At 39.8% G+C, this 67,433-nt stretch overlaps 1 protein-coding gene across 1 annotated transcript; it reads left to right on the top strand.

Annotated features, from left to right (window-relative positions):
* The first annotated feature begins 28,573 nt into the window (after window positions 1–28,573).
* Window positions 28,574–66,652, top strand: TDRP (testis development related protein). Its single transcript, XM_048845359.2, is given in 6 exon segments — window positions 28,574–28,666; window positions 28,669–28,729; window positions 29,113–29,267; window positions 43,152–43,211; window positions 59,980–60,083; window positions 63,412–66,652. Coding segments are annotated over 6 exon segments (819 nt in total). The 3' UTR covers window positions 63,758–66,652.
* The last annotated feature ends 781 nt before the right edge of the window (window positions 66,653–67,433 follow it).

Here is a 67,433-nt window from a genome sequence, read left to right as displayed (position 1 = left end):
TGGAGATAGTTCTGAAGCATGCAGCAGGAGCTCTAATGAAGTACACTTTAACACTGAGGAGAGGGGTATATCAGCCATGTGGTATGCAGTGCATAGCCCATTTTGATTTTCTCTGGGAGGAGGTGGCTCGACTCTGAACTACCAGAGATGGCAGTGAAGAGATGGAAAGAGAATCTAAAGGGCTATGTTCTGTCAAGGTATATACTAAGTCCAAGATGTGGATTTTTCTCTCTCCTGGAAGAAAGGAATGAGAGGGTTAATGAGGGCCTGTGGCGCCAATGGGCAATGCCCTGCTCCACCTTCACTAGGTGTCAGACCTGGAAAGGGGGGTTAAAGGGAGGAGATCTAGCCTAGTTCAGAGCTGTGCAGGAAGGAGAGCAGAGTTCTGCTACTCCTGATGTGAGGGAAACTGGATTGCAGCCCAGAGACTGAGCTGGCTTATTGGCTGGACAAGCCTCCTGCTAGAAGCTTGGCTGAAGTATGGCCTATGTGAAGAGAAGCCCTGAACGGAAGGGTGGAGCCCCACTGTTGGTTTATTGGATGACCCTCTTTATGAGTTGTGGGGTTTGGGTTTTTTTTTTTGTTTTGTTCCCAATTTCTTTAAAACTATAGCACCCTGGAAGGGTAGGACTGAAGTGTGCCTTGGCCAGGGGCAAGCTACCTCAGACTTCACAGAGACAGTAGTCTAACAGCAAAAACTCATGGCTAGGTGATGCATGGCCTTACAGCAGGTGGATGCAGGTGTGGAGTGACCAACTGTTGAGGAAGACCGTGGTGTTCTTTGAGAGTATATAGGCTTTTCCCTAGGTGGATAATTGGAGGATCTATTCGGATGACAGGTAGTTGGGTTTTGCATAGACTGACATTGGTACCTGAAGGGCTTATGGTGAAGGGCTGTGATACATATGCCCAAAGAATAGAATACAGGCTTGGAATCTTTGAGAGAAAGCAGTGCATTGTCCATATGCATGCTGAGCAATTCTCTTCCCTCAACTGGCAATACCTTGGTAATGCCTTGCACTTCTTTTGGAATGCAAGAGGCTTGGAGCCATGAATCTCTGCACATGATCACAGTGGTGGCCATGGATCTAGCTGCTGTGTCCAAAGCATCCACGGAAGCTTGTAGTGATATTTTTGGTACTAAATGGCCTTCTAAGATAATATCCTTTAGCTCTTTTCTGGCATCTTGTGGGTGCTTAGCAATGAAGGTAGATACCCTCACCCATTTTGAAAATAAGACCTGATAATTGGTGATTTGGAACTGTAATCATGATGAATAGGCCTTTCTCCCAATTGATGGCTGTTAGCATGGTGCTTGGTGAAAGTATGCATTTTTAAATAATTTTTGATTCCAAGTTGATAGGCACCTTGTAAATACCTAATATAGACTACAGTAGACCAGATATACCTGACAGACCAGAAAGGGGGACTCAATCTGGTGTTTAGAGCAGAGATCAGAGAGCTATGACAAATGGGTCATGCTTCTTGCTTCAGCTGCTACCTTCTGGTGTGTCCTTGAGCGAGTCACCTCTCTCTCTGTGATTCAGTTCACGCATCTAACCTTCACAGGGGTGTTCTAAGATGCTAGTTGATGTAGTAAATTACTTTCAGGTCCTTGGATGATGTGCAAAATATTGCTATTTATAACCAAAAAGCTTGCATATTTCAAACTCTGAGAGTTTCTTCAGGGGTATACTGAAATAGTATGGTTTCAACTAATCAAAGCAGAGAAATTCTGTGGAGTCACAGACCAACCTATGTTAGTAGTAGTATTTTTCACTGTCCAAAAATACTTGCTTTTGGATGCTGAAAATAAAATGAACAACAATTATTTTTCACTAACTATACACCAGGCAGATCCCTGTACTATGAATAACTGAGGGTTTTTATTAGCCAAACTGAGCAGAAGGATTTCTATAATCATATGACCGTTATTTTCTATCTTTTGGGCTCGTAACAGTAACTGCTGGATGCTGACTTCTGTCATGTAGCACGTATATTAACCCTTTCTAAACTAGACCCAGATGATGTGTCTGGGACCAAGAAATAAAGTTCAGTCTTCCCAGCATTCCTGGGACTCATACCTTTTATATCAGGCCTCTTAACTTGCTGCCTGCAAACACCTTGGACCTCTATCTTTAAACTGTATGAAACTGAGTATTACAGGCTATAGGAAAACATACCAGTTACATAGTATTTACTGGGATATGAACAACACTTGAAATACATGTACTGTATATGATCTGTCCTATCCTCTGGTCTGACAGAACTCCAGATTCAGGGCTGTTCTACTTTGTAGCTGGCTGCAGAAGCCACAAGAGGTAATTCCAGCAGCTGGGAATCACTGGAGTGAAGCAAGAGAACTCCAGGTACAAATTCTCCATTGGCCATGCTCCTTATGTTTAGGGAGGGAGGGGACATAGAACCAGTTACATCTACTTTGTACCACCAGAGGATTCCCTAAAGTTAGTTAAACTGGCTTTATAGTCCCTTTCAGAGACAAGGCCCAGTATCTGTCCCTATAACTGTAATGACAAACCTCAGAAATAATGCAAGAGAAATAAACCAATGCATCATTTCAGTATTCTAAAAAGCATTTCCTTTCCTTGCCATTAGATACAAGTGAATCATCTTTCCCTATTTAAGATTAAAGCAACTCAATGAGTAATACAGTAATGCAATACAAGCTAAAATTCTGCTTTCACTTCTTCAAGCTCCAAAAATAAAGTGCAGTACCTATTGACCGATCATTTGTCACAACAGCTGCAGTTCAGGATAACATTTTAAAAGGCTTTTCATTTGTCTTTGTAAGACTCTTTGGCAAAAGGATTTTCCTTTCCCAGTAAAGTACAGGTTGCAGAATGCTGAGAATTTGTCTACGCTTGGCAATTTACCAAAAGAGCTATTCTAGCTATTATTCTGGAGTAGTTATTTCATTATAAGCCCCCCTATGGATACTCTTTTTCTGATTTTTCTTGGAAAGTAAATTAAGCTAAATTGTAAAGAAACACACTTATTCTGGAATAAGAGTGTCCACATGGGGGCTTATACTGAAATAATATTCTGGAAAAATTATTCTGGAATAGTTATTTCAGTAAGTTTCCAACTCAGACAAGCCCTTAGAGAAGATGATCCAAGAACTTCTTGCACTGGAGCAGGAGATGCCAAGTACTGCATTGTGGTACTGTCAGTTCACAGCTAAGAAGCTGCTCTGCACTGTGTATCATCATACTAAAGGCTGAGTTAAAGATACACACATAAGGGAATATTTTTGTCTATTGCAGTAGCAGAATCCAGAAGAAAGTTAAGAGCTGTAGAAGGCACACTATAAAAGGAAAGAAAGTTGATACTTGTATTTGTTAATATTTCCATAGGACCAGATTATAAGTCAATATAACGTGGCTGGCACTGAGGAGTAAGATGCCCTCTCCTCTTCCCCACCATACACAGGCATGGTAACACTCCCCACATCACAGCTTCAGCAGGTGAGCATGGAATGGGTGGAGTCATGGTTCTGCCTCCCAATGGCTTGAGCCAGCAGTGTTAAGACAGCACAAGGGAGGAAGAAAGATACTGTACTGTAAAGGACTGCAGTAAATAACTTCCCCATGGAGTGAGAGGAAGTAGAGAAGGAGCTATGAGTCAGGGGATATGTCTACACAATATGTCTGGGAGGTGTGATTCCCAGTGTGAGTAGATGTACATACACTCGCTCTGCTTGAGCTAGTGAGGCAAAAATAGCAATGTAGCCACAGTGGCATGGGTGATGGCTCAGGCTCACTACCTGAAATTCATACAAGGTTGTTCTCAAGCAGAGCTAGAGCATGTACGTCTACCTGAGCTGGAAGCCAAACCTGCTAGCTACAATGTAGATGTACCAAGTGTCACAGGTCCTTCACAGGGCTCCTTGTGGGAGGTGCAGCAGCTGTGCAATGACCCCTACACAGGGGTGAGCCTAAGCCAGAGCATCTTTCATCCTGAGCAGCCTTGAAAACTTAATTGCAGATGTCCAGTTCTTAAACATGTATTTCCTCATTTTTGAACTGATGCGTATCTAGATTAATAACTTGTATGTAAGTCAGTGTCCACATCTCCTAATAATGCACTGAAAATATTTTAACAAAATGTTTTCCCTGTAGCCTACAATAAAATTCTATATACAGGGGCCATATCAGGACCAGTTCAAAGCCAAGCCACCTTCACCCACCCCCCAAAAGCTCCCTATTTTTCTGGGTCCCTCATTACAGGGCCTAAAATTCAGGGTGTGAGCTTTTCATCACCACTTGCCCCAAGCTTCTTTACCCTAGTTTCTGGGTGTGGAAAGGGAAGGCAACAGCGAATGTACCCATAAATAGTGTGTTTTTAAAAAAAGTTCTGAGAACAGGGGATGGATCCGTTCATTTAAAAGGAGAAAGGGAGAACCCCATGAGCCCCAGCCAGAGCAAAAGCATATGTGATAATTCTCTAAGGTGGCTTAAGTGAGCTCTGTCAGCACAAAATAGCTTGCAGCTGGAATATGATCAGGAAAAGAAAGCATATCAGCCTGTCTTCTGTGAGGTAAAGCTTGTATGACCTATGAGCCCTCTTTGGGTGCAGGTTTGGTATCATTGACTGACCAGCCCTGTGGCATATGCTTTCAGAAGGGAAGACTGAGAGATTGGAGAACCTAACTGCTTCCCATTTAAACAAGAAACAGTGTAAGTGTCCTTTGACTGAAAAAGGTTATATTTTGTTCCTGACAAACATACTAAAGATACAAGTGATAATGTCAGAAAAATCTGAAGTCAAGAGAACGGATGAAGGTATTTAAGGGGAATATGGGGGAACCTTTGTTGGGGATTTTTTTTAAAAAAAATTCAGCTCCTGTCGCAATCTAGTTCCATTCAAAGGAAATGTTCGCTTCAGTGTACTCATGAGTCTGAACAATAAGTCATTTCCACTAAACTAAGGGTAAACTAAGGGTATGTACGGAAGGGCTGAACTTTATCAGGGGCAGGGAAATCAGACCAATTTTTCTGTCAAAATGATGCTACAACTTTAACAAAGTGGCCCCTATGAGACAGCTCCAGCTCAGCAGTGGCTTTACCTCTTTTGTAGCATTAATTACAATGTTACTTTAAAAAAGAAAGGCAAACCCCACGGCATTTGATGTACAAACCAAGATAAATTTTAAATAAAAAAAAAGCCATTGGTGTTTTCCTTCAAAGGTTATGCTCACATTTGCAGTCCACCCCATCTGTTCATGAGATCTGCTGAGATTAAAAATAGTAAGGAAGATAAATATATCATTGACCTAAGCAATTTGAATGGGAGCACCCAAGAAATGATGATAGCTCAGTTGTGGACAGTAAGGAGGAAGTCTTACCATAATTTCATTATTTTGCCAAGCTATGGCTACTGCTCTTATTCTGCATCATCCTCCAGGCTGCACAGTTCCTGCCAGTACCCACAAATCAGAGGATTTGACACAATCCACATAATCTTCTTGTAACATATCTATTGCTGATCTCTCGCAAAAATCAAGAGAGGAGCATAATCAGGGGGATGGTCATTAACTTTCACTCAACTGTAGTTACAGAAATACAGACATACAGTGACACAAATAAGAACTTCGCTACTGTGGCTGTAAATTATTGAGTCTGTAGAGGAGGCAGGGAGGCCCTGTAACAGACCTATATTGTCTGAAAAAGTAAACAGAGCCCATATCACATCACACTGAAGGAGAAGAAACTGAGGAACTGACAGCTGTTTGCTTTGTAAGTTAACACTTTCAGAAGAAGGAAACCTGTATCTGCTTTGTCAAATATACAACTGATTTTTTTTTGAGACTGTCATAGAAGAGAAACTCCTGCATGTCTTCCCAAAACAACAGTTCTTGATATGGGGGTGATTATCAGATGACAAGCTTGGGGGTTGTTTTCACTACAGTTGGTTGGAATATTTTTATAATATTAATTTTGATTTCAAAAAACCCAAAAAAGGGAAAAATGCAAAATGTTTTTCCATTTTGTGAGTAGCTCTAGCTTTCAGCCTGTTCTCTGTAGTGAGCAATACATAGTTTTATAGTAGGAATTAAAAAACAGTGCTCACTTCTCTGTAAGTCTTTTTGTATATCTGATTTTTATCTTCCCCACAAATGACTTATATTTTACAGTTGTCTGTTTTCTATATTTTTCTAGTATATCCTCTTATAGTGCTGGATGAATTTTTCATATTTTGTACCCTTCTCCTGTGAAATAGTTGCACACCTCCTGAATTTAGTTAGAATTTTCTAACAGTTTATGCTAATACACTGGCAATGAAGATGGATTTTTTTTTGTATTCCCAAGTGTAGGCTCATTTAGTAAGTTTCATCTCTGTTAGAAAGCTTGAAGGAGCCAAGAAATGAATAATCAAAAGAAACATCCTTCTTTCATGTATCAAAAATTAACAATCAGAAGTTATAGGCTGAACTAATGACCGAGTATTCATACAGGAATGTATTCTGTTTAGTAAATGAAATGTTAATATACGGTTAAAATGACTGCCGTCTACATGGTGTTATAAAATTTAAGGTCACATCTTCACTAGAAACTTTTGCCAGTATAATGATGTTGGTTAGTGGTGTGATTTTTAATACTAGCAAAAGCCCTAGTGTTGATACAGTTATATTGGCAAAGAAAGCATTTCCAACAGCGTCGTTTATTTAATTTGGAGAACTAGTATAAACCATACTGGCAAAAATCACATTTTTTCCCATAGAAGTTGCATCTACACTGGGAGGGTTTGTCTATACAGGTATAGTCACACTAGCAAACCACTTGTGGATGGCAGCAGGTGACAGCATCATGGTCTGTTGCCAGCAGAGACTTGTAATGAGGCAGAGGGTATAGTGGATCAAACTGAATGAATAAACAATGTGATGTGTTGTGAAAAGGGCACATGTTATTCTGGGGTGTATTAACAAGAGTGTCATATGTAAGCCACCTGAAATAATTATTCTACTCAGAACTGGCGAGGCCTCAGCTGGAGAGTACTGTGTCCAGTTTTGGGTACCCCGCATTAAGAAAGATGTAGACAAACCAGAGAGGGTCCAGAGGATAACAAAAACTGCTATTAGAAAAATTATTTAGAAAACATGACCTAAGAGGAAAGGTTGAAAGAACTAGGCATGTTTAGTCTAGAGAAGAGAAACGAGAGAGGGGACCTGATAACAGTCTTAGAATCATAGAATCATAGAATATCAGGGTTGGAAGGGACCCCAGAAGGTCATCTGGTCCAACCCCCTGCTCGAAGCAGGACCAATTCCCAGTTAAATCATCCCAGCCAGGGCTTTGTCAAGCCTGACCTTAAAAACCTCTAAGGAAGGAGATTCTACCACCTCCCTAGGTAACGCATTCCAGTGTTTCACCACCCTTAGTGAAAAAGTTTTTCCTAATATCCAATCTAAACCTCCCCCACTGCAACTTGAGACCATTACTCCTCGTTCTGTTATCTGCTACCATTGAGAACAGTCTAGAGCCATCCTCTTTGGAACCCCCTTTCAGGTAGTTGAAAGCAGCTATCAAATCCCCCCTCATTCTTCAAATATGTTAAGGGCTGTTATAAAGAGTACTGCGATCTATTAGTCTCCATATCCACCAAGGGTAGGAGAAGTAAATTAAGCCTATTACTACAAGAGACTTAGAAAGTTTCCATAATGTCAAACCTAACTATAAGGATAATTAACCCGTTCCAGTGCTTATCATGGGAGGTTGTGGATTCCTTGTCATTTGTGATTTTTAAGAACAAGTTAGACAAACATCTGTCAGGGATGGTCTAGCTATAGTTCAATGTGTTGGCATTGGGGGATGGACTAGATGATCACTTAAGGTTCCTTCTGGCGCTGCATGATTCTAAGATGTCCCTCACCCACAGCAGACATGTCAGTTATAATGCATCTTTCTGAGAAATAGCTGGGTTAATAAGTACAACATGCCTAATTTTCAGAGATCCTGAGTATCCCCAGCTCCCACCTAAGACAATAGTAGCTGGAGCTATTGAAAGATAGCTAAATGGAATGAATATAAGTATGGACTTAGAGACTTACGTTTAAGTACCTAGACTGGAAAATATTGGCCTTCTTTCCTAGTTACTCTTCTCCTTTTTTAGTATATGAACCTTACATTAAATCTTATGGCTAAATCCTATCTTCCTCATTCAGTCAAAATTCCTTTTGCCTGTGGTCTACAGAATTTGATTAAAGTGGATCATCACAATTCTTTTCATAGGAACAGACTGACAGTATAAATATGATTATAACTGCAGTTAACAGTATAATAATACTTACTAATACTTTGCACTTCTACAAAGCCTTTCATTCAAGGATCTCAAAAGTCTTCAAACTTTGGGCCCAATTCAATCCAGGGATGAATCTGACCCATTCATTTATATTCAAAACACCTCTGAGAGGTACAAAATATCACAGCTGGATCATGGACAGTCAGAGACCAGAGCTCACCGTCACAAGACAGGAGTCAGCTGGGTCAGCATACTGGCAGGTTGGAAGCAGGCGACAAACTGGAGATCAGAAAACAATGCAGGAACCAGTGTAGGCCAGAAGCAGGAAACAAATTAGAGGTCAGGAAACACAAGTCAGATGCCAAGAATCAACGCACATTGGAATGCTAGGGGATCAAGCCAGGGAAGCAGCAAGCACAAGTCACACAGTCCTGAGCAGAGGGAAACTCAGTTTTTCAGACATCCTCACGTGTCTGTTGCTGGCTTAAGCAGGCCAGCAAGCCAGTCAGTCTGCCATTGGACCTTGGCCCAGAGCTTCACACTGGGGCTGGGCATCCTGGGTCTCAGGTAAGCTATTCCTAGCAGGCTGCCAGGTGGCAGACTGGAGTGTGGCTGCTCCCATTAACCTTACCAACCTGGGTTTGAAACTTGCAAACCATAACATGTAAGTATTATTCCAACTTTACAAATGACTCCAAGACACAACAAGAAATACTAGAACAGAAACAAAATCTGGATGGTTGATAAATATCTTTAAAAATCAAACAGAAATTTGGAGCAAAAAAAGTTCTTTTTGTAGGGGTTCTCTTTTCCTGGGCAACATATTAGATCCCTCCCCACTACATAATTTTTACCTTCCTTCTCACCCTCAAAGGCCCAATCTCAGAACATCCTGTCCAATCCTGAGGGTTAGACATAGTTTCTTCTGCCATTTCTGGTTTGACAGGAAGGGGTTGCTTGAAAATGATATGAGGTACTCTCTATGAGCTGGATTTGCTGCTTTTGCCATGGTTCCAGCCTAAACTGACCTGGATAGTGGAGAATGAGCTGGAACCAGGTCTCTTTTGTGGCAGCCCAGAGGCATTTCTCACAACCTTAATATAATTTAAGTTTGTTTTATATGTTAATCATAGAATCATAGGACTGGAAGGGACCTCGAGAGATCATCTAGTCCAGTCCTCTGCAGTCATGGCAGGACTAAGAATTATCTAGACCAGTGGTTCTCAAACTTTTTTTTCTTGGATCACTTGAAAATGGCTGAGGGTCTCATCAGATCGCTTAATGATCTTTCCAAATGTTGTTTGTACCATTAGATAACTATTGTAAAGCGCTTTGGATAAAAGCGCTATATAAAAAAAACCTTAATAATAATTAACATTTTTTGTTTTACAAATAAAAGCACACAACTTATATTTTAATATCAGCAGTCTTACCATTTGAATGCGATGGATGTTTCCCTCTCTCCCCCAACGCGGCAGCCCCCGAGCTGGGGCTGGGAAGGAGGGGGGGTCTCTCCCTGCCTGCAGCAGCCCCCGTGCTTCTTTTCCAGGATATAGGCACCCTTCTTCAGGGTCCAGGCACACCTGCGCGGCTCCACTAATTAGGTGGGTGGCCCTTCATTCTCTCGTGTGCGGCCACCCGGGTGCGCAACTGAAAGGGAACTATCCGCGGACCACCTGAATGGTGCTCGCGGACCACTGGTTGTCCGCGGACCAGTTTGAGAACCTCTGATCTAGACCATTCCTGACAGGTGTTGTCTAACCTGCTCTTAAAAATCTCCAATGAATGAGATTCTACAACCTCCCTAGGCAATTTATTCCAGTGCTTAACAGCCCTGATAGTTAGGAATTTTTTCCTAATGTCCCACCCAAACCTCCCTTGCTGCATTGCTTCTTGTCCTATCCTCAGAGGTTCAAAAGAACATTTTTTCTCCCTCCTCCTTGTAACAACCTTTTATGTACTTGAAAACTGTTATCATGTCCCCTCTCAGTCTTCTCTTTTCCAGACTAAACAAACGAAATTTTTTCAATCTTCCCTCATAGGTCATAAATATATGATTATGTGTTAACATAGGAATTGTGTTAAACTATGATTAACTGATAAACTGACATCTCTTTAGCAATTGAAGTTCCATCAGAAAAGCACTTGTCTCCAAAACAGTTTTCATTCAGAGCATATGAGACTCAGAACTTAATTTGCAAGCCTCCCTTAAATACTTTAAAATGTTATATTGCAGATACGTGGTAACATTCCAATGACTGTTTCAAATTGGCCATGCTAAGTATTAACTGCTTTAGAATTATATACAATATCTTAAAATAAAGTAGCTGGTGTAATTTGCAAGAGAAATAAACGTTTATTTTATTACAGGGTCATGTTTTATAATATAATTTTCACCAAGCAAAAATTGACCAGTTGAAAAGCAACTGAAAGAGGGGATTTTTTTCTGCTTAGCTTTTTAATTTTAATTACACTGCACATATGCTGTAACTTCAGCTTCTTACTTGGGAAATAAAGGAGAAGATACCTTGAAATGTTCCCTTGCACTGCATTACAAATTTCAACAAAGTAGCATTGCTGGTCAGATGGAAAGTGAAAAATGTCACCAAGAAAGCAGTTTCTTTCAGAAATGCTCACTATTGTCTTACATTTGTATTATTAGGTGGATGTTATTTGCAGGCTGTGAGTGACTCCAGTCTTGGTGGGTATTTTTAGAAGTTGTAACTAATTTTCTTTGTAAAAGTAAGAAACAGTCCTTCCCTTTTGCTGGGAGGTAGTACATAATCTTGTCAAAACATACAACATTATATATACTTTGTACGGTAAGGTTACATAAATAGTTTATAAAGTATTTATACATTATTAATAGATGTTTTAAGCATTTATAGATGCCAATAATATGTTATAGATGATTTGTAACATTGGCAAGCACCCCTCATGACCAAAGGTCATTCTATGGCTAGGGCCCTACCAAATTCACAATCCATTTTGGTCAGTTTCACAGTCAGAGGATTTTAAATATTGTAAATTTCATGATTTCAGCTATTTAAATTTGAAATGTCATGGTGTTGTAATTGTAGCGGTCCTGACCCAAAAAGGAGTTGTGTGGGAGTCACAAGGTTATTTTAAAGGGGGCTTGCGGTACTGCTACCCTTACTTCTGCACAGCTGCTGGTGGCAGCCCTGCCTTCAGAGCTGGGCAGCTGGAGGGCAGCGGCTGCTGTCCGGGATCCCAGCTCTGAAGGCAGAGCCGCCACGATCAGCAGTGCTGAAGTAAGGGTGGCATGGTATGATATTGTCACCCTTCTTCTGCGCTGCTGGCGGGGTGCTGCCTTCAGATCAGGGTGCCTGGCCAACAGCCACCGCTCTCCAGCTGCCAAGCTCTGAAGGCAGCACAGAAGTAAGGGTGGCAATACCGTGACCTACCTAAAATAAACTTTTGATCCCCCTGCAATGCCTTTTTGGGTCAGGACTCCCAATTTGAGAAACGCTGGTCTCCCCCATGAAATCCCTACAGTATAGGGTAAAAGTACACAAAAGACCAGATTTCATGGTCCGTGACACGTTTTTTCATGGCCAAGAATTTGGTAGGGCCCTATCTATGGCACCCTGCCTCTGTATTCCCCCTCTTCTTGGCCCTTGAAGAACTCACAGTCCACAGGTATTTCTAGCAATCCCCGCAAAGGGTTGCATTTATTTAGTCCTCTTCAAACAAACTGGCCCGCCAGGCCCCAACACTAGTTCAGTATACCGGTATAACTATAGCTGTATAATTACACACCTATATAAAATTATAGTTATGGAAGTAAATTTCTCCATGTAAACAATCCCTTATGTTAGAATATAGATATGCAGGCCTGCCTGTAAAGGCCTATACTTTAAGAACTTAGATGTATTTTTATCACTTAGCTAGTTACAGAGGTATAAAACAAAGAATTGAAATCACAGGTCTCCCTTCTCTCACTAGGATAGTCTGAGGCCTGGTTCTTAGGCTAAGAGCTTATGGCTGCCTCTGCTGCTTAGCTACAGCTGGGAAGCTTATGGTCACATCTTTGAGTTCCAAATCAGTCACATTGAAATAAGGTGGTATGGGGCTGTTAGGAATACAATCCTGTCCTGACAATACCCATCACCACCAGATAAAGAAACAGATGTTAAGATGGTTAAAGAAAACTTAGTTTGATAGCATCCTGTCTATCAAGCATCCTGTCTATCAAGAAATCACTTATCAATGGTTGTGGTTGTGAAACCCGCATTTCTGTATGTTTTATCTTTATGGCCCCCACTTTTCTATTGTTAATCTGACTGTTAATCTTTAATTGTTTCTGTCTGCAGTATAATTAATTTTGCTAGGTGTAAATTAATTAGGGTAGTGGGATATAATTGGTTAGAGAATTATGTTACAATATGTTAGGATTGGTTAGTTAAATTTCAGTAAAATGATTGGTTAAGGTATAGCTAAGAATATTACTATATAAACTGGGGTCAAACAGGAAGTGGGGGAAAGGGAAATTGGAATCATGTTTGCAAAGGATGAGGGAATGGGAATAGGGAATGGGGAACAGGCAAGGCTCTGTGGAATCAGAGCTGGGAAGGGGGACACAGGGTAAATGCTCTATGGCGTCAGAGCTGGGAAGGGGGACATGGGGTAAATGCTCTGCGGCATCAGTGCTGGGAACGGAACACTGGGGAACAGATGCTATCAGGGAATAGAGATAAGCCTGACTGGTGTGAAGTGCTTCAGAATATGCTTGCTTGGAAACTAACCCCAACAAACATTGCATTTTCTGCGCTTCGGACTTCTGGTCTTTTGCTGCTTGCTGTCTGCATGACAAGAATCAGGGAAGTGGGAGGGTTGAGGGAAAGCCCTCTAACATCTTAGACTATACACTTATGCATGGGAGTAAGAACCCTCATCCACTCCTCTATGCGCTACACAGATCTTGGGTCCAGATGCACAATCTCCCTCACAGAGCACATACATGGCGAGCACGCTTAATATAAGCTCCTTCCCAAATACATTTGCAAAATTTACATATGAGGATGTCATAATTTGTTGATGGAGGCTGGAACCAAATTACTAATCCCCCTACCTCCAACAAGGAGGAAGCAGGGAGAGAATAGTGCATCAGAGGTCTATCTGTGAGGCACCAGGAATTCTGGGGCTACTCCTGTGGTGGTGTAATTTACATCACAAACCTTGTTCAGGTTGTACCTAAGGGCACATCTAGCCCCAGGATTCCTCGTGCCTCACAGATAGACCGCTGATCCACTATTCTTTCCCTGTAGGTCTTGATAATGGAGTATATATAATGGAGTTTCTTTAAATTTAGTTTAAAGTCAGTTATTGTATTGTTTCCCAGTAATTCATGTACATGTACCCAGATATTATGTAATCAAATAAAAAAATTAAAATAAATATTTCTAATGAGTGTTTCGGAACACTAAACTCAAACCACCAGAGAAAAGGATGTAAGTTTTTATACACTGTAGCAACTTCAACTGCCCTAGAGCGAAATCCATCCCAATCTTCCAAAGGTATGCAAGACCAGAGATGCAGTGGAACTGCTAGGGGGCTACAGAGGGAAACGTGTGTCTACTAGTGTGCCCTGGAGGTGACAGTTCAGGGGAGGAGTAGGTGCCTCCAGTGAGTCTGTGCACTAAACCACCTACTGACCACGTACCCTGCAGTAAAATCTGGACTGAGTGCCTGGTGATTGGTTTGTTGGACGAGCACTTATGCAGGTCGCCTACGCAAGCCCTGTTTCGTTGGGCACTGCATGGGTGACAAAGGTTTCCCCCTAAGTTACTCATTATTTTTTGTGTATCACATTATATACATAACTCCTGAGATAGATTGCTTTTGGTTCCTGATGAGTGTATGGGGAAGGCACAAGGAGCATCCTCCACTTGTGTGCCCTGTGTAAGGACCAGGGACAGTTGCAGTTTATATGTTTGCAGAAACACAAGGACGGCTTCCTCTATGCACATTTAGGAGCAAGCATCACCAAAAAAGCCTTCAGGGAGAGGTGGGACGGAAGCAGGGACATCCCTCCTTCCCCTATCACAGTGGCTCTCAACCTTTCCAGACTACTGTACCCTTTCAGAGTCTGATTTGTCTTGCATACCATACCCTCAAGTTTCACCTCACTTAAAAACTACTTGCTTACAAAATCAGACAAAAATACAAAGGTGTCACAGCACACATAGGGTGACCAGACGTCCCGATTTTTAGTTCTTTGTCCCGCATCCTGACCGATGCCCGGTCGGGATGCCATTTGTCCCGATATTGCGGCTTTGGCCACTCCGGCGTTTTTTTTTTTTTTTTTTGCCTTGGCAACTCCGGCCGCTTTCTTTTTTTTTTTTTTTTCGCTTCCCCCATGTGTCCCGATATTTTGTCAGTTTCATCTGGTCACCCTACAGCACACACTATTACTAAAAATGGCTTACTTTCTCATTTTTAACCATATAATTATAAAATAAATCAATTGGAATGTAAATATTGTACTTACATTTCAGTGTATAGTATATAGAGCAGTATAAACAAGTCATTGTATGAAATTTTAGTTTGTACTGACTTTGCTGGTGATTTTTATGTAGCCCATTGTAAAACTAGACAAATATCTAAATGAGTTGATGTACGCCTTGGATGACCTTTGTGTACCTGTATCCCTTGTTGAGAACCACTGCCCTGCCACACTGGCCCACTGAGGAAGCTGGACACATAGTATCCCAAAGCAACCTACACAACGGCCCCCCACCTCCTCACACACAATTGAGTTCAAAGAGATTGTGCCTCCTTAAGGGACAATCTCTCCCTGAACTCCCCAACATAGGGTTTCATTTTATAGGTACAAGTGCATCTCTTGAGTTTTGAAACGTTATATATAAAATCTAGTATTTTAAACATTTATAATTAAAATGAGAGCACTATTGGATTTTCATTAGCTTATAGAAAAAAGACATGATGTAATATAACATTTAGAATCCAAGCCTTGTTTTCTAAAGAAAAATATTTTCTTTTCAGTGCTGTAGTGTTAAGATCTGTTGTATTTAAGTTGCTTTTTAGGGGGGTTGATGGCTGAGCTCGCCCATACCATCTGAAGCACTCTTAAATATTTGCCTTTAAAGGCAGTGGGAGAACTGCTCAGCTGCTTCTTTGCCACTGACCACAGCCAAAAAGTTTCACAGTATGATTATAGCAGATGTTATTTGCTTTTTAAGTCCATTGGCATTTTACATACTAAGTGTTTAAGGGCAAATGGTCGCATGGATGAGATTACAAAAAAAAAAAAAAAAATCAGTTTAACTTCAGGATCAACACACTGGTAGCTGAACATGAAGATCTGAACATATATTTACAAAAACAGGTTTTAACAATTATAACCCTATGTTACAGCATTATAGGTGACATATAACTATTTGTGATGGTGAATCTTAAAAGTTTAAAGGTTTGAGCTTACTTCAGATTTGGTTCCAAAAGTTTTCGTGCATGTCCAAACTTTCCAGAAGTATCTGAATTTCTTGGATGTAAGTAGATGATAAGAACAAATATTCTGAAATTTCAATATTTGATGTTTAGATAAGGGACAATGATGGTTTTAAAAGCAAAGGGGTGGATTTTTAAAGATACTTAGATGCCTAAAATTGAAGACAGGTGCTAAATGAGATTTCCAAAAGAATTATTAATTTCAATTGAAGCTTGGGGCCCTAAATTCCAGGCATTTTAAAATGCCTAAATACATTTAAAATCTGGCCCAAATTGCCTAAGCCTACAACAGGTTAACCATGGGAAAGACAGCAAATTTAATTTGACTATACCGCCTGCTGCTTAAAAATGGGTAGTGGTGTGTTGGTGAAGATGGAAGGGCAAATTCAGGGGACTGCACCTCAACAGCAGAAGTTATGAATATTTGAGACAGGAATACCAGAGGAAAAATGGAAAAGTAGGCATGTGGGCATTATGTGTAGGATCCATTCCTAAGGAAATCCTAAAGTATCTCAGCAGGTTGTGGGATATTGAAGAAGAGTAAAAGTGATACAGTGCATCTGTGAAGTTACTATTTGTAAAATGATAGTCAATGGAGTATTGTTACACCATGAAGTATGAGCATGCATCAGACTCAGAAAGGTCAGGAGTCTGTTAAAATATAGAAAAACACATTTTTATTTCAAGGTCCTAAAAGAAATATGATAATTTAAATTATAAAAATTATAGTAAGATCTTCATAAGAAATATTCCAGTATAAATTTCCCCATGAAAGGTATACAAACTTCTAATTGCAGCCCTTCCTAAAATCTCCCAGCTCGTCAGACCAAACTGAGCTCCTTAAACATAAGCAAACTCCCAACCAGAGTAAATCTCTCAGGTTTCAGCCCAAACTGAATTCTTAGATTGGAGTTAAACCACTTGTGGCTGAGCTTTATAGTTCCTTAGACCCACCCGTAAAAGGTTCAGCCCCTTCCACCTGGTTCACTGAGAGTTGAACACAAATAACCAATTTAATCTCTTCAAAAACCCAGGGCCATTCTTTGTGATAGACTACTTTGTCACATGTGATCTGATACACAATCAGTGAAGACCTGTCAGTAATTTTTTTCTTGGAATTAAAAACTATAGGTGGCCCACAAAAGGGACTGGAACCAAATGTAAACTCTGGAATAGAAATGGGATAGAGGGAGACTCGGAACAGAAGAAGCCAGTGGAAGAGGCCTGGACACATCTGTAGCAGGAGATTAGCCTTATGGGAGGTCTGTCAAGCAGAATCGGGGTGGGTACTCAGCGTGAGACAAGCTTCATAAACCAAAGCAGGAAGAATGGTGCAGAAATTCTGATCCTCTGACTCCTGATGAGAAAGCTTTCACTTCCTTCTTTTTTTGGCAAAGAAGTTAACAACATTTAACTTGACTTTCTACAGAAACTAGGGGTCTGGTCCATCACTCATTGAAGTCAATGTCCTGTGTTCCTTATCTTGATCATTTAGTTAAGAGTCACTTAAAACAATTCCCACCAGGAGAAATGTTGCAAATATAACAGTCTCCATTCATACTTTGGATCTGAAGTTACTGCTGTGATCAAGAGGAAAGTGGGAGAAAATAGAATTACTCATTGTCATCTATATCTTGAAGCATATCAAATGAATCTTCGGGTAAGTTGGCACTTCAGTAGTACACGCACTATAGTGGCAGAGCTGTGAAGCTGAGGCTATGCCACTGCATTGCTGTAGCGTAGACGCTTGTCTCAGAAACAGAAGAGATTTTTCCATTGTTGTAGTAAATCCAGCCCCTCAGGAGGTGGTAGCTGGGTTGAGAGAAGAATGTTTCCATCAACTTGGTGGTCTCTATACCAGACTTAAATCGGCTTAATTACATTTCTTGGGAGGGTGAATTTTTCATACCGAGTGAAATGGCTAGGTCAGCCTAAGCTTAAGGTGTAGAGAAGGTCTGACTCCTTTGAACTTTACTTTGGTAACAGAAGTACGGGTTGATATTTTTTTTTACGGGTTGATATTGATGAATGTATGTACAATGCTCAAGCATCCTGGTTGCATTGTTTTTTTAAACTGCATATAACAAAAAAAAAAAATTACAACAAACTGCATAGAATAAGGAAGCCTCATATTAAAAACTTCTCTCCCAATCCATCTATGCAAAAGCATTCTTCCTACCAACCCCAGTAGTAAACCTCCTCAAGCATCTGAGTGAGTTAAATGGATGGACCTAGAGATTTGTCTACATGAAGAGCTTTCTCTCCTGTCTGAATCAAGATATTTTGGGGGTGAAATCTGACCCTAATGAAGCAATGAAAGTTTTGTCATTGCCTCCAATGAGGCCAGGATTTCAACCTGTCTCTCTAAGAGTGGGACTTTAAAAAGTCTGTCATTTACAATAAAAAGACATTCTGATTGAGACAGTCATATTCCAGTGAATCACTAGAAGAAATGAGAAAAAAATGAACAGGCGTGCTACATTCTTTAGGAAAATATAGGGGCATACCACTGCTATCTTATACATACTTACTAGAAAATTAGTTTATAATCATAACTATGCAAAGAATTTTGTAGATGTATATATAGTTCTCTTCCCTCTCCCTCCCACTGACTCAGGACTCTGCCCTTATCAAAGGCTGCAGCACTACTGCAGTCTGTGATCACCTTCCTGGACTTCCGTGTCACTTACTGTACAGTATTTCTAAGTAATTATACGGGCACATATTATGGGCCTTAACTCTGTACTCTCTTGTCTCCCGATTGACTGGGCTGAACTGAGGAAAATAGAGAATGAGCTGGATCAATGTCAGATGAAAATTACATAAACTGAAACTTTTCCTTAATTTCTCCATGTAGATGGTATGGCATAATGTTTTTTCCATTCTCCGTAGAAATCTCATTTCTCAATGCAATTGGTAGTGACTTTTTATTTATCTAAAGGCAGGTCTACACTTAAAACGCTGGAGTGCAGCTGCAGCTCTTCAGTGAAGATGCTACCTATGCCAATGGGAGGGCTTCTCCTGTCAGAGTAGGAACTCCACCTGCCCGAGAGATGGTAGCTATGTATATGAGAGAAGCCTTTCCGTTAACATAGTGCGGTCTACACTGGGGATTAGGATTTTTTACACCCCTGAGTGACGCTCATTAAAAAAAATGTGTTAATTAAATTTGTGACTGAACTCCTTGCGGGAGAATGTATGTCTCCTATTCTATTTTACCCACATTCTGCCATGTATTTCATAAAAAGAAAAGGAGTACTTGTGGCACCTTAGAGACTAACACATTTATTTGAGCATAAGCATTCGTGAGCTCACGAAATCTTATGCTCAAATAAATTTGTTAGTCTCTAAGGTGCCACAAGTACTCCTTTTCTTTTTGCGAATACAGACTAACACGGCTGCTGCTCTGAAACATGTATTTCATGTTATAGCAGTCTCGGATGATGACTCAGCACATGTTCGTTTTAAGAACACTTTCGCAGCAGATTTGACAAAATGCAAAGAAAGTACCCATGTGAGATTTCTAAGGATAGATACAGCACTTGTCCCAAGTTTTAAGAATCTGAAGCACCTTCCAAAATCTGAGAGGGATGAGGTGTGGAGAATGCTGTCAGATGTCTTAAAAGAGCAACGTTCCAATGCAGAAACTACAGCACCCGAATCACCAGAAAAGCAAATCAACCTTCTGTTGGTGGCATCTGACTCAGATTATGAAAATGAACATGCATCTGTCCACTCTGCTTTGGGTCGTTATCAAGCAGAACCGGTCATCAGCATGGACACATCTTCTGGAATGGTGGCTGAAGCATGAAAGGACATATGAATCTTTAGCGCATCTAGCATGTAAATATCTTGCGATGCCGGTGACAACAGTGCCATGTGAAAGCCTGTTCTCACTTTCAGGTGATACTGTAAAAAAGACTTGGGCAGCATTATTTCCTGCTAATTGAAACCAACTTGTTTGCCTGAGTGATTGGCTGAAGTAGGACTGAGTGGACTTGTAGGGTCTAAAGTTTTACATTGTTTTATTTTTGAATGCAGTTATTGTTTGTACATAATTCTACATTCATAAATTCAACTTTCATGATAAAGAGATGGCACTACAGTACTTCTATTAGGTTGTAATAAAAATAAATATAAAATGAGCACTGTACACTTTGTATTCTGTGTTCTAATTGAAATCAATATATTTGAAAATGTAGAAAACATCCAAATATATTTAAATAAATGGTATTCTATTATTAACAGTGTGACTAATCGCATGATTAATTTTTTTAAATCGCTTGACAGCCCTATTTTAAGACCTTCCAGTATGAGACGCAAGTAACAAGGCCCCAGTGGGAAGCTGGGAAGCTCTTCTTTTTAAGGAATAAAGTGCTTGTTTGTAGTAAGACAAGGCAGTGAGATACAAGATTTTAAGTCATAACATTTTTATGTATAGAAAAACTGTTTCTGCTTCAGGAGTAAACCTTGCTCAACCTTGCTTTAAGCCAATGTAGTTTTTTAGAGGAAAAGCAAAAACATTTTTCTAATAAGCTGATTTTTTAGAATTGGAACTGTTTGAAGAGCCATTTTAATATCATGTCTGTGCAAGACTTTTGCAGGCATACCTATGTCAATCAGGGGTGTGAACAGGTGTGATCCCTGACTAACATAGCTACGCTGACGTCCTTAGTGTAGACATAGCTGCCTTTTTACCAGTATAGCCTGTTTCACTTGTGGGCGGTGGTTTTACTATACTGGTACAAACCTGGATTTACAAGAAAAGAGTTACAAATAGAAAATTGTAAAACTCTCTAAATCATTTCTAAATTAGCTTCTCTGAAACAAATATGACAAACAGAACATGATGGTGTGATGTAATATAAAGTTTTTATTAGTATGAGTTCAGAGTTTGGGAGACTTACATAACTTGTGTTCTGTTGCCATCCAAAACCTGTTATTGTCCTGCTTATCGCCCACGATCCTAGATTTTTCCATGAGGTGGACGTCATGGGAAAATGTCCAGTCCCCTGCAGGAGACTGGACTAGATGACCTGTCAAAGTCCCTTTCAGGCATACATTTTGATGATTTCTGTGATTACTGCCATGAGGTTGGGAAGAAATTTTCATTTATTATAGCAGTTTATTGTGCAGAGGCCTGTATTCTATGTTGCTCAAGGCAACAAAAGTCCAACTCAGCTCATTATACTAAATTGTGTAGAAGGGTAAGAAGAAGTTGGAGACAGAAAGACTGGTACGAACTAGATTGTTTAAGTTAAAAGAATGGTGATAAGGGGTCTTTAAAGCTCCTGACAGACTCGTGAGTGGATATGACAAGTTTAAATATTCTAAAAATGGGAGGAAATGTTTATAGCTGAAATCACCAAAATGTGTTTTGAGTGGTTAAGTTTAATCAGATGAAGTTGACACCTCTTTTTGGACATTGCTTATTTGGGGGTCCCTGAAAGGGAACAATGGGATGAATGGATTGGAAGGAAAGAGTTTTGCCATAATGGCTGCAACTCCCCCTGCTCTCCTCCTCCCAGAAATCTCTTGGCATCCTGCGATCTACCATAACACCACTGGGCCTTTGTTGTCCCGATTCAGACAGAGGTCTTGACCACACTAATTAGAGAGAAAAATGGGGGATGTCACCACCTCTACCGGCTTCAGCTAAATCCTGAAAAACACCTGGGATGTAAGCCATTGCTTCTGACTGTCATTCCTAGTTTGGCATTTTCCTTCCTCTACCCTAATTGTCTTCTTTCTTATCCTTCTCATTTTGCCTTCTATCTAATAAGAATCTGGATTAGTCAGCCAAAACAACTTCACCTTTTGGAACACTGCTGAGATCCTGTGTTGAAAAAGCCAAGGTCAAAGCAATGCCTTACAGAGCTTGATGCTGGTAAAAAGTATGTCAGTTCTCATTGTGGTATATATGACCCTGTACTCTGCCTTCACTTTCCCAGCAGCTAGTATGCAAGTGAAAGTAAGGACCAGAGACAGAAGCTTCATTTTCCGTGTTTGTTATTCTTTTTTTGTTCCATTTGGCATATCTTTTCTTAAAGGAAACAGGATTGAATTTCAAAAATAATAATAGCTCAAGACCATATAAATGAATGTTGTCTCTCTTCTTCCAAAAAGAACTTCTAATACAATCTATAATGCTGTCTAAAGAGACTGTCAAACAGAAGTTTTTCCATATGGAGACGTTGCACATCTAAAGGGAATAAGGAAAATTGTTAAAATGAAAGCTTTCCTTAATTCTTAGTCTTGAAATGCTTTAAATATTTTGTTTATTTTTCTGTGAGTTTAATAATGGGTTAAAGAGATTTTAACTGGTGGTTGTTACAATGGACATAAGCCAGCAATAACTTGGCATGAAACCTTGAATCATGCTTAGCCATTTAATGTTGCAACAGTAAATGATATTTTTTTTAACATCCTATCCCTTGCTGGACCCGAGACACAGCCTATTCAATACAATAGGCTATTGACACTGATTTGTTATTGTTTTAGGAAGTTAAAGTTAAGAAGTATTTCCTTTTTCTAATGGCTGCACTTACTACTTTATTTTCACCTGTGACAAAAGCTTTGCCCTAGTTGGAGACACATTACTAATGTGGGTGGATCAGATCATTTAGTATTTTATAGCAAGGCTTGACAAAATTTGATTTTTTTTTTTATAATTTCAACTGATATTGATATTTATCTTTAAACTTTTTTAGATTTTTATTGATTTACATTTTCACAGTTGTGCACAAATATGAATTTTAAGCATTTTTTCTGAATTTTACTGATTTAAATTTTCAGTTGTGAGAAAGTATGGGGTGTCAGAAAATAATTATTTAATGACAATAGATGTTGAGATTCAAAAAGTTAAAACTTTATAAACATTAACACACAAACTGTCAACATCAAATGTCAAAATATACAAAGTACGTAGCCTTTTAAATCAAACTAAGAATTTTTCAAACAACAATTTTCTGACTTTGCCTATCTGTAAATTTTGATTATTTGTAGATGAAAATATTTTTGAATTAGTTTGAGTGTGTATGGTGAAATTGATTTTTACTAACATTTACTGATAAAAATCTAATCTTTCCAAGCCTATTTATAGTCGCTATTGCCACTTCTCTTCTCATCAGTTGTGGACCTAGGTTTTTACTTCCAGAAAGACTTCACTGATGTTGGGGGCAGGGTGGATGATTTGCTTTAATAATTAGATAAGAGCTTCTCCTTTTCTGAGGTATGGAAATGATTTGAGAAGTTGGGTTTTTATATATTATTGGTAGGGGACACTCACTATGGAAGGGGTATATTTTTAATATTTTTTTCTTGAGTTAATATTTGAGGCATAATTTATTGTGTCTTGGTGGGATTTCTCCAGACACAATCTTCCTACATTATAAAGCCAATGCATTCTAGGAAATAAGTCACACTGCTAGGGTGACCAGATGTCCCGATATTATCAGGACCATCCTGATATTAGGGGCTTTGTCTTATATAGGCAACTACACCTTCCCTTCCCCTCCCCCCCCCCCACAAAATGTCCCAGTTTCTCACACTTCCTATCATCCTGCTCATAACCACCACTGAATCAGTTTTTAGACCATCTTGTAGCAGGATAAAAGAGAAAACACTGTAACTGAGTGTATCCCTTAGGAGTCTGGCCTCCCCTTCATACCAGGCAAGCCAAGTTCATGGGGTACACTTTCTAATCTGGAGGACAGCGGAAAAATGTTGATATTTTTATATAATTAGCTTTTAAAAGAGGATGAAAAACCCAAAGGTTTCTAAACTTCAGAAGTCTGTAAACAAACTGAATTGTTTAAAGAAACAGGATCATGAAATATCAATATGAAATATTGATACTGCCCAAGAGTGTGCTAGGCATCTCAGAACAAACAGAAAGCAAGGGGTGAAATCCTGACTCCACTGAAGTCAATATGAATCTTTCCATTAACTTCAATGAGACCAGGATTTAACTCAAGGTCCCTGCCCCTGAAGAGTTTGCAGTCTAAGGCCTGGTCTACACAGGGTGTGTGTGTGTGTGTGTGGAGGGTATTGATCTAAGTTATGCAACTTCCTATGTAAATAACATAGCTGAAGTCGACGTACTTAGATTAGTTCTACTTACTGCAGTGTCTTCACTGCGATAAGTCGACAGTTGACACTCTCCCGTTGACTCCACCTGAGACTGTCGCCTTGGTAGAGTACTGGAGTTGATGGGAGAGGGCTCGGTGGTCAATTTATCATGTCTAGATTAGATGTGATAAATCAACCCCTGCTGGACCGATCCAGCAAGTAATGTAGACCAGACCCAGGCTCTAATTCTGAAAACATACACATGTGATTAATTTTAGTCATGTGAGTAGTCCAGTGGGTCCACTCATGAGAGCAAAATTAAGCATATGCATAAGTATTTTCAGGGTTGGGACCTAATCTTAGACATGATGTTTCAAGTTAGGGTAACAAACAACAGTGAGGGGAAAGGGTGAAGAAAGACATAAGATTAAAACTGTAGGATCATGTATTCATAACTATTTATTTATATAGCAACTAATATGATCAAATGAAAACTAAATTAAATAACTTAAGAATCATTATCTACTATTTTAATATGAGATAATATAATTAAATGTAAATTGGAAATGTTAGCGATTGTCTCTTGCACTTGATTAACCTTTGAGTTTTAGATATGAATGAGGAGTAAGAGGCTAAAAAACCAGTTACAAACCAGCCTGCTCTTTTAAAGGGAACTTTCATGCTAACTCTGATCTGTCTTTAATAATTGAAAATGTGCTTTGTCTTTCAGCCCTCTGAAGTTTCAGTTAATATTAATGGAGGATTTGGAAAGGAATTTTACCATACACTGTTAATAGATTTAGTTCTATGGGAGATGGGGATAAAAAAGAAAATAAAGCAGACTTGAATGGAAAACCTATTATAACATGTAAGGCCCCAGTTCCACAAACACTTACGCATTTTAAATTTAACACATATGAATACCATTGAACTCAATGGAACTCCTCAGGTGCATTTTCCAGGTTGGGGCCTAAAACAGTATTGCTGCAGATTCTATGACTGCAGGTTTAAGGGAAGTGCATGCATGTGTGCGCATGCTTAAATTATACATTATAGTTAACTAGAAAAATCAGAAACCCTACCTTGAGTCGAACAGATCAGCGCTATGGTTAGAATGATGATACATCTAAGGTTTCAGTTCATGTTATTCAGACACTACTTTATGACACAAAATGTGATACAGCTATATTGAATTTGCAACCTTTGATTCAGTGTGGGATCAGAATCCACTGGCATTGAGGTAAACTAACTCCCCTTTTGTATGTACAGCATGTTGAGTAACAGGCCTTGGGGACTCAGCATTCCATCTTAAATATGCCCACTTTTCCTGATAGGCAGGTAGGAGTACATTGCAGCCCAAAGGGCCCTAAGCAAAACACTGTTATATGTACTTATAATTGGTTCAGAAGAGTAGAGCAAGTAGGCTACAGATATACTCACCTAGGCCTTGATGCTGCAAGCCCTTGTATGGTGCACAATAGGGAGTGCAACATTGTCACTCTCCATTGTGAGTAAATGTGCTGGGTATGTGTGATTGCATGTAAGGATAAGCAATTCATACAGTCTCAGATGGTATCAGTCAGCTTCCAAGAGCACCGTGACAGATCTGTAAACATCCATCCCTAATTTGTAATTCATGACAATGGAAAATGAGTGCCTGTATGGGAATTTCTATTGAAGAAAATACCAATCTATTTGAAAAAGACAATACAGAAACTGGCTGGGACAGACATGCAGACTAGTTTGTTAGTTATGGTATCTAAGCTTGATTGTTCAACCTTTGAAAGGTGAATATTAATTTACATGAAGGGACTTTGTATCCACAGGGATCATCTCTTGGAGAAAGCAGTGGGTCCAAACCTTATTTCATGCAGATGTGCCTAGAGAAAAGAGAACCCTGTAACTTTCAAGGAGACGTACTGGAGGGTAAGGAGTTTCTGGAACCTACACCATCCTCTGAGCCTTGCTGAACAGGCGTAGATAGAGATGTTCTCTCCTAGAGAGGTGTGCTGCAAAAGGCTATGGCTGGTAGTACACAGAGGATTTAATCTTTTAGTGTCTCAGTTTCCCTATATGTAAAATAAGTATTAGAATAAATAATAATAATGATCCCACCTTCCCAGAATTCAGGGAAGACTGATGAGTCACCTAGATTCTCCCACATACTTGTCCCAAGGTTTAGTTAACATTTGTAAATTTTATAATTACTCAGATCTTTAAATTTAATTTTGATTTGAAATGTTAAGTAGATATTTTGGGTGAAATTTGAATGAATATCTAAAGGAAAAATTGTATTTACTGTTAAATGTTGTTATTACTGTTGAAGGAAAACTCACTGCTCTTTTGCTCAATGGCAAACTCCTGTTTCTGTCACTAAACTTTTCCATTAAACTTTAGCTCATGCTGTCGGGGAAAAAAGTTAAAGATATTTGTCTGCTTATTTTTTATCTATAAAATATTAAACATATCAAATCTGGTATTTCCAGGTTGAACATACAGAGAAATGCCATTGAGTTGAGTGTAAGATCTCACTTTGCTCAGCTAATTAGAAATTTGAGTATTTTCTGTCTTGGAAATCTTTATGGATGGTTGAAGAACTAGTGGGAGGAGTGGGAGGTAATTGCATGTGTGGGGACAGTGGGTGGAGTGCAGTCCCTGCATGAGTAAGGAGGCTACTTTGTGTAGAAGGTGATGTTTGTGGGGTGATTGGTGACTGTGTGGAGCGGGGAGGGCACTGTTAGGGATGCTGTGTGTGTGCAACGAGTGAGAGGTGATTGTGTGTAGAGCAGTGGTTTTCAAACTAGGGCCGCCGTTTGTTCAGGGAAAGCCCCTGGTGGGCCGGGCCGGTTTGTTTACCTGCCACGTCTGCAGGTTCGGCCGATCACGGCTCCCACTGGCCGTGGTTCGCTATTCCAGGCCAATGGGGGCTGCAGGAAGGGCGGCCAGCACATCCCTCGGCCCACACCACTTCCTGCAGCCCCCATTGGCCTGGAGCAGTGAACCGCGGCCAATGGGAGCCGCGATCAGCCGAACCTGCAGATGCGGCAGGTAAACAAACCGGCCCGGCCCGCCAGGGACTTTCCCTGAACAAGTGGCGGCCCTAGTTTGAGAACCAATGGTGTAGAGTACTGTGGAAACTTGTTCTCGGGGTTGTCTGTGTGGGGGTATTGTATGGGTGGTGGGTGATCAGTGGGAAGTGACAGTGTACAGGTAAGGTTGGGGGGTAGAGTAGTGACTGTGTGGGTTGCTGTACGTGTATGTATGGAATGCTGTGGGGGATACTGACTGCATGTGAGGTACTGTCTATGGGAAAGTATTTGTGTGCAGTGGCATACTAATATAATAATAAAATGATACTGATATTTCATATAGTACTTTTCATCAATGGATCTCAAAGCACCTTACAAAGGAGGCAAGGGGAACTGACTGTATAGCATGCTACATGTGGGGAACTGTGCTGAGTGCTGTCTCTGTGAATGGTTTGTAAGCGGTGCCATCTCTGTGTTTGGGAGGTAGTGATGGATGGGGTGCTGTGTGTGGAGGCTGTTGTGAGAAATTCTCTCTGTGTAGATTGCTTTGTGTGTGGAGTGCTATGAGAAGTTGGGGTGTGTTGTAGGGTGCTATGAAAGGGTGAAGTGCTCTCTGTGTGTAGGGTAGCCCAGAGGTCTTGTCTGTGTGGCGAGTAATGTGCAGTTGATCTTTGTGGGGGGTGCTCTGTGTGGGTGTTGTGAAGGGATGGATTGGTGGGTGGGGTTGCTCTCTGTGTGGGTGGTGTGAGGGGTGCTGTGTAGCCTGCTCACTATGTGTAGTGCTCTGTATGGAGGTGTTGTGAAGGGGTGGCGTGCTGCTGCCTGTATGTGGGCGGTCTATGTGGGATGCTGTCTGTGTTTGAGGTGATGTGAAGAGGTAGTGTGCTCTCTGTGCAGGGTGTTCTATGCATGGGGGTGCTGTAAAGGGGTGAGATCATAGAATCATAGATTAGGGTTGGAAAAGACCTCAGGGGGTCATCTTGTCCAACCCCCTGCTCAAAGCAGGACCAACAGCAACTAAATCATCCCAGCCAGGACTTTGTCAAGCCGGGCCTTAAAAACCTCTAAGGATGGAGATTCCACCACCCCCCTAGATAACCCATTGCAGTGCTTCACCACTCTCCTAGTGAAATGGTTTCCCCTAATACTATGCTGTCTGGGCCAGGTGTTTTCTGTGTTGAGGCTGGTCTACGGGTGCTTTGAAGGGGTGGGATCCTGTCTGCAAGGGTGCTGTCAAGAGGTGAGGTGCTGCCTGTGTGGCGTTGGTCTGGGGGTGTTGTGAAAGGGTGGCCGGGGTGTTGTCTGTGTGTGGGTGCTGTGATGGGGTGGGGTGCTCTGTGTGGCATGCTCAGTATGGGATGCTATGAAGGGGAGAGGTACTGTCTGTGTGGTGGGGTGGTCTGAGGGATGTGAAGGGGTAAGATGCTGTCTGTCCAGGGCTCTATCTGTAGGGGTCCTGGGAAAGAGTGAGGTACTGTTAAGGGCTGGGGTGCTGTCTGTTTGGGGGCGGTCTGAGGGTGCTGTGAAGGAGTGGGGTGCTCTGTGTGGGGGTGCTGTGAAGGATGGGGGTGCTGTCTATCACACGGGATAGTGTGAAGGGACGGGAGGCTCTCTGTGCGTGGGGCACTGTGAAGGGGGAGCGTTGATATGTGGATGCTCTGGGGCAGCGAGCGCTCGGCGGCGGGCACGCAGAGGGCCGCCCCTCTCCCCCGGTAGGCCCCGGCGGGATGTGGGAGGCCGGACGGAGCCGCCCTGGTTGCCGTGGTGACCGGAAAGCCCGTGCTCCCCCCGCCCTCCCTCCGCTCGTCGCCGCCGCCGCCACTCGCAAACATGGCAGCGGCCGCTCGGCGGCTCCGGGCCGCGGCTCTGGTGGGGGAAGGTCACAGGTGAGAAGGGGCCAGAGAGACAGCGGCATTTCCCTCCCCCGGCCACCGCCTTCCGGGCCTGTCAGCCCCGCGCTCGGACCGCTCAGCCGGCCGGGGGCGGGACCTTCCCGGCCGAGCTCCTCGCGGCCGCTGCGACCAGGGGACAGAGCGGCCGGCGGGAGGGGCCCGAGAAGGCGCAGCCCCCTAGGACGGAGCCGGGCACTGGTCCGGGTGGAGGGGGCCGCCTGGGCCGGCGGGGCGGGGATGCGGGCAGGAGAGGGGAGGGGGTTGGGGCTGGTATAGGGCCGGAGGGAGGGGAAGCTCTGCCCGCCCGCCCGGCAGCGAGTGCCCGAGTGCGCTCGCAGGCGCGTCCGGGGCCGCGGAGTCACTCCCTTCCCCCCCTGTCCCAGGGCTGAGTGAGGCGGCACCCCCACGCCCCATCATGTGGAAACTCAACAAGAGCAGCAAAGTTCTCCTGGATGATTCTCCCGAGGAGGAAGAGACCCGGCTCCGAGACCCGCAGCCGCAGCCAGCAGCCAGCGCCGCCGCCGCGCAGGTAACCGGAGCGGGGACTCGGTTAATAACAAGAGTGTCCAGCATCGCGGCACCCCCGTGCGCTCTGTGGGACCCACTGCCCCCGCTCACTTGTCTGTACTCACTGGGTGGTGAGGCTTGGCGTGACTCGGGAACGACGGGGCATTTGTAGAGGGGGTATAAATTGCTGCTGTTTGTTGGGATTCTCGGATTCCCTCCTTAAAAACGGTCCTCTTGCAGTGCTGGGACCTGCCGCCCTTCATTCCCATGACTTGATACTACACAGGGTACTTTCTTTCTCCCACCCCCAAGCACAGGCACTGCAACTAGTCCATTGAACACAACAAACAAATGATCCCCAAAGGCATGATCCCCATTAAATATAAAAGGGGGGGATTTAGGTTATGGCTGGCGTGTTTTTATACTTAAAGAGAGGCAGCTGTTGCTATTATTAAAGTAGACACAATGTTGTTTGAAGACTTTTCCCTGTTAGATATCCCTCAGCACACAAAAGATTGCATAAATACTACAAAGATACATTTACAAGCTGGAGTAAAGGTTCTGTTTGGGTAAGGGAGAGGTATTAGTCAAATGTCAAACAGAACAACTAAAATAGTTACTGATTCCATTAGTAATTGTGAGTCTAATGGCTTACCACTATTATTAGTTTTGATAAATTCTTTTTTGCAAGTGCCTTGTAATTACAGCATTTGATTGAAGTTTAATTTTACTGGATGGGGTGTGCCAGCACAGGAGTATACCAAGCTAATCATTCAATAACTCTTGATGACTTACCATGGGTGTGTAGTTAGAAATGCTTTACCCAGTCTATGTTATATATTAGTACAGTAATTATAGAGAAGTCTGTAAATCAATATAAGCTATAATTGCTTGTTTGTTGAAATCAAAACAGCTTTGATGATTGTAGTAAAATATTCAATGTAGTGTAAAACATTTGTTTAGTTAACAAGGATTTCCTTTATTTAAACCTTTTATTATATGAGAATGAGAAAATGGATTGTCAGAGTATATAGCTAAGGCTGGTTTGGATGAATCTATTTTAATTGTAATGAACTATCTGGATAGAACATCACTCAAAACAAAGATGCTTTATTTTTACAACTCACTATTTAGGTAAGTGTCTTAAGGAAATAAGGTTGTACAACCAATTAGATTGAGTTGATATGGTTTAGGGCCTGATCATGCACCATTGAGATAAATGCATTTTGCCACTAATTTCTGTAGGAACAGGATCAAGCTTCTAACATACTGCTGTGGAGTTGCTTCTGCTATGAATTCTGCTTGAGAGTGATTCAGTCCTCACCCCCTAATAATGTCTACCTTCTCACTGCACAGCCTGGCTAATCATGCTGTACATAGCATAAATATTTAGCCCTGATCAAAGAGTTAGTTCAACAAGAACTAGGAGCCAGGATCTCTTCAATTATCAGTCTTGTGGCCCAACCACTGGACCATATATTCAGATACTTGTTTGCATGCTTGTAAGTAAATGAGAGAGCTCAGTATTGTTTCTTGGCGTAGACTTACTTTTCATAATGACAAAATAGATCCCCTTAATGTGATCATTATTCCTTTTCCTTAAATGTACATTTTCTTTCGCTAATCTTCTACTTTCTTAAAAGAGAATCAATTTTTTCAGGTTGTGTTACAAGAACATTTCAATCTCACTTTGAATTTGTGATATATTGTTTTCCCCATGCATTAAAATCAGATATCTGTATTTTTATAAGTCAAGTCTAATAGGATTTTCAAAGGCTTCTGCATACAATTTACATAATTAGTGTTAAAACATTTATAACTATTATAGTTTCTTACTTTAAAAAATAATATGAAGTAACATCTATATTGTTGTAAATAGAGCTGCTCAGAACATTTTAGACCAAATGAAATCTTGTAAAAATATGCTTTTTGTTGAAGCTGAAACATTTTGCAAATATGTATCTGTTTTGAAAAAGTATTTTGGAGAGGGAGCTCAAGCTCTCACCCTATAGCCTGGTGGTTAGGCCACTAGCTTGGGATGTGGGAGATGGGGATTCAGAGTTCTTATTCTGCTTGCTTCAAAGTGATCTGAAACTGCTTTGAATCATCCAGAGCAGGGTCTTGAATCTGGGTCTCCTACACTGCTGGTTAGTGCCCTAACTGCCATACTATAGCAGCTAAGAGGTATGATCTCCTGTTTGCTTGGATGTACACACATTTTCTTTGCTAACCTCCTGATTACAGATGCAGGGAGTCTGGTGGGTGCAGTTAGATGGCTGGCCTAAGCCATCTTCCATGCTGCCACAGTCATGCTGCAGTTTTATCCTGCTATCTTGAGCAGGGCTAGCATGTGTGCTTGAATTGGGAATCAGAGCTTCTAGCTGCTGTGTAGACATACCCTTAACAGACACCAACCTAACCTTATCTTCCCAAGTCAAAAAGCTTAGGTTTTGATCAGAAAATGGATATTTTGACACCATTTTCATGAAAATGTTGAAAAGATTTTCATTCCAATGCAGTTTCAAAAGTTTCCTAAAACAGAATCATCATCCTTGAGCTAACTGAAGATGGAAGTGCCTGCATAACAAAAGTGGGTTGGGTTGTTGACGCTGTTTAAAAACTTTCCCGAGAGTGAAAAGACAAACTCTGAAAGATTAATCAGACAATAAATTTGACTTCATGTACTTTTTACTAGACAATTCTTCCTTAAATCACAAAAATGACTTTAATTATGTGTATAAACCCTTTTGCCCACAAAATGTACTTTGTTGGCTAAAGTAAGAATTAATACATGAGTAGATTTTAATACAACTAAAGAGCCCAAGTATTTAGTAAAATCTAATGTATTCTCCTTAACTTGCTCTTTCTACTATGTTTTCAAAGAGCTCTTCAACTTTGCATGATGAGTATAAATTTACTTTGTAAGATACTCATTGTGATTCAAGTTGTAGTCAATTGTCTGTACTTGAAAATACGTTTCTTTTGTACTTTTGTAGGACTTAATGCGTTGGCATTCATATTGAGTAAGTGCTCATTGACTAAAGGTCTTATGTATGTTATATACTATACTTTTAAAAATATTAATCAAATGAAACTTTAAGATGACAGTGATGTGTCAATATGATATGCAACTCTAATACATGATATGTTGTTGACTGTTTTAGTATGATAGTTGATTACATATTATCGGCGGGAGGGAGAATTGAACTAAATTTTCATTTTTAAATTAAAGGAAGAAAATAAAGACAAAATGAAATACTGGATTTCCTCTTCCTTGACTTGTTCTCATTTGATCTTAATTTCTATTATATTCAAATAGAAAGAAATGCAGAGACATGTTTCATGTTACAGTTTAGACCTGTTCACTGAACATTTCAAAGCTGAGCTCTACAGAAATTTAGTTATCTTTTTAATTAATGTGTTTAAAAGTCTTTGGTACAGTTTTGACACAAGCTTTCATGTTAAATTAATAAAACTCACACAGGCCCTGAAGGAGTGGATAAGAAATTAGTAAAGCTTTCAGATGTATATTAGTGAAATAAATCAAATAAGGGCAATGACATCAGTTTTTGATGTTAAGGATCAAAAAATAGTAAAGTTCCATGAACAGTTTGGCTAAGTTGACTGATTTGGAGAATGAGGTCTTTGTCTTTTTGCTTCAGAGAAAAGAGTCTGCTAACAGGCACATTCTGATTTAGACTGTAAGCCAGTCATATTTCTACTTTAATTTCATTCTTGGTTCTTCATTTAGAGATTTGGGGTACTCTACTAAAAGTCAGGAATGGACTAAAGTATTAGTATTTCAATTTTGTTTATAATTAAATCTAATTATTTTTGTTAAAAAGTGAAAGCAGTAAATGTTAATCCAACTAACTTCTCCCCTTCACTTTCCATTTCCTCAAATTATGTCGCTTTCAACATTGCCTCATTCCTGTCTTTGCAATTCCATCCTGGGTCTCCTCCATTCAGCAAAACTTCTCTTGACAAGTTCTTCCTGGCCAAAATTGAAGTAGTCTATTCCATCCTTATCATTCTTGAACTCTACTGGTTTTGACTTTGTCAGATGTACACATTTTCTTGAAACATTATTTTTCCTTGGCTTTCATGACTGTCCTTTCATGGTTCTCCTCCTACTTCTCTGATCCCTCCTTCGGCAATTCTTTAAGTAAGTCCTCCTTCTTTCTCCAACTCTCCATAAAGGTCCCACAGAGCTCTTTTTCTGTCCCTTTCTCTCCTCCTTTTACACTGTCTTATTTGCTCACATTGTTTCTATTACCATCTTTACATTGATGACTTGTAGGTCAGGAGAAGAGAGGTAGATCAGTCTACTTCAGTCCAATCCTGCTTATTATTCTTTCTCTTTGAAATCACTGCAAAATAACTCTTTCTTTATCCCCAAACCTCTACTTCCTGCTTTCTCCCACAGTAGCCAACACCACCATCCTTACTGTCACCTGTTGTATTTGACTTCTTCCTTTCTTTACACTGCACAGTTCGTCTATGTCCAAATCTTGTTGCTTCTTACTCAGTAACATCTCTAAAGTCTGCCTTTTTCTTTCTGCCCAGACAACAGAAACTTCTGCAGGCCCTTATCTCCCATCCTGATTACCGTAACCACCCCCCTCTATGGCCTCCCTAATGCCTACATTGCTCCCCTCTAGTCCATAAAAATCACAGCTATTGACAGTGAGGCCATATCTACACTACAAAGTTTTGCTGACACCAGTTATGTTGGCAGAGTTAGTGCTTGTGCACATTGCTTGTGCACAGGCATACTTGGCTCCTTTTGTTGGCATTGTGCATACCCACGAGGAGTGCTGTGTTGATGGAGTGTGTGGTGCACCATGGACAGGTATCCATGGACAGTCTTTTGAGTAGTTTTGGCAATGCATGGTGGGACAGAACTGAGTCACACAGGGGTGACTGGGAGCAATGGGTCAACTTCCTATAATGCAGTGTTCTTCATCCCATAATATCTCTGTCCCATAATTTTTGTGCCAATTTTCAAATTCCCACGAATCTGTGTAAGACTTGTCGCTGCCTGCTGTCTCTGGCAGAAGCATGTAGCCTGCACAGCTCTGCACTATTGTCATGAGCATTGCAAGCACAGGATTTATGCTTCTCTGGTATTTGCAGAGCTTCAAGAAGAACCACAGGGAACATGATGTCAGTTGTTGTTGTTCCTGGCAGTTGTTTTGCTGTGGGACATGGTGAGAATTATTTCAAGGTTATTGATGGCGTTCACTGAGCAGCTGCTTCTGGGCCCAAGAAACGAGCACTGACTGGTGGGATCTCATCATAGTGCAGGTTTGGGATGATGAGTAGTGGCTGTAGAACTTTCGGATGCTCAAGGCCACATTCCTGGATCAGTGTACTGAGCTCACCCCAGCTATCCAGTGCAGGGACACCAAACAGAGAGCTGCACTGCTGGTGGAGAAGTGAGTAGCGATCACACTAGGGAAACTTGCAATGCCAGATTACTACTGGTCCATGGAAAGTCATTTTGGAGCGGGCAAATCCACCGTGAGGGCCATTAATTGTCTCCTGCTACTCAGGACTGAGATTCTCAGCAGTGTGCAGGATGTAGTGGATGGCTTTGTATCTATGGGGTTCCTGAACTGTGGTGGAGCAGTTGATAGCATGCACATCCCTTTTTTGGCCCCAGAGTATCTTGCCGCGGAGTACCTCAACAGAATGGGTTACTTTTTCATAGTTGTGCAGGTGTTGGTGGCTCACTGTGCATGTTTCACTGACATTAGTGTTGACTGGTGAGGAAATGTGCACGATGCTCACATCTTTAACAACACAGGCCTGTTCAAAAAGCTACAAGCAGGGACCTTCTTTCACAACCTGCGGATTATCACTGGCAATGTTTGAATGCCGATAGCGATCCTGCGGGGTCCAGCCTACCCCTCACTCTTCTGGCTCATGAAGCTGTACACCGTTCATTTCAACAGGACTGAGGAAAGATTCAACTACTGGTTCAGCAGGTGTAGAATGACAATTGAATGAGCTTTTGGTAGATTGAAAGGACACTGGTGTTGTTTACTCACCAGATTGGATCTCAGTGCGAGAAATATCCAATGATTATAGCTGCCTGTTGTGTCTTGCTTAATATCTGTGAAGCAAAGGGGGAAAAGTTGCTGCAGGGTTGGAGGGCAGAGGTGGAGTGGCTGTCGGCTGTGTTTGAACAGCCAGACACAAGGGCTATTAGAAGAACTTAGCACAGAGCTATACTCAGGGAGACTTTGAAGGAGAGCTTTAAAAGAAAGCCACATTAATGTGCTGCAGTGTACTGTGCTCAACCTGGCTTAACAGTTTGGGGGCCTGTTAGGAATTGTTTGGTGCTAGATGCACATCTGTGCATATATCACTGACAGTGGATCTATTAATATTGGGGTGCTTGCTGTGTGTTTATGATGACTGCATTGTTTGGCATTAATCCTATGGGTTGTGAGTGTACAAGACCACTACTTTCACTGCAAGCAGGCTTTATATACCATGTGTTGTAAACCAACAACAACGAATAACTTTCAAAACAAAAGAGTTTTATTTACTTACAAAAAACAGCTCCAAAAATACCTGAAGAACTTACAAGTAAACACATTTAAATTTAAAAAAATTGAACCTTAATTAATGAAAAGAGGAAGGAACACTGATGTCCACTATGGCTACACATACATCAACTGTGGTTCTCACGGATCAGTATATGCGAAGCTGTGGTTGTCCATTTTTCCCCAGGTGTGGAGTGGTAGGGGTAGGCATGCGGGTGCTGAAGCCATGTGGAATGCTGAGGTGGCATGTAGGGAGGTACTGTGCTGCAGTTCTTCACAGACTGCAATGGGAGTCGAGCCCAGGATTAGTGAACCTGAATGTCTACAAGAGTCTGCAGCATCTGAGTTTGCTGATGGAGAAGCTCCATTATGTCCCGGTGCATCTCACTCTCTTCCTCCTGTGCCCCACATCCCCCTTATCTGGGTCAGTCATTCCACTGGTGTGGATGGGGTACCCCTCAAGGCCGCAATGGCCACAGCTGGCTTCCCCTGCTTCATTACATTAAGTTCAAGGCCCCTCATAACTCTGCTTTTGTCTCTTGTCATGTCATTTAGTGTGCCACTTCTGCTCTGCTCCCAGGCATGCCAACTTTGTCAGCTTTTCACAAATATTTCAGTGTCTTCTTCCATGCTGGCCTTTATGCATGGAATGCTCTATTAACAGATCCATAAAGCCACTATCCTCTTCTCCTTCAGTTCTCTCCTCAAGATTCACCTCCTCTATACTGCCCATAAGAAATCAGCTAATTAATGTCTTTCTATATGTTTGTACAGTGCATATTGTTTGGGACCTCTTGGTGCTATTGTAATACATATAAAATAATAACTTAGAGGAAGTAAATTAAAATACCCAATTTCTGAAAGAGAATTAAGCTTTTCCATCTAAGTTAAACTTTTAATCAATTGAGGATTCGGTAGAAGATGATGGTTTAAAATAAAAAATGAAGTTAGTAATGGAGTAAAAACCTTTTGCCAATAATTGCACACTCAAGTTACAGATTCACGTGTGGAGACTAATTAAACAAAACTAGTGCATGAATTCTGCAGCAAATAAATAGTGTCTGATCTTCTCATCCTTACTTAGATAAAACTCCCAAAGAGTTCAGTGGGAGCTTTGCCTGAGAAAGGACTACAGTATTAGGTCTAGTATAGAAGTACAGTACAGATAGGCCTATGTTAACATCAAAATTGGTACTAAAAGCAACATACCAAACAAAACAGTGGATTAGATAATAAATCTTCAAAATAGTGTGTTCAGCTTCAGCATTTGAAAACTTCTTTTCAGATGCTAAACTGGCTCATGTTGCCAGAACTGATGGGGGAGAGCTTTTGAGTTTTCAGCTGGAGTGTCTGTCTTGTCAGAATGCCTCTGGGCACTTATAAATATATGCGTCAAATGATGTGTTCTTTCCAAATGGTGTGACTGCATTCTCAGCATTGGAGGGCTTATTTTCTGGATCAGGAGGCATGTAACAAATATGCACTTTACTGTGTGGGTGAGATGTCACCTTTTAGGTAGAGCGTGGCTAAAAAATTTTGATGGAACAGCGTTCCCTCAGAAAATGTTGTTTGGTAAAATCAAAATGTTTCAGAATTTCCATTCCACAAAATATTTTAATATTTTTACTTTTTATCTTGATTTGAAATGTCAGAACTTCCAGCATCATGCACATTCCTTTTTCTGACCAGCAATACTTTGTTTTGTATGGTTCAATGGTGTTCCTTTTTAAAAAACATCTATAATGAGAAAAGTCTAAATAACATGATCTTTTGATCCTAACTCCACTTGAGAAGGTTGAGGTGGCTTAGTATAGAAGTACACAAAATAATGGGAAGAATTAAAATATGTAATAAAAAGATCAGAGGGGTAGCCGTGTTAGTCTGGATCTGTAAAAGTGACAAAGAGTCCTGTGGCTCCAATAGGTCTGTTAGTCTATAAGGTGCCACAGGACTCTTTGCCTCTTTTAATAAAAAGAAACTCCTCATATTGATGGAAAAAGTCTGTCAACTGAAATCACAATCAATTTTGGCATTCAGGTAGAACTTTCACAATATTTCACATAAAGTATTAAACCTATGGAATTAGCGCGCAAATAAGGGCATTTAAACAAATAGTTTAAAAGAATTTGAGACTTCTAGATGCTTTTGTTAAGAAAGAGTGAACCAAAAAACTCAGCAACCAAGCAGAAAAATGCAGAAGAGATATCCTTAAAGGAATTGTGTATGCCAATTCAGTAGTTCTCAACTTGTGGTCCATGAAGCATTTTCTGGTCACAACATGCTGGTCCTCTCTCTTCTTTGCATCTGCTAAACAGCATTTGAAAAGTTTAAAATACATTAAATACTTACTAAAGTTAATATTCTTGCATGTGGTAATGACAGTAAAGTACACAATTGTGAATGGGAAAGGAGGTGGTTCATGCAATCTGGAATGAAAGAGATGGTGGTCCATGAAACTCACTCTATTAAAATGTGATCCACATATTAAAGAGTTTGTGAGCATCTGTGCTTGATCACCTTTTCCCCTCCAACAGTCTTTTGCTGTTTTTCCTCACAGTAAGGTCATAAAGTGATCCTTGAAGATGAAACATCAATCTCATTGTCAGCAATGAAACAATACCAGTAATGTGACGGTCTGGGGATTAGAAGATGTTTGTAGTTGTGTTGTCCAGTGCTGTGTTGTCCTGTGTATGTGCACACTGATGTATTGCATGAGTGGTGGAGGTGGAGAATGGAAATTGAAAATGCAGAAAATTATTATTTAAACTCATGGTCTAATAATACTTTCACATATCTATTGTCTTTCATCCAAAAATCTAGAACACTTCACAAAGGTAGACAAGTATTAATTCCATTTGATAGATGTAGAAAACTGAAATGCAGATATGTTGAGTGTCTTGCATAAGAACACACAGTAAGCAGGTGGAAGAGTCAGGAATTGAGCTCTTGTATCCTTACTCTGTCTTCTTTTCTAACTTCAAGCAAACAATGCTGCCTCCCATTCAAAGATGAAAACATGTAAGGCAAAAATGATGTGGAAACACAATGTAACTTAAGACAATGTGAATATGATCAGAAGTGGCAACAAACAGCTATACTGGGGCTCTGCTGCTTGAGCCTCAACTGCATCAGAGAATTTCTGCAAAAATTGTCCATCAGTGCTGACAGACGTTTTTGTAAAAATTCCATACAGTAAACAAGGTTTTCATAACTAGATCAAGGTAAGACTTCGATTACTGCTTTTCAGGCTGGTAGAGATCTAACTGTGATGACTTTCCATAGGCCAGTCTTCTGAACATAAATAGTCACATTTAAACATGGTTTTAAAACATGCTTATTACCCAGTTGCTTTACAGTAGTTTCTTTTAGGCTCTGTATGGACAGAAAAAAAAAAAGTTGTTTTAATCTAGATATTTACCTGTGGAAAAAAACACATTTGTGGGCAGAATAAAGCATGTTACAACATGTTTTATTCACAATTACAATTAAAGATGGTGTATTTTGGTAGTGTAGATACGTTTTAGGTTTTGATCATGAATAGCTTTGGGGGTGAAAAAGAATTTTTTTTTGTATAAGAAAACAATGGTTGACCCCCTAATGAGTATCTTGAATCTGCTCTTCCTCTGAAGTAATCTAGTTAATATTTTTCATCAGTGATAGTCATAGGTAAGTCTAAAATTGTATAGTCTGTCCAAATGGATTTTAGCTACTTTGCTGTAAAAATAGGCAAATGAATCTCACAAAATGAAGCCTAAAATCTTGGCAATCTTATCATTAGACCACCTGTTCTAGTTCCCATCCACTGGAGGCTAGCAGAAGGATCTTTGATTTATGACTTTTCGAAAGGCTGGCACCTTACAATGCAGCACCTTTAGTAATCAACATCGGATATACATCCAAATCATTGCATTGCACTTGAACATGTAGCCTTATGTCCTAGACGTAAAAGAGTTATGGCTGAGTAATATTGATACACACAGCCCTTCTAAATATCTTCCGAAAAGTGCAGATCTAGTTTTTCTAACATCTGTATGGAGAGTCATGTGACAGTGCTCATCTCCAACCCAAGTTAATTTTATTTCAGGAAGTTGTTGTAATATTAAATGAAATACGTCACTAAAGCTTTTACAACGTCAGTTCTTTCTGTGTTCATTTAAACGCGATCGCTCATCTTCTAATGTTGATTTGACCTCTTAGTTTCATGACTGTAAATATGTATACCTGCCTGCACTGTCCCTTTTTCCAGATATATTCATGCACAACAAACAAAATGGTGCATAATGTCAATGTCACTCGGTTACCTCTTGTTGCTTCCTTCGTACCTGAAGCTGTATACATTTACCATTGCCTTTTGTCTTTGAAGCCAACTCTTAATCCAGACAAGAAGAAATTCTGCCTTAATAATATACTTAGCCCTCTGTATCTCTTTTGATACTGTACCAAAGCCACCTTGAACTCTAGTAAACTATCTACTACTTCGCAACAGCTCTCGTTGTCACTTCTTTGAAGAAGTTAATCAGGTGGCATGACCACCTCTTCTAAATCTGTTATGACGGTCTCTGATCGGCCTATATCGTTGTTTTACTGTTTGATCTGTAATCCATGACTCAGGAATCTTTCCAACTATAGAGGCTAATTTGCAGGCTTGTAGTTTCCTGGGTGATTTTCAGATCCCTTTTTCTATGCATATTTTCAGGCATGGAGGGAGGCTGGGAATATTCTTTGCTATTTTCCCTGAGAAATTAAATATGTCAAGTTTTTAACCTAGCCTACACTTGTAATCACCACAGTGTAGACATTTTAAAATTACAATGCCTAATTCCTTGATCAATTGTGGGGGAAATAATTAAGACAGGTGAGCAGGAGAGCAACAATTTACATTTAAAGGATTTACAGTAAAAGTGATCGTTACCCAAATCCGTTTTACAGATTATTTCTTTTTGCTATAAATTGTATACTTTGTTCATGCTTTTGATTTTTGACATCCAGACTTATAGTATGAGGTTGACGCACTGATTGGAAATAATTAATAATTTGCCATTTATGTAGTAGGGCAGCTCTTGTCCTGTATGCCCCCCCTTTTGGTACATTCTTTGTGTTTAACCAGGTTTCTCAGCTTAGATTTATTATTAAAAGTGAATGATCAAAAGAGGCTAGTTTATTACTTAACCACAAGAGAAACTGAGGAAAAGTAGATCAACAGTATAATCTTTATACAAAAAAGTTTGTAGCTTATTGAGTTAATCCCTTGAGTACTTTATGGTTTGCAGTATGTTCAACAAAAGGACACTTGTGTTTCCTTGTGGAAACTTGTGTGTACTGACATTCTATTGCCAAACCTGGAAATTTGCTTTTAAGTTGTTGATCAGAGTTTACCAAATGCATGGAACATTAGCATTTAGTTACTTGTTCAGCAACAGAAGACTGTAGCCCTACGAGTTCAACATGTAAGTGAAAAGAAATAGTGTAATATTGTACATTATCCAAACCTAAATTACAGTGAATAATTCTGAAATAATTTGAACATCAAAAATTATTATATAGGAAAAATTGGCATGGTAAAGGAAACTGAGCATGAAATATGCAGGTAGAGAAATTCTAGAATAAAACCTTTTTTTTAAAATAAAAAAAAACCCCTTCTAATCCCTTCCCACTTATAATAATAGGAGAAATAAATATATACTATTATTTATCAATCATAAAAGCATTTAGTAATGTGTGGTGCTGAAAGAAAAATAGCAGTGAACGTAGTTTCATTAATAGTAATAATTATCATCTTGAAATCACTGTGTTCAATATATATATTTATAAAGATATAATAAGTGTGGAGGGAAATGTTTAACTGGCTTTTTCCTCTTCCTCTTGGTATGATGGACTGTGTTTACTGGCTGCCACCAACTGGTTCTTTGCTCTATAGACAGTGAAAGAGGTTGCTGAAACTGGTAGCTCTGCTAACCAGATGCCAGGTGCTCTGTGGGTCCCCCATTTCCTCCTTTTATTTTTTTCACTTTTCACCAAAATGAGTAGGTTTCTCCCCATTGATGCCTAGAGCATTCTCAGAAATTTTGAATTGATTGGATGCAGCATTACATCTAAACGTCAAAAAAGAGATGTGCCATGAAGTAGAGTGTAAGGCCTTGTAAACTGGGCCAACTCTTTTAGAGCTGACAAAGGAGTGAGGTGAAAATGGGGGGACTTTATTTTTAATATAGCTCCTTTTCAAAGCCTCAACATTTTTAAAAAGAAAATTATTAACCATTTAATAATACTTAGAATTTGTATAACACTTTTTTCATCATTAAAGTACTGTAAAGTACTCTTTAATCCTTTCAACTCTCATCTGTAGTAGTATTCTCCAATTTTAAAGATAACCTCTGCATTTTGGTTAGCTAACTGATTTTCCAAAAGCCCCAGCAAGTAATTTTTTAGTTCTTTGTGATCCCAGGAGGTCCTGACGTTGTCCTGTACTCTAACAACTAGGTCTGCTACTGTTGTGGAGATCTCCTGTAGAGATCACTATACTTATCTCCAAAATGCAGCTTTCTCTGGGATATAACAGCCAGTGTAATGGTTCCCGAAACACTACACCACATTTAGGGACAGGAACTGAAGTAGGAGAATATAGCCCATAGTGGGGAATTTGGGTAAGAAGAATAGAATTTGGGCAGGATGTTAAGGAAGACATGCATAGAGTCTCTAGTTAGCACAAGTGATTAGGATCATACTTTGTCTCATTCTGAAGACAGTACCTGTGGCAGCATGGTATACTTGTGGCCCAATAGGATAATAGTTTTAGCTCTGAGTTGAAGAGAAATGTGCTACCACTTCCTGCAGTACTTTGGTTTTCCTTGGAAGCCTCCAGTCTATATAATGAGCAAGCTTGACCCGTTGAGCAGGCTTTATCTTGCTTAACTTGTGAGAACTAATAAAATTACATCCAAGGAAAAAAATAGCTCTATACATGAGATAGTAATGTATAAAACATGGTCATCGAAATGAGGCTTCAAATATAGATCAAAACAACATCAATAGAATGTTGAGGTAGAGAGAATCCCTGGTGGAAGTTTTATTTCTTTACTTTTATATATTGTGACAGTTTGGCTATTTATAACTTTTGACACACAACTTGGCATTGATCTGAATGAGATTTTGTTTACATCTTTCATTTTTCATTAAGTTTTGTAAACATTTGAGTTGTATATCATATCTTCATAATAAGTTACCATTGAGATGAGCTGAGTAAAATAAAGACATCATGAATATTCTGAAACAAGTATTCCATATTGTTCAGCTATAACTGACTGTAGCCTTCTTCTTCCTTCCCCCCCTTCTCCGCCCCCCCCCCCCCGAAGAATAAGGACCAGTTTCTTCATGATGAAGTTACGTCTTCTGTGTCACAACTTGCAACAAAGGTAAATATTTGTTCCTTCAGTAATTAAACTTGTTTCATGTTATGCATTTTTCTGTTAATGCATGTTAGGAAAATCCTTATTTCTTTTCTGCCCCCTGAGTTGAGCTTTTATTCGCTATGGCTTTGTACTAATTCTTTATTTATTTTTTTTAAGAAAAATATTTTTAACCTGTATTCAAGTCTTTTACTAATTTTTTCTCCAGTGTTGGAGTACTATTAAAATAAAATAAAAAAAGCAAGGAACCAAAGGAATAACTGAAGTAGAGGGCTAAGAAAATTTTCAAAGGGTACGTATAACAAGCTATAAAAGATAAAAAGTAAAATGGATGTTTCTTAACTATAGTATAGGTACTGTTTTCCAAGTTTGACTCTCCCTCTGACCACAAGTGGCTTGGGACTCTGTTTTTCATCTTAAGCAAAAGCAAATTAAACCAATTTCTGCAGCCAGTAAAATGTATGTCTTTAAACCTCCCCAGAACATACGCTCTTAAAAATGCATGAGTTGAAGGTTAAAGGATCAGAAGTTGAACTTAATTATTGCAAGTAAGAACTTGTTTTGAAATTCCAAATGAATTGAGCAAAGTGATTGAACTATAGTTTAATTGGTGTAAAAGGATACTTTCTATTAATAATGTATGAAAGTCACTTCTTTGCCTCATCTTTGTTAGATCAGTGGTTTTCAAACCGTGGGTTGCAACCCAAAACTGGGTCGCAGAATGGAAGGGACTGGGTCGCAGTGGCTTTGGTCAGCACTGCCGACCGGGCCATTAAAAGTCCCGTCAGTGGTGCTACCTGGCTAAGGAAGGCTTGTCCCTACCTGTTCCGATACTGCGCTCTACCCTAGAAGCAGCCAGCTGCAGGTCCAGCTCCGCAATGGGAGCTGTGGGGGATGGTGCCTGAGGGCGGGAGTCACGCGGAGCCACTTGTGTACCTCCGCCTAGGAGCTGAACCTGCTACTGTGCTTCTGGGGCACAGCGCAGTCTGCAGTGCCAGGACAGGCAAGACCCCTGCCTCTGCACCCCTGCTGCGCTGCTGACCAGGAGCTGACCGAGGTAAGCCCACACCCCAACTCCGTGCCTCCGCCCCAGCCCTGAGCCCCCCCAAACCTGGAGCCCCTTCCTGCACCCCAAACCCCTCATCCCCAGCCACACCCCAGAGCCTACACCCCCAGTCCGGAGCCCTGACCCCCTCCCACACCGCAAACCCCTCATCCCCAGCTCTGTTGGGTCGTGGGCATCAACAATTTTCTTCAACTGGGTCGCAAGAAAAAAATGGTTTTTACTGAAATTATAAGTTCAAAATGTACTATAATTTTCCTGTTTTTTTTTAACTTCATATAAAATATGGTACTAGAAAAAATTGACTCCTTGTATCACAGATAAGTTTTAATGGATTTCAGGCCAGATATTGGAAATTCAAAACAATGAAAAATAATTCTTTAAAATTGTTTCTATTTTGGGACTTTTTATAGACTTTCTTAATCATTTGTAAAGACTTGTAACCCTTGTTTTGGTTTCAGGGAAACATTTCACCAGCTAAATCAGTGAGCTGTCATTATCATACAAACTTTGTTAAACCGATACATTAGAGAAATCTTTTGGCAACCCTGCCTTTTCCCTTAACTGCCTTTTTCTCCAACTGTTCGTGTCTGCAGAATCATTTCAGTTCTTTATTTGGGTAATCTAAACTTTTTAAAAATGTGATGCAGTGAGGTTCTTTGGAATATTTAATCTTTGATAAAGAGTTAAAGAATTACGCATGTTGGGAGGCCATTCATGTACTTCATGGCTATAGCGGAATCCCTGTACTGAATCAATATAACTAAGGACAGTAAAGCACAGCTGGAAGTTTTGTGTGGTTGGAGAGGGAATTTCGTGATTCCCACTGTGACTAACAGACCAGTTTTGGAAAAAATGGAGTGGACTGGTTTGTGGGGAAGTAAGTAAGTCACTTTTTACCATGTGTATTGGAAATTGCAGCACATCCAGGTCAGCTCCAGCCCACTCAAACCACAGAGTAGAGCGGCCTTTTGTCAGCAGCTGAGTCCAGAAACAATGTTTTTCTTGTCTTTTGGTATCTGGGGGCAAGCTCCAGATTGGATAAGAGATTTATTTTATATTATATCATCCCTGCAATAAAGCCTAATGTATTTATTATAGACAGTGGAGTTAGCAACACTTGTAGTTAAGGTTGCCTGACACCTTCCATTATAAGACCCTGTTTTCAGTTGCTTATAACTTTGCCAAACTTCAACCATTTGGAGCAAAAATTTCGACGTCAGGTATCTGTATCAGGCTGAATTTTTGTGGAAAAATTTCTGTGCAAACAGTCCACTCATTTCTCAGATCATAGGTAGTAGAAAATATGTTATTTTGCCCAGGTGAAAAAAATTCTTACAGCTCTTTGCTGAAAAGCCCTAGTGCATCTATGCGTTGGGGAATGGGCCTGGAATTTGGCAAAGGGATTGACTTAGTGTCAGAAGTGTGCCTTAAGCTATTCCAGTGAAAATATGGCCAAATTGGGTCAAGTTATGAACCTCTGAAAAACTCAGTTCACAAATAAGTAGAGGCGTGTTAAGAGTTTGGCAGTTAAATTCTCTGAAGATTCCGTCTGCACAGAATATTCTCTATCCTATGACCAAGCAAGACTTTTCTCCAGTTGTTACTCTTGAAAGCCAGGGACTGCTGTGGCACCAGAACTGAGAGCAGGGAGACCCTCTCTTGTTTTCTCAAAGCTCCCCGCACTTAGAGTCTATGTAATCAGGCGGAAGAAGAAAATGTCTGGGTTGTTTACAGTCAGATTTATAACCAGTGTTTACTTTAAAAAGGAATTAATTTTTTGTAGTAAACCCAACAGCCCAAACATATTTTACTCTCCTGTTTTTGACACCTTATTTGTCTCCATCTGCCTCACACCTTATTCTGTATATTTTAATGACTGCCATCCTGCCTTCAGTTACATTTACAAATTGTCTCTCATTTTTATTTTTGTTTAATTTAATTTAAATATTTTAGTGGAGGTTCATCATGTACTCAATGTGTCAGACTTCTAGGTTGTGTTTTTCAGTTGCCTTTTTAACCACTGTCAGAATTCCTGCTCTGTTTCCTTTTAACTGTGACTCATTCTCATAGCTTCCATTTCTTCATGCCCATTCTGACCCTTTGGCACAGTTTTAATGATGAATTATGTACCTTTGGCAGTAAAATTAACTTAAAAGGGACTCTTCAGTGATGATTTACTCCTTCTCAGAAGGATGTTGTTATGTTGTGTCATTTCTTTTTTATTGGCTAACAAAGGTGCCTGCTTAGTATAGAAATCTAGCATAATATGCATTGTCATACTACATTGAGTAAATATTCGTATAGTTGTGGAAAGCTGTTATTTATTTCTGATAGTGCTCACCAAGTGGGCTTTCTAAATGCATAAGGAGGACAGTCCCTCATCTGAGAATCTTATAATTTAAGGGAAAACAGTAGATCCAAATAAGTAGACAGAGAGGTCTGAGGAAAAGGAATAATAGGAAGCAATCTATATGCAATTTATATAGAAGTCAACTTGAATCATTATAGTCAACATAACAGAAGGTATTTCAAAAAGGACTTGAAGGAGGACAGAATAGGGAGGGGCCTGTGGATGAGTTCAGGGAGATTGTATTGTGCAGAGGATGCTGTAAGAAAGAGGGCACAGAAGACTGTGAGAATCTAACAGATAAGTGATGAGATTGGAAACATTGGCAGAGTGGAGGAAACGCAACTATGGAGCAGCAGATTGCCTCCTGTTGTGGAAGTGACTGTGCAAGCTTCCACTTTCAGCTATGCCAATTAAAGGTAGCTTTTTCACGGTACAGAAAGTAGAGTACTGCTGGAGCTGGGGTTTTGGCCAGCTGAAGTGGAGGAATTTGCTCCGAGGGCTTCAGATCCTTAGAAACCTGTAAAGAGAAGATGGTTTCCCTGATGCTAGTTGGTTGACTTTTAATGATTAGTCCTATTGATCTTGAACAGTACAGGAGGAGGACTGTGTGGGACACTGCATTACAGCAGGCCAGTCCTTTAATCACCTAAAATGGCAGATAGGGTAGGAAAGGGGGAGTCTTGCAGTGGCTGGCTTTTCTCTGAAGGGAACACTCCTTGCTTTTATGAGTCCAGCCAACATAGGTCAGACCTTCACATACCTCTAGTTCTATTGGTGAGTATTGGACTTCAAAGGGATGCTCCTTCATTAGTTTCTGCTTTGTTCTATGAGAACAGTTGACTGCAATCTGTAAGATGGATCCTGGTCCCTGATGGGTCCACTTTAAAGTTACCTTTCTAAAAGGCTAATATCACAGGCAAATATAGTCTTTAATAGTATTCTATATTCTTGTCAGACAAGAGATTTTAGTTGAATTATAGCTTTGTTAAATTACATCTCTTTAATTTTAAAGGTCAGTGTTTGAATATATAACTGAGTTTGGGCTAACGATACCAATAAGCTGTGGAAATTAGATTGTTTCCTGTTCATCAGTGATGTGAAACAACACTCAAAGAGATTAGGGATCTAATGGATTTTTCTCTCTAAATACTTTATGGAAAAGAGACTTCTAGAGATGGGAATACCCACTCCTGACCTTTACATTGACAGTGGAGACTTGCAAACTAACTATGAAATCATTGGTCATAACTTCGTAGGTAAGGTTGAGTGAGAATTTTTCTGTTTAACTGAAGCTTTAAACCTTTATTTTGTAAAAATGTCATTACAATGACAAAATTAACAAAGTTAATTTTTACTACTATGACTTTTTCATGGTGCTTTGAAAATTGGGTTTCTACAGAGAAAATTATAAGGTTTGCAAAATGACCTTTTTAAATTTTTTACTGGATGTCTTACCTCTTTTCCGACACCCCTTGGAAATCTAAATACTTTAGGGTTTGTGCTTTTCTTCATGTGCTGCTCTTCATGTTCTGGTTAATACCATATCAGTTATATGTTAGGTAATCTGGGTCATGATTTTTCACTTTCTCTCCATAACTGAAAAGAAATGCACCAAGTCAAACCTATCAGATTTATCAGTAGGCTTGGAAGGATTAGTTTTTTATTGGTAAATGTCGATTTCACAGTATACACACAAACTTACTAAAAAATATTTCCAGCAATGGTCATTGAAATTTACAGATAGACAAAGTAAGAAAAATGCTGCTTTAGAAATTAAGTTTGATTTAAGAGTATTTAATTTGTGGTTTTTGACATGTGATATTGACAGTTTGTATTTTAAAGCTTTATAAAATTCTTAACTTTTTGAATCTCATCATCTGTGGTCATTACATCATAGTTGTCTGATCCCTCCCATAATTTCCCCCACTGTGACAATGTCAATTGATAAAAATAGTGTAAAAAAAAAAAAAGCTCAAAATAAACATTAATATTATCCATCAAAATTGCAACCAAAAGAAATCAAATTCTACCAAGCCTTTTTATCAGTAACAACATAACATGATACGCCTAGGGAGGTGGGTAGAAAGTGACACTCCTCTACTAAATTCCCCAGTAGTTTAGGGGAAGGTTTGAAAGAGGAGTTCATGAGTTTAAATCTCATGTGTACTACTGGGGTTTATATTACGACTGATGGGAAAACAAATTTCTGTTTAACAAAAAATGCTGATGTTTTGACATTTGTTTTCCTCCCTCATTGGAGGAATGAGACCTTCAGAATGTTGGGCTTATTTTTGTTTTGTTTTGTTTTTTGTGGAAAATCATGAGAGCAACTCACTGCAGAATAGTCAATAGCTGAATAGTTGGAGCACTCACTTAGGATGTGGGAGATGCAGATTAAAGTCGCTGCTCTGAATCAGACAAGTGAGATGCGTGTCTTGGCTATTCTGGAGGGATCTCTTTGTCTCAGACCAGACATTCCAGCCTCGACCTGAGAAACCTTTCCAACAAAATTTTAGTTGAAACCAATACGTTTCCACAAAATATTTTGGTTTGATTGGCAAAATGTTTCCTAAATTTTTTTTGACCAGCTACAGCTTTTATTCCCATGCACTTAACTGCTTGAGAAAGCAGTCATGTATGAGCTGGCTACCTATTTTAGAAATAAATGATAATGGTTACCTCAGGTTACTGCAGGTGAAGAACCCAGAACTTTAATGTGATAGACTCAAATCCTAGCTATCCAGGTGCAGTTGAATACATTTTGTTGTTCTGACTCTAACTGCTAAACCACACTCTTCTCCTGGTACTGAACTAAGAATTTCTGATCTTCAGTATACTACTGTTGTCTAGAAAATAGATGTATACACTGGGAGAGTGTGCATAAAATCATACGCTAGTGGCTGAACTAAGTAGAGACTAGCAATTATTCTCGTAGGTCAAATGGTAGATTTCTGGTCTGAATGTTCAAATCCTGCTGTTGACCTATGTGAAGGGATGTTATGGCTGTATGTGACAAATGTTGTTTACAAAGTTTTTTTTCTTTTTAAAAACAACTGATTTTATTTAATTCGCATAATGAGAAAACACCCTGTAACACACATTTGTAGTTTTAAGAACTATTATGTGTAAATTGACACATTAAAATGCAGGTGTTTTCACATTTCAGTCATTTGTGAATTCCCTCTCTAATTTCCCTGATCCTGGGGAACTATCTGCTAAGGTTCATCAACCCTGTGCATGTGTATGAATGAATGTGTGTCTTATATATAAAACACTAAGAAATAAACATACACTATCTTCATTTAGTGACAATTAAGGTTGCATTGGGACACAACCTGTGAGCTCAAAACCTGAAAACCATGGAAATAATGTGATAGGCAAAAAACCTTGTAAATTCCTTGTATTTCTACTTCCAAGAGATATGAAGCAATATGTGTTCCAACTTAGTCATACTCTGATGGTAGTGCACCACTCTAACAATGATCTCAGCAAAGTTAAGGTAGAATAACTTTCCAAATGAATTGAATGTGTGATAGTCAATGTGTTGATACAATTATGAATCATGTTTATTACAATAATGTCTAGGGTTCAATTGAGAACAGGCTTCCATAGTAATAGGCACTGTACAGATACAGAACAAGAGACAGTCCTGCCCCAAAGCACTTACAATGTAAATAGAAAAGTCGTATGTAGGGTAGGAGAAAAGGATAGAACTTTCAAGCAGAATACACAATGAGTTGGTTGCAAATGTCATATTAGTTCCACAACTTTTTGGTTTGTTATTTCAGTGCTTTCAGTGAGGTTATGTTAGGAAGGAATTAGCTAGACAGAGAGACAGTGGAAAGGTGAGGAGGAAGAGCATGATGGAAGAGTGGGAAGGGCTTGGAGAAAACAGTTAGCACGGTGGGGAGAATGACCAGCACTGGGGAGAGAGCATCTGTGCAACAGCATTTGAGGTCACTGTTAAGGTTCTGCGCCACAGTGCGAGTTTGAGGAAGTTTAAGTACACGTTGTTTTTTTGGTTTCTGTTGGAGGTGGAAATGAAGGCCTTTTGGAGGGTTGGGGAATTTTACTGAACGAGATGTGAATTTTGCTGAGCGAGACAATGTGAAAATGGCAAGGAACACAAGAGACTTTACCATTAACTTTTTCCATGCTTTTCAGGTTTTGAGTTGGTGAGATGTGTCCTGATTCAAATTTAACTGTCATTAAATGAAGTTTGTGTGTATGTGTGTGCGCATGAAACTTTTTAATCCTAATGGTTTTTAGGGATTCCTCTTTTACTCACACTATTATTATTAATTTGTATTATCATAGCACCTAGGAACCCTAGTGATGGACCAGGACCCCATTTTGATAGGTTCATAGAATATCAGGGTTGGAAGGGACCTCAGGAGGTCATCTAGTCCAACCCCCTGCTCAAAGCAGGACCAATCCCCAATTTTTGCCCCAGATCTCTAAATGGCCCCCTCAGGGATTGAACTCGCAACCCTGGGTTTAGCAGGCCCATGCTCAAACCACTGAGCTATCCCTCCCCCCAAACACACAAGAAAAAGACTCTCCCTGCTCCAAAAAGCTTACAAAGACAAGAAAGAAACAGATGGATACAGACATTCCTATTGGAGGGAGGTACAAGGAAACTATAAGACACTGTTGGTGAGCATGATAGGCTGTGGTCTCAGTGCACCAGCAGCTTAACTGTTGTCAAGTCTTTTGTAGGCATCATGGCAAAGGAGAGTTTTGAGGAGGGTTTTTAAGGAGAATCATGAGTTAGTATTGCAGATATTTACTGGGAATAGGGTTGCCACCCAGACAGTCTAGTTTTTGGCTTCTGTGTCCAGGTGCCATTTAGAGTTGCCAGGTGCTCGGTTTTAAATAGCATTCGAACCAAAAGTCTGGTTACCATGGGGTGGCAGGGAGGTACGGGGTCATTAACCCATGCCAGCCCCGGCTCAGCAGGGGCTGCCTCTTGCCTGAAGGCAGGCTCCTTGAGATGATCCAGTGGCGTTGGGAGAGAGGAGTGAGCAATGGGGATGAGACCTTGGCGGGGAAGGCAGAGCATGTGTGGGGCTTTCGGGGAATAGGGTGAGAAGGGTGGAGTCTGGGGAAGAGGCGGGGTGGGGCCTTGGGGTAGGGCTCAGGGGTCCAGTTACCAGCAATTAGAAAGGTGGCAGCCCTAACCGGGAGCTCCTCCCAAGTATGAGGGGCAGTAAGGGAGAAAGTACAAAGATGCTTCCAGGAAATTTAACAAGTGGGTAATAGAGGCTGAGATCATGGCCCAGTTGTAGGTGAGGGCTGAATTCTATATAACAAATGAGAGATGGTAGGTAGGGAAGAGTCTTGCAAATGAGAACAAACATCTTATGCTTGATGTGATAGAGGGTGGTGGAGTGGGAGTGGACTCTGGCAAAGAGAGAGGTGACATGGTGAAAGCAATGGGCTCGGGAAATGATCTTTGCAGAAGTATTCTGAATGCACATGAGCCTGGCAAGGTTGTATGTGTGAAGGATGAGAGAAGGATGTTGCAGTAATTGAGATGTAAATGGTGAGAGCTTGAATGAGAGTTTTAGTTTTGTGCATAGGAAAGGATATATCTTACAGATGATTAGCACATAAGAACGTCCATACTGGGTCAGACCAATGGTCCATCTAGCCCAGTATTCTGTCTTCCAACAGTGATCAATGTCTGGTGCTTCAAAGGGAATGAACAGAACAGTCAATCATTGAGTAGTCCATCCCCTGTTATCCACTTCCCTCTTCTGGCAGTTAGAGGCTAGGGACACCTAGACCATAGGGTTGTATCCCTGACTATCTCTACTAATAGCCATTGATGGACCTATCCTCCAAGAACTTACCTAATTCTTTTTTAACGCAATTATATTTTTGGCCTTCACAGCATCCCCTGGCAATGAGTTCCACAGGTTGACTGTGTATTGTGTGACAAAGTACTTTGTTTTGTTTGTTTTAAACCTGCTGCCTGTTAATTTCATTGGGTGTTCACTGGTTCTTGTGTTATGTGGAGGAGTAAATAACTCTTCCTTATTCATTTTCTCCATACCATTCATGATTTTATAGACCTCAGTCATCTCCCCCTTAGTCATATCGAAAGCCTTGCTAAAGTTAAGGTATATCATGTCCACTGCTTTCCCCATATCCACAGAACCAGTTATCTCATCATAGACGGCAATCAGGTTGGTCAGGCATGACTTACCCTTGGTGAATTCATGTTGACTGTTCCTGATCAACTTCCTTTCCTCCAAGTGCTTCAAAATCGATTCCTTGAGGACCTACTCCATGATTTTTCTGGGAACTGAGGCAAGGCTAACCGGTCTGTAGTTCCCCAGATTCTCCTTTTTCCCTTTTTAAAAGATGGGCACTATATTTGCCTTTTCCCAATCATCCGCCACCTCCCCTGATCGCCACGAGATAATGGTCCATGGCTCTGCAGTCGCATCAGTCAATTCCCTCAGCACCTTCGGATGCATTGCATTCGGACCCATGGACTTGTGCATGTCCAACTTTTCTAAATAGTCCTTAACCTGTTCTTTCACCACTGAGAGCTGCTCACCTCCTCCCCATACTGTGCTGCCTAGTGCAGCAGTCTGGGAGCTGACCTTGTCTGTGAAGACTGAGGGGAAAAAAAAGCTTTGAGTACTTCAGCTTTTTCCACATCATCTGTCACTAGGTTGACTTTCCCATTCAGTAAGGGTCCCACACTTTCCGTGACCACCACCTTGTTGCCAACATATGTGTAGAAACCCTTTTTGTTACTCTTCACATGCCTTGCTAGCTGCAAAATCCAATTGTGCTTTGGCCTGCTTGATTTCACCCCTGCATGCTCGAGCAATATTTTTATTCTCCTCTCTAGTCATCTGTCCAAGTTTCCACTTCTTGTAAGCTTCCTTTTTGTGTTTAAGCTCACTGAAGATATCTCTGTTAAGCCAAGCTGGTTTCCTGCCATATTTGCTTTTCCATCTGCACATCGGGATGGTTTGTTCCTGTGCCCTCAATAAGGCTTCTTTAAAATACAGGCAGCTCTCCTGGACTCCTTTCCCCCTCATATTAGCCTCCCAGGGATCCTGCCCATTAGTTCCCTGAGGGAGTCAAAGTCTGCTTTTGTGAAGTCCAGGGTCCGTATTCTGCTGCTCTCCTTTCTTCCTTTTCTCAGGATCTTGAACTTGACCATCTCATGGTCTCTGCAACCCAGGTTGCCACCCACTTCTACTTCCCCTACTAATTCTTCCTTGTTTGTGAGCAGCAGATCAAGAGGAGCACAGCCCCTGGTTGGTTCCTCCAGTAGTTGCACCAGGAAGTTGTCCCCAACACTCTCCAAAAACTTCCTGGATTGTCTGTGCACTGCTGTATTGCTCTCCCAGCAGATGTCAGGGTGATTGAAGTCTCCCATGAGAACCAGGGCCTGTGAATTGGAAACTTCTGTTAGTTGTCCGAAGAAAGTCTTGTCTACTTCTTCCTCCTGGTTTGGTGGTCTATAGCAGACACCCACCACGACATCACTGTTGTTGTTCTCGCCTCTAAACTTAACCCAAAGACTCTCAACAGGCTTTTCTCCAGTTTCATACTGGAGCTCTGAACAATCTTACTGTTCTCCTACATACAGTGCAACTCCTCCACCTTTTCTCCCTCACCTGTCCTTCCTGAACAGTTTATACCCTTCTATGGCATTGCTCCCGTCATGTGAGTTATCCCACGAAGTCTCTGTTATTCCAATCACATCATAGTTCCTTGACTGTGCCAGGACTTCCAGTTCTTCCTCTTGTTTCCCAGACTTCTTGTGTTCGTGTACAGACAAGATAACTAGCCGATTGCCCTACTTTCTCAATATGTGTCAGGAGGCCTCCCCTGTTGCACCCTCCTCCTTGTGTTTCCTCCAGGTATCCCACTTACCTCAGGGCTTAGGTCTTCATCCCATGGCAAACCTAGTTTAAAGCCCTCCTCACTAGGTAAGCAAGTGAAGATGCTCTTCCCTCTCTTTGTTAGGTGGATCCCATCTCTTCCTAGCAATCCTTCTTCCTAGAAAAACATCCCATGGTCAAAGAATCAAAAGCCCTCTCTCCGACACTACCTGTGCAACCACACATTTACTCCCACAATTAGATGGCCCCTACCAGGGCCTTTTCCTTCAACAGGGAGGATGGATGAGAACACGACTTGCGCCTCAAACTACTTTATCCTTCTTCCCAGAGCCACATAGTCTGCAGTGACCTGCTCAAGGTCATTCTTGGCAGTATCATTGGTGCTTATGTGGAGAAGTAGGAAGGGGTAGTGGTCCGAGGGTTTGATCAGTCTCTGCAGACACTCAGTCACATCCTGAATTCTAGCTCCAGGCAAGCAGCACGCTTCTCGAGTTTCTCGGTCTGGATGGTGGATGAATGACTCCGTCCCCCTTAGTAGGGAGTCCCTCACCACCACCACCTGTCTCCTCTTCTTGGGAGTGGTGGTGGTGGAACCCCCATCCCTAGGACAATGCATCTCATGCCTTCTGGTCAATGGGGTCTTCTTCTGATCCCTTCCCTCAGATGACTCTTCCAAACCATTCTCCGCCGTAATACCTGTACAGAAAGGTTTCTTACATCTATCTTCATTGGGGGTAGATCTCGCTGTTTACTCCTTTTTCCAGATCATTTATGAATATATTGAACAGACCCTGGGGGGGACACCACTCTTTACTTCTCTCAATTCTGAAAACTGACCATTTATTCCTGTCCTTTGTTTCCTATCATTTATCCAGTTACTGATCCATGAGAGGACCTTTCCTCTTATCCCAGGACTGCTTAGTTTGTTTTAAGAGCCTTTAGTGAGGGACCTTGTTAAAGGTTTTCTGAAAGTCCAAGTACACTATATCCAGTGGATCACCCTTGTCCACATGTTTGTTGACCCCCTCAAAGAATTCTAGTAGATTGGTGAGGCATGATTTCCATGTTGACTCTTCTCCCCCAACAAATTGTGTTCATCTATGTGTTTCGTAATTTTATAGTTTACTATAGTTTCTACCAATTTGCTTGGGACTGAAGTTAGTCTTACTGGCCTGTAATTGCGAGGATTGCCTCTGGAGCCTTTTTAAAATATTGGTGTCACGTTAGTATCCTTCATTCACGTTGGTATCCTTCATTCATCTGGTAGAGAAATTGATTTAAGTGATGAGTAACATACCACATGTAATAGTTCTGCAGTTGCATATTTGAGTTTCCTCAGAACTCTTGGGTGAATCCCATCTGGTCCTGACATAATACTATTTAATTTATAAATTTGTTCCAAAACCTTCTCTACTGATACCTCAATCTGGGACAGGTCCTCAGATTTGTCACCTGAAAGAAATGGCTCAGATGTGGGAATTTCTCTCATACCCTTTGCAGTGAATACTGATGCAAAGAATTCATTTAGGTTCTCTGCAATGGCCTTATCTTCCTTGAGAGCTGCTTTTGCACCTCAAATGTGCAGTGGCCCCACTGATTATTTGGGGCCTCCTGCTTCTGATGTACACTTATATATTTTGCTGTTAGTTTTTGAATCTTTGGCTAGTTGCTCTTCAGATTCTTTTTTGGCCTTCCTAATTATGCTTGTACACTTTACTTGCCAGAGTGTGTGCTTCTTTCTATTTTCCTCCGTAGGATTTTACTTCCAATTTTTAAAGGATGCCTTTTTGCCTCTAATCACTTCTTTTACTTTGTTGTTTAGTCATGGTCCTCTTACTATTGTTTTTTAATTTGGAGATATACATTTCACTTGCGTCTCTATAATGTTTTTAAAAATTATCCATGCAGCTTGCAGTCATTTGACTTTTGTGACTGTACTTTTAATTTCCGTTTAACTTGCTTCCTCATTTTTTCTGTTTCCCCTTTCTGAAGTTAATTGCTACTGTGGTGGACTTCTTTGGTATTTTCCTCTCCACAAGGATGTTACATTTAATTATATTACACTCGCTATTACCAAATAGTTTATCTATATTTACCTCGTGAACCAGATCCTGTGCCTCACTTAGGACTAAATCAAGAATTGCCTCTCCCTTTGTGGGTTCCAGGACCAGTTTCTCCAAGAAGTAGTCAGTAATGGTGTCTAGAAATATTATTCCTGCGTCCATATCCAGTCAATATGGTGGTAGTTGAAATCTGCCATTATTACTGAGTTTTCAATTTTTATAGCCTCTCTAATCTCCTGGAGCATTTCACAATCACCCATCACCATTCTGGTGTGGTGGTTGGTAGTATATACCTACTGCTATATTTTTAATATTCAAATAAGAAATTTCTATCCATTCTATCTGCCAGATTTAGATATAGCCTGGGTGTGAGGACCGAGAGAGAGGTCCTAGTCGCAGACGATGTACAGCATGTTTAACTTTCAGTAAAAGTTATATTCATGCTGTTTTGGATGTTAAAACCCTTCTATAAATTGAACTGGAAGTTTTAAATTTGGAAATTCTGAATAAGCTTTAGAAGTTTCCATTAAGGGGTGGGAAGTATAGTAAATAATTTTTGAAAGACTTCTACTACAGAGCTGTTACCATAGCGCTATATCTGCCAAGAGCACAGGCTTGTGTTGAAGGCACCTTTTTTTTTGTGAACATGTAAATTGCTATGTGTTGAAAAGGCATAGCTCTCTGAAGAGGATATTATATTCTTATTGAATAACACCATGACAGATACGAGATTGGCTGTTCATTCTTTCTCTAAAGTGCATCTGCAGACCTATACATTTTATCGGTTTGGAGTACTAGACCTGTTAATTATTCCAAATGTAGATCTTCAAATCGGTATCAAGTTCAGTGAAGTTAATTTAGATATTTTAAATTGAAAATAAAACACAAAAGAGATTACCAGGCTTTCACTGGGAAAATTACAACTTTGGAACATTTTGTTCTTTGGTCTCTGGGTTATCATGCTAGAGCATTGCTGGAGGAGTTCTCAAAACAGTGCAAGGCAGGTTAGGGATGCAGAGGTTTCAGCTGCACATCTCAATTCTGAATTGAGGAATAGTACTGGTAAAAAGTGAGTTTGGAGCTAAATCTGCAAAATTCTTGTTTTAATCCCTACAATTCCTCTTTAAACCACTTGTAATTTAGGTTGGATTGCATGATTTCATATGGGTTAGACTGCCATTTTGCTAAGGAAAAATAAATTATTTATAATTAGATCATATTATAAAAGATAAAAGGCGATTGTAATAATTCTCTCTCTCTCTCTTCTGACACTTTGTTCGCTACCTTGTGTGACTCGGGATGCCTAGGGCAGCCCTCACTGGAAATGCCAAGGTCAGGGCAGGTTGCAAAAGGGAGGGCAGATACTCCCAAGACTGGTGGGTAACACTGAAGTTATTCTCCTCAACCAGTCACAAACTCCACGTCTGATTCCCCACACTGGTTATCAAGAAGCAAAAAAAGAAACCACACAGACCCCTTTACTGCATTCCAGTTCTCTGGCTCCCAGTCAGCACGTAGGTCCAGTAAAGAGAGAAGTTGTTTTAAAAACTCTGCTCACATATACAAAATGTTCTTCTGACCTCAAAGGGTCAGCCACATTACCAGATCAGTATAGGTCTGGATCTTAGCCAGAACACCATGCTGCCAGTCAATCCTTTAGTGTCTAAAACTAAAGGTTTATTATAACGAAAGAACAAAAAGAGAGATGTTAAATGGTAAAACAGTCACATACAAACAAAGACTTCAAAATCCATATATCAGGTTTCTAGCAGTATTGGTGAGTTTGCTGGCTTGAAAGTCCCCCTGGAATACATTCACAACTTGAATGGGTCATTCAGTCCTTTTGTTCAGAGCTTCAGTATGTAGCAAAGTTCCTCCAGAGGTAAGAAGCAGGACTGGAGATAAAATGGAGAAGATGCAGCTGCCTTTTATAGTCTTTTTGCCATGCGGCCTGTGTGCTTCCTTTGTTTCAAGCACAAGCTGCCCAGCACGTAGCTTGAAAACCTTAGGGTTCTGTCCGTACTGGAGCTGTCTGTCTGCAGACTTGGGAAGACATCATTTTACACAGTGGTCATGTTTAGAAGATTATCTTCACAACCAGAGGGCTAAGAGCCAGTCTTTGGTGTATCTGTGCAGGACCACAGCACAGATGGAGAAAGGCTGACAGGTGGCTTTAAACTGTCTTTGCCTTCCCCAAATCCTAAGGCCATGAGACTGCTGGGTTATGTTTCTGGCATAAAATAGCCTCAGGCCCCAAGAAAGGGGTCTGGTAGCTGTGAATGCCCAGATGTAGAGACCCCTTAGGTATGCCAATTGTGCCAGAAAAAGAAAAGCGGAATGGAGGTTGTGACATTGCACTCTATATGCTTTATGGAAATATGCTTATGAATATGACATAACTGGAATATGCTTCATGTTAAACACCCTTTATATGCTGTCATTAGAAAGCTTGTAATCTACTTACAGTGTTCATCCTATTTGTTTGCATGCATTATTTCTATATCTGGAGTTAGGAGACTAAGATATAAACTTATTTCACTGATGTAAACATATTAAATGGAGGCCATTAAGGGTGCTCCAGAAACAATCAGTTGTAAATGTCCTTAGTTATTTGAAAGCCTTCCTGTGTACCTGTGGGCCAACCAGGAAGAATGGAGACTAGGGGTTTTACAGTGACATGTGACCATGTCACCTGATAATGAAATCCATCTCCAGTTATGAGAGAACCTCTGCTTATCACCTGAGATGTCTGCTGAACTAACAAGGACTGTACCGGGGAAAGGATTGGGCTGTGCATCTCTCTCTATCAGTGATATAGAGGAGAACAATTTACAGATTTACCCTGTATAAGTTTTATACAGAATAAAATGGATTTTTTTGGGGTTTGGATCGCATTGGGAGCTGGGTGTCTGTGTGCTGGAGACAGACTTTAACTAAAAACAGCTCACCAGTCTGCAGCTTTGTGGGCGTGGCCCAGACCCTGGGTCTGTGTTGCAGCAGGCTAGTGTGTCTGGCTCAACAAGGCAGGGTTCTGGAGTCCCAAGCTGGCAGGGAAAACGGGCTCAGAGGTGAATTCAGCACATCAAGTGACAGTCCCAAGGGGATCTCTATGACCAAACCCATCACAGATGTGTCAAAGGAGCCACTACTTTTGTCCTCACTGGCCAGCTTAGCTGGTTTTAAGGTGCAAAGTAGCTTTAATGGACCAGTGAATCTGGCCCAGGATATGTCTTTAAGAAAAGCCTTTCTCTCAGAAGAATGATTGGGAGATGGGGGGAAGGAGGAGAAAGAGATTCTGTGTAAGCTGATGGTAACTACCTGGAAAAGATTTATTTATACTTGCCATAAGGGAGTGGGCTTTTCAAGCCCTGGGAGTAAGTTTGTAATGCATTTTCATTGGTATTTTTACTACCCTGTGTAGGTTCAGAGTGCAAGTTTTCGGGGTTGGAAAGAAGTGACCTCTATGTTCAATAAAGATGATGAACAACAATTGCTAGCAGAATGCAAGTCTCCAAAATCAAAAGGGTAAGTAAAACTTAGTGGCAAATGAATTAGGAAATCAGCAAGCTGAGGATAATAGCTGCAGGATCACTGGAGTTAGTAAAGGTAGGGTCTAAAGAACTAATTTAGAAAAAAAATACTAGTCTATTGAAAGTTGCAGAAAGCTAAATGGTGTATATTTTTGAAACTGTTAAATTTGCATTCTTCAAATTTGATCTCTTGTTTAAGCTTTGAACTTAAAATGTGTAGGGGCTGCTCTACTAGGCTGGGTGATTTCCTGAACATACTGGGGGGACAGCCACAATAAATATAATTGGAATAACAGCCTTTTACTGTAGAATGAAGCTACTGTAGAAAGTAATTAAAAGTTTTTGAATTTTTTTTCCCTCTTAGGTATAATTTAGCACTTTAAACTGTGATCAAGCCTATATGTATAATACCTATTGCCCTGTAATTCCTCCTCTGAGTCAACTAAATTTCATTTTGTAGTGGAAAAAATCAGTTCAAAGCTTCTTTTAATGCTTTTGACTGATTTTTCTGTTTAAATCAAAATTAAGTAACTGATTGGGGGTGCAAGTGAATTGCTGGATAACCAATAGCAGCACTCTGAAATTTTAAGCCAGTATTACTTTTTTCTTTAAAAAACACAAAAACAAAACAAAAACCCTCTCAAATATATCTCTCAAATAAGTCCTTATAATGTGGTTGGACACTGAAAAGGGACTGTGTAAAGTGGTACTTTCTAATCCATCATATCTGTTCCTTGCATATAAAGATTCAGTTTAGCAACAAAAATGTTTTGACTATTTTTATTCTTAATAACACTCCAGAGCAAGCTTAGAAAGAATCCAACTTTCTTTCGCTCTTGTGCTTCATTTAGTATAATTGTTTTCTAAGTTCCAGTGACAGGGCCAATCAAGTTACACCTGAAGACAACAGTTACACAGACACTTTGATCCCAGGTTACTTATGGAATGCTAATGTGAGAAGGAAAGAACCCAGCTTAAGTCTAGATTCTCAGGTTGAGTTTGTAGAATTGCCAGTTGCATAATATCTTCTGACTTGTAAAGCGAGCACACATGATATGGAAATTGAGACTCTGTAAACATGGAAAAACATGGTCATTTTTAATCAGTTTTCAGAGTACAACTGAACTTTAAGGTTAATTTTGCTGTAAACAGCTCTTGATTTTTTTATTTTTATTTTATAGAAAATGAAGTGATCATGCTATGAAAAATGAGGAAATCACTGGGAAATCTATGGCTTGGTCTAATTAGATTTGGGGTTGGAAAGGAATTTTCCATTGGCTCAGATTGGCAGAGACCCTGAGGGTGTTTTGCCTTCATCTGCAACATGGGGCACCGGTCACTTGCAGGTTTAAAGTAATGTAAATGGTGGATTGTCTGTAACTTGAAATCTTTAATTAATGATTTGAGGACTTCAGTAACTCAGCCAGAGATGTTAGGGTCTGTTGCAGAAGTGGGTGGGTGAGGTTCTGTGGCCTGCAAGGTGCAGGAGGTCAGAGTAGATGATCATGATGGTCCCTTTTGACCTTAAAATCTATGAGTCTATGAGATTAAAATAGCTAAAACAGATTTTTGGTTTTAATAACAGAGGAAAGATTTCTTAAAGTACTGATATTCAGTCACTTCTGTTTAATTGGGGTATTAATAATTTCCCTATTTCGGAGGTTGCAAACTGAAATTAAAACAGTGTTTTCATTTTTTAACCCCCTCTTCCCCGACTATAGTCAGTGGCTTATTTTAACTGCAATAAGGACATTTGTGCATTATTAGTGGGTAATGGAAACTTTGAATCTGCTTCACTTCATAACTCACTGCACATCAAAGGTTATGTATATATCAGCACTAGTACCCGATCTTCTGTGTTTTACTATTTAATTATATACAACTTACTTGTATAAACACTTGACATTTTGCATTTTGAAATGCTGTACACTGCAAATATTAAGTTTATTAACCTATACACAGCTGAAAATCTAAATTCATATTTCAAATACCCTGTATAAAGGTCCCTCTTTCCTTTGAAAGAGAAATATAGCTAGCAGAGATTTCATAAGGTGATTTTTATGGCAATGCGTTGTGGCCAATATAGTACAAATCTTTTCAGGAAAGCCGGTAACTATAAAAGCATTTCAATGCACATTAAATATTTTTGGACATAACCTGGCAGGGTGACAATTGATGTATGAAACTTAGCATTACAGTGACCGAATACTAAAGCTGGTTGGCAAATGATAAACATTTTCGTAAGTTATTTCCTTTTATCACTGGGGTAAATTTACCTAATTGAATGCTATAATGTTGTTAAGTATAGTTCAAAAATAATGTAATAAAAAGATATAAACCATAAGATTTGGTTGAATTGTAACACCTAATTTGTCTTGCGTTCACCCACTTAGCTTGTTCTAGATTATCATATCACTGTACCTTGCTTGGGACCAGAAGTCTGGCGAGCTGCTCTATCTGAAGCTGACAGTAATGAAGCCTGGATATGTTAGCATGGCATGGTCACCATCATGGGCTGACATCTTAACCTTAGTGAATGTGTCTGCATGCTCAGCTTTGGATAAAGTGCAAACATAATTTTAATATATGAGAATTACTGCATGACCTTATTGCTATTTCTGTAGGACAAGATTTTCACTGAAATGTAACAGTTACATTAGTATTATAAATGACCATTGTACACTTTGCTTAATTAGAAAAATGAAATTACATAACTTCATATACATATGTTATGTCAAACAAAGTAGTTTAGATAATTGAACTTTTCTCTATGAACTGCTCAAAGAAAACTGGAACATATTATTTTTAGGATGCAATGTGTTCCGCACACATTGATGATTATAAACACACTTTAAAAAGTCTTTAGAACTTGGTTGAAAACAAAATTTAACTCTCTCAAAACTTGGCTCCTTTTAAAAAAAACACATACAAACGCTGGTTTAGTGCAAGGGTAAGTTAAGGCATTAAGTACAAAGGGGTACAGAGTATCAGGTTGAGTAGCACTTTACTTAACAAGCGATTCCACTAATTTCAGTGTGATCATTCATAGAGTAAGGAATCCTATTCCTTATCAATAAAGATAATGGAATTTGGTGCAAAATATTTCAAATGCTCATATTGATGCCTTTGTTTTTTTGTGTCAGAGTATTTCTCTGGTGTGTGAAAATTATCCCCAGACTTCTTTCTACTGAGTTGATTTGGCAGAACCAGTTTAGGAAAGTTTATCTTTTGCTATCTTGAATAAATGTCCTTTAAATAGAGTTTGAAGTTTTTAATGGGGAGAAACATCAATGTTTAAATAATACGTTTTTGTTATTCTCTAGCACTAATTTAAAATTAAAAGAAGATGTGAAGTCAGAAAAGAAATCTGGATTTTGGGACAGTTTGGCAATAAAACAGAACATCCAAAGCAGGAAACCAGATCAGATTGAAGGGTGGGAACCACCGCAGATTACTGCTGGAGACCCTATCAGTGATGCAGGCAATACTGTAAGTGACTATCCATCCTGGTCAGGCTGGGAAGATGAGACCAAAGGCTCCACAAAATACACCAACCTTGCAAGCTCAGGAAACAGTTCCAGGTGGAGTATCAAATCAGCGGGAAAGCTGGTTAGTATTAGAAGACAGAGCAAAGGTAACCTTACTGATAACTGGGAAGAACTAGAATGACACGGATAATGTGAAATACTTTACAAATAAGAATAGAAAAGTTCCATGATTTATATGTGTATTTAAACCAAAATTAAATCTGCTCAGTATTGCACCTTTATACAGTACTTTGTTTTATTCAAATTGTTAGAGATTTTTTTCTCACATTTTCTTATTACATTGTTGGATAGTTAGGTTTTCCACACTGAAAAGATGGAGAACCTATTTTGTGCCTATATTTCATATTCAGACTCTGAAGTATGTTGGGTTGTTGGTTTTACCAAAAAGAAAAAAAAAAAGTAATTCCTTAGCGAATGTAAAATACAGGTTGTGAATTTTGACTGCCTTATGTAGGAACTTCCATGAGCCTGGGGTCCTGGGTTTTCTGATTCTTAAGGATCACTCAAGATTTTATTTTTGATTCTGTCTCTTTAAGTAACAGTGCCGATCTGCAGCTTGCCACAACAATGCTTCCATTTGATACACCGTTTTCCAGATCTTCAGCATGAGTACATGCTTCTCTGGTTTGTCCAAACAAGATGCTACATTTTCACAATGTGCTATGTTACAGTACATGAAATGTGAGAACACCAAATGAGTCTTCCAAAGTTTATACTGAATGGTCCTTAGTGAAAAGTTGGCAGTTTTTAAAAACAAATTTGTCATGCTAAGAATAAATATAAATATTTATTAAACATCAGGAAAGCAAACATTACAGTTGGATGTAAGGGAATTCAATATTTGAAACCCTTGCCCTTCTATCTAGGGATATATTGCTTCTCATGGAGGTGGTGAATGTTCTTGTTTTTACAAAAGCTGGTCCTTGTTCCCTTCAAATTGTTTAATCTTGGTCCTACGTTTATTTTTTGTAAGAAAGGATCTGATGATGCCCTTTGGCATTTTCAATATAGCTAAGCAATTGCAAGTACATTCACACACACACAAGCTTTAATGCTTTTTTGTTATAAGGCTCCATCTTATATTGATACTTTTATTTTTAGTGAAAAAGGGGCAAAGCATGAAACTTTACACTAGAGATGTGAGATGTATATAAAACACTAAAAGTGCCTCTTTATAACATGCCATTATTTTAATGACATAATTAGTAGTATGTCCAACATCAGATCTAAAACCAGTTTCCATTTTGTTTCATATATACTGTATAAATACTACTTTAACACTTAGGGAAAAAAAACCCTAATGTTTCATCAAATACAGATGTTAGGATTTTTCTCTCCTGAATGTTAAACTGGTATTATAAGTTACAAATTAGATAGAGTATAACATATGTCATTTGTAACTCTTTCTATATTATATATTCTACAGCAATATGACTACCATGAGTAGGAAGCTCAAATACCCATTTCAAACAAAATCAAAACCTTTTATAAGAAATTAAAATGTACTGTTAATATGCTAAGCATGTCTTGCTGTATATATATTTTTCACAAGAAGTCTCTGCTAACCAAAAGGATGCTTGCAATTTTCTTTAAACGTTTCTGCTGGTGCCTGTCTTTCCGCTCCACATTTGCCCCCCAACACATACACTGATGTATGTCCTTCTGGTTTGCAGTATCCAAATGGATATTCATTTGAAATCAGTGAAATATCTGCTATATAGATCTGCCTGTATGGAAACAGTGTGTCAAAGCATGTCTTTTTTAAAAATAGAACGTTACGAGACACTGTTTTAAAATTATATAAAGGAACAACAGTGGTTAGCTGCTGCAAAACGGGGTCTCTTGGTTAGTAAATTTATTATTACAAAAATTAATAGGGGAGAGAGGGCTGGAGTTATATTATGCTGTATACGAGTTAGGTAATATTATTATTTGGCTCCATTAGGAAAAATACAAGTTCACCTTAGGCAAGAAACAGGTTTATACAAACTTCTGTCCTGGGCATGAGTATAGAAAATCCTTGCTAATTTTTGTAAAAGATACTCTGTTCTACAGTTCATGGAAAGCATTTATAGAGCAGGAGCAAAAGTGTGGCATGTTGGCAGTTAGTGCTAACATAAAGGGATTGAAGCAAATCTACTAGGAACCCTGAATGTTTTACTGGGGGAGAAGAGTCAAGGTTGCCATTTTTTCCTCCAGTGGAAGCTCCGTTTATACTGTTACCAGTAAAAGTTATGCCTTGCACATTATACTGCTAAGTGCCTGTATTTCACCTTGATGATGTATTTGTGATGCACAGCTGAACTGAGAAGTTAATTTTCATTTTTTGTTTTTAAATTTCCAATAAAGGATATAGTCTCAAGGCAGAAATTTATTATAAAAGAAAGCTGTATCTAAATGGGAACTTGAGATATGTAAATGTAAAGTCTGACTTCCTTAGCTATACAAATGTTTTTAAAAAAGTGGTTTCCTCAGACATAATTCTTTAATTATAAAGACAAATATTAAATTTAATATAATTTATTGTTCTGCTTTGGTAACATTTCTGTTTTGAGAACACAGTGGTGTGACATTTTCTTTTGTAATGTTCATAGACTTTTTGTTAAATATCTATCCAGAGATTATGATTTTTTTTCTTTTTAAATGTTTAGCTACACTATACATTCATGGACTTATGCTGTACATAACTCCATGTGTGGAACAGGAGTAGAATATGTCCCTTAAAATTTGTTTTGAAATTGCATTTCAATCCTATGTGAACTGGTTTAGAAGAAAGATAGCATCAAAATTGTATACTAAGATTGCACAAAATGAATAAAATATTGTTTATATTGCTTTTTCATTGCCAATCTGCATGATTGTTGTCTTGAACTTAATGGGAGTAAGATTCTCCGTAGCTGTAACTAGTCACTTAATGGTAAATAAAAGTTCTTTTTCTGGGTATTTTTATTTATTAGCATCACTTGCAAAAATATAGTATTTTCACATCTTAATAAAGAATCAATTTGAACTGAAATGCCTCATTCCATAATTTTTGTTCCATATTCATGCCTGTATATGTGATCTGATTTGCCATAAAGCTATGTGATTAGTGTTTGTATGTAACTCTCAGGTTCTTGAGTCATCTTAGAATTCATTCAAAGAAGTAATAGATATGTCTAAACAAATACATGTGTATATAATGATGCACGTTTGAATTCTCCTAGAAGTAGCAGATATCCTAGCTATGAAGCATTGCCTGTTCTTGTAGTGAGAGAATTTGACTTGTCTTGACTGATACTCACTTGTTTGTTAATAATTCCATAACTGTTGTGAAAGCAAGAGCAGAATGGTACCCTACTGCATTCTGAAGATTTCAAAGTTAGTAATATGCTATCTTTACGTAGGAAGGACATCTCAATATGCTGATTCCTCCTTGCTTGTTACTGATTTTGTTGGGATTGTGATATATAACAAAGGCTTGAGAGATGTTTAGTGGGTTTTATTGTATGTTTTGTTTTGGGTTTTTTGCTTGCTGGTTCTTGCTGACTGTTTTTCCTGGCTACAACTAGAAGGATTGTAAGAGTGGTATCCTTTATCATGGCATGCTGGATAATCAACAAATGGATAAAGAGCACAAAGTTGAGAAACAAAGGAAATTGAACATAGTGTACATTTTACTTTAATTTCAGATTTCTCTGTAGGAATAGGGCAGTGAAGCGTGTGGTGAAAAATCAGGCAAAAGTGACTAAAATATTTGTATACTCTAATCTCATGTAAACTCTGAGCTAGTTTCACAGGGAAGGAGAAGAACTGCT

The sequence above is a fragment of the Caretta caretta genome, chromosome 3, assembly GCF_965140235.1.
Source record: "Caretta caretta isolate rCarCar2 chromosome 3, rCarCar1.hap1, whole genome shotgun sequence".
NCBI lineage: Eukaryota > Metazoa > Chordata > Testudines > Cheloniidae > Caretta > Caretta caretta.
The sequence above is the reverse complement of the archived record's forward strand: the minus strand, read 5'-3'. Positions and strand labels throughout refer to the sequence as shown.